We start from the raw sequence: 64,524 nt of genomic DNA on the forward strand, positions 1-64,524 counted from the left end.
TGAAACGGGATGCAGGAAAGGGACAGAGTCCCGTGGGCGGTGTGGCGTTTCTGGAGCAGGTGGGCCACGCCGGGAGGGGCCCCAGGAGGCCAGATGGGACCCGGGCTGGCCTTCTAAGACAGAAAGGGACAAAGGGGGATCAGAAGTGGCTGAGGAAGGGGCGGTGGGCTTGGAGCCACCAGGCCAGAGTCCAGTTTTGGTTCTGCTCCACACCAGGGGTGGGGGGACTCTGTTGAGTTATCTCCCTCTGAGACTCAGTGTCCTCGTCTGTGGCATGAAGGGTTCTGTCAGAGGAGGCATCAAGCTGGCCTCGTGCTTGAGTCTGGACCGTCAGGCCTCAGGCCCCTTCTGACAGCCTGACAGCGAGGGGTTTCCATAACTCAGGACATAATATGCTCTCAGGGGGCTAGGTTCTGGCTGCAAGAGTCGCTAGCTGAGTGCCTTGAGCAAGATGCTCGGTCCGTGCCCCTGTTTCCCTGCTTCTACGAAGAAGACTATGAGAGCACCCATCTTCTGGGGTGCCGGAGGACCCCGAGAGTTCACATACCCACAGGGCAGAACAGTGTCCAGAGAGTCATCCTAAGATGGTTTCTAACTGGCGGTCCCCAGGACAGCTCCGCTTCTGGCCCCTAGGAGCACCCCGGCCCTCAGGACAGAGGTGGGAATGGCCAGAGGAGGAGGGAGAGAAAGTAGGGAACTCACAGCCCTAGAGGCTGGAACCACCTCCCTTGGCTTCTGTCTCCTAGTAGTGATCTTGGTCTTAGGGCTCAGATATTGGGTCCTCCTGTGTTGTCTCCCTCCCTGGACTGGTCAGAGCTCGGCACCCAGCAGGAGCTCTGAGGGGAGCCAAAGTCCCAGGATGGAGGGCATGGCCTGGGTTCTCAGCGAGTCCCCTACCCTCTCCAGACTTCAGTGTGCGCCTCTGCAGAACAAGAGGGGACGCCTGAGGGGACCCAAGGACAGTACACTGTGGAAGTTCCTGGTTTTTCTCTCTCCTGCCTTCTCCTTCCAGAATCATCAGCTGCCCTTCCACCAGTCCCCACCTCTCTGTTGGTTCTCCCCCCGCAGTCCATCCTCAGTGTCTGCCCTAAAACAAACCAACAAGCCCCTTGACCGAGCTCTGCCATCCTTCTCCCCCCCGCTTCTTGTCCATACCGCCTCTCCGTCTGCCCCCTCACCCCCCTGCTGTAGCCAGCACTCTGGAAACGGCCACATCTCCCAAGGGCCTTCAGCGCCGCTTGTATCTCCCTCCTGCTTGGCTCCAAGAGCCTCTCTCTACTGACTTCTCCTCGGTCTGCTTGGCTTCCCCTGCCACCCTGGACCCTCTGGGTCATTCTTAGGGTTTCGGTCCCACCCTCTTCTCCCCTCCCAGCCCGACCATCCATGTCTAATCCCTCCCTAGCAGGGGCTGGCGGGAGGTGGGGGGCAGGACCCACAGCCTAGCTGTGTCACCTTTAGTTAGCTACTTACCTTCTCTGTGCCTCAGTTTCCTCACCTGTAAAATGGGGCTAATGGTGGTTTCTACATCTTAGGGTGGTGGAGGGATTAACTGGGTATTAAGTGTGAAGCGGTCAGAACGTTCCCGTACATGGTGAGACGGAGCCTCTGAGTACCCGCGTCACACAGCCAGTAAGGGGACTGGAGCTCTGGTCTTCTGGACCCAAGTCCCGTTCTCTTCCATTTTCCTTGTGGCACACTCATCACCCCCCATCCTCCCTGAGGGGTTTCGCAGCCAAGAGCAGGCCTCCCATCTCCAGTGGTGGAATCTCTGGGGCAGAAAAGGAAATGGGGTAAGATGCCCTGAGGATCTGAAATGACACCCAAGACCTGCATAGGGGACCCTCTTCCGTTGCTGCTGTGGTCCTGCAGGTTCTGACTCTGCCCTCTTTGGGGTTCCATCCCTTGAGGGAAGATGGGGAGCAAAGCCTGGGTAGCCGGACGCCTGGGAGCCTGGCGCCACCTGGTGGTCACAGTGCATCCTACTGTCCCCCTGAGCTCAGGATGAGAGCTCTGAAAAGGCACCTTGAACATTCTCTAGCCATCTCTCAGCAATCAGCAACCAGAAGCTGGCCCTTTAACAGCCCTCCCAGCCCCTCTTGTGTAACCCCTCATCTTCTGCCCTCTTCCCCATGCATTGCTTAAGCCAGCTTCTCATTGAGCATTCATTCGCTCACTCAACAAACACTAACCCCCTATCTTGTGCCTCGCTCTAGGCAGAGCGGAGGATGGTGAGATGAATCCGATGTGTTCCCTGTCCTGGAGCAGCTTGATGGGGAGACACGCACAGACAAACAGTAGGATCAGGGCTGCGATTGGGGGAACCCCGGGCGTGTTGCTGGGGGTCAGGGAGAAGGGTAGTCTGGGATGGAGGAGGGGATGTTTGAGCTTCATTTTCAAGGATGGACACAACAGCAGCTGGTAGAGGCAGAGGTCCATGGTAATCACAGAGGGGGTGTGGGGAATGCCAAGGAAGGAACCTGCATTGGCAAAGTATGGAGGTCCTGAGCGGAGAGCCATTGAAGCATGGTCCATTGTGTTTCCCAACACCACCAAGCAATTAACTCAATTCTGTTTCTGTCTACCTGAAGATAGTGTTGGATCCCACAGGTTGAGGGTCCGTCAGTCCTACAAGTCTCCCCCACACCATACCCCACTTCAGATGCCAATCACGAGTCTAAGTTTCTCACCTGTGCTTCCGACCAACTGACCTGCTATAAGTGGGAGGTTCTCATGACATCTTCCTTGGGTTCGATTAATTTGCTAGAGCGGCTCTCAGAACTATGGAAAGGAGTTTCCTCACTAGATGCCTGGTTTGTTGTAAAAGGCTACAGCTCAGCAACAGCCATATGGAAGAGATGCATAGAGCAAGGTTTGGAGAAAGGGTGTGGAGTTTTTTAAAGTTTAAAAAAAAATTTTTAAAGATTTTATTTATTTGTTTGACAGAGAGAGACATAGTGAAAGAGGGAACACAAGCAGGGGGAGTGGGAGAGGGAGAAGCAGGCCTTCCACCGAATAGGGAGCCCGATGCAGGACTCCATCCTGGGACCCTTGGACCATGACCTGAGCTAAAGGCAGAGGCTTAAGCCTGGGTGTGGAGATTTTATGCTCTCCAAGCACACCACTCTCCTGAGACCTCCAGGTGTAAACCAATCCGGAAGCTCTTTGAACCCCATCCTTTTGGGGTTTTATGGAGGCTTTGTTACGTACGCACAACTGATTAAGTCACTGGCCATTGGCTACCGATTCAACAATTCAACGTCCAGCCCCACTCCCCCCCCCCCCCCAGAAGTCAAGGGGTTGGGGCTGAAAGCTTGAACCCTGTAACCACCTGGCAAGTTCCTCTGGCAACCAGCCCCCATCCTTAGTTGCTTCCCCAAAGTCACTTCATGAACATAAACTCAGATGCAGTTGAAAGGGGCTCCTTAGAAATATCAAGACAACTTTATTGCTCTAAACCAAGGGTTTTAGAAGTGCTGTGCCAGAGATGGGAAGAAGACCAAATCCATATTGCTTATTTGGAATCACAGTCTCATAAGTGGTTCGTAGGAAATGATGCACCAGCTGTAAGTGCCAGATGGAAGAGGCAGCAGGGACCAAGGTGAGGGGTGCTGGTGGCTTGATCTGGGAAAGAAGGTGGTGGTATGGTAGTGACCATAGCGGTTGGGAGAAGAGGAAGGAATTGAAAGGTGGGTGAGAGCTGAGCCAGACGGAGGGTCTGAGACACTCTTTCGGGGGCTGAGAATCTGCATTTTTATATTTAAAATGCAAACTGTAGACAGTATGTCTAACTTTATTAATGATCTTAAAAATCATATGATAATTCACCATAGTAGTTAACTTGATAAGAAAAGCCATATGATTATCTCAACAGATGCATAAAAGGCAAATGACAAAATTCAACATAGTTATAATGAAAACTCTCAGCAAACTAGGAATAGAAGGAAACTCTCTCGATCTAATAAAGTGTGCCTACCAAAAAAACCCACAAAAACCCCTATAGCAGATATCATTAATACTGGTAAAACTCTGAGTGCTTTCTCCTTAAGATCAGGAAAAAGACAAAGATGTCTGCCCTTCATACCTCCAGTCGACATCACACTAGAGGTCTTAGCCAGTGCAATAAGGGAAGAAAAACAAAGGCATTCAGACTGGAAATGAAGGAAAACTGCCTTTAGTCTCAGACGTGATCATCGATGTAGGAAACTGAGTGAAATTTATAAAAAAGATAATAAAACTAATAAGTGAGTATGGCAATTTTTGTAGGATACAAGGTTAAATTTAGTTCTGTATACTGGTCATGAACAATTGGAAAGTGACATTTAAAAATGCCACATAATGCAGCAAAGAAACACTTAGGGATAACTGACATGATCGTGTAGCAATAATACACCCAGAACTACAGAACATTGCTCAGAATGTCAACATTGTTGAAAGAAATTAAACAAGAACTAAATATTAACTGTTGTTAAACAAAGAGTTATAATATTTTCATGAGCTGGAAAATTCAATATTGTTAAGCTGTCAGTCATTTCAAAATTGAGCTATGGACTCAACATAATCTCAATAAAAATTCAACCAGTCTTTTTTGGGGAGGGGAATTGACAAGTTGGATAACCATATGGAAAAACAAAATGAGCCTGGATCCTCATCTCACATCATATACAAAAATTAACTCATAATGGATCATATACCTAAAAGTAAGAGCTTTCATTCTTGGAAAGACACAGAAATTAAAAGACAAGTCCCAATCTGGGAGAAAATATTTGCAAGACATTTATTTGATAAAGGACTTGAAATGTATAAATAAATGAACAAATTCTTGAAACTCAGAAATAAGACAACCTGCCTTTTTAAATGGGCAAAAGATTTAAAAACACACTTTACCGAAGAGGATATAGAATGACAAATAAAGAAGCAAAAAGATGCCCAATATCATTAGTTGTTAGAGAAAGGCAAGTTTTCTACACTCTATCAGCACAATACAATAAATAGTTAAAATGGAAAAAACTTACCATATCAAGTGTTGGCAAGGGTGTGGAGCAACTGGGAACTCTCCCACAGTGTTAATGGAATATAAAATAGTCCAGCCCGTGTAGAAAACAGTTTGACAGTTTCTCTGAAAGTTGCCATTTACTACCCAGTGATTCCGCTCCAGGCAGATGCCCCAGAGACCTGAAAATTGCTTCCTAGGCATGCCGCCACCGGTACCCTTCCACTGGACTCCTGGATAAATCCCTTTGTTTCTTATTTCCTACACTTCTCTCTGATTTGATTTCGACCTCTTGTACTGACAGGTGCTCACCAAAGTCTATAACCTCCTCTGGTCCCTTGGTGCCATGACAGATGACTCAATCCCTTGCATCCATTCTTTGCACCATGACTAGTTCTTGTCAAAGAAATGTGCCTGGAAGGTGTGTTATTTCCATGGAAGTGACATGCTTTCCCTTTGTGCAACAACTACATGTTCCCATGGAGGACTCTGAGGCTCCAGGGGATGGTGGAACAGCCAGACAGAAGTCTGAGTCCTGAATGACTGTGTGGAACAGCCTCCCCTCCCTCCAACCCCAGCCCCACTAACCTACATTGGATTCTAAGATGGTCAAGAGATGAGAACTCTTCGAGCATTTAACTACTGAGACTGTGTGTGTGTGTGTGTGTGTGTGTGTGTGTGTGTGTGTGTGTATGTATTTGGTCTAAGAGCTAGCATTATTTTTTTTTAAGATTTTATTTGCTTATTTGACAGAGAGAGAGAACAAGCACGGGGGAGGAGGCAGAGGGAGAGGAAGAAGCAGACTCCCCACTGAGCAGGGAGCCCAACAGGGGGCTCAATCCCAGGACCCTGGGATCCTGACCCAAGCCGAAGGCAGATGCTTAACTGACTGAGCCACCCAGGCGCCCCGATAGCTAGCATTATTTATCCTGATCCACTGCCATTCTCCCTGAGGTAGATTCTGAAAGAACTTCCTAATGAGGGATGTTCAGGAGGCAGGTTTTCAGAGCTCTTGCAAGTTGGAAAAATGTCTTTATTGAGCCCTCATAGTTGAGTTTGGCTATTGAGGCTAATCTGCTAGTTGCCTACCTGATATCTATTTCCTGACTTATTTCTTGTTCACAGAACCCCTTTCCCAGTATGGGGCAGCAATGAAATTCTGCTAACTACCCGCTTCCTTGGGCTCTTTGGCAGCCAGGATGAGCTATGCGACACACTTATGGCAACTGAACTATAAGCAGAAGTTTTTTTGGGTTTCCTGGATAAGCTTTGTTTCCCTGATAAAATCAGGGTAAAAGGGACCATAAGCTTGTGGCACCAACCTTTCTCCTCCTTCTTGAGAGGAAGATGTGATGCCCGGAGCTGGAGCGGCTATCTTGTGACCATGTGGCAATAAACACAAGGTAGAGGTCCATGGAATCACAGAGATGCTTGCCCTGATGTCTCTGATCTATGGAATAAGCAGGCACTACTTTCTACATGTATTCTTAGATGAGAAAATGACCTCCTGTTCATTTCAGGTGCGTCAGTCATTTTCTGTTACATAGACCATTTTTAACTGACCCAGAAGGTATATAATTTTTGGTTCAAAGTAATTTTCCCTTAGAATTTGAATTCCTTTCTCTGCTGTCTTCTGGCCTTTGTTGCACGTGATGTCAGACTGATTGATACTCCTTTCTTTGTGATTTTGTTTTATTTTATTTTACTTTTTAGAGAGACAGACAGAGCGGCGGTGGGGGGGAATGGAGTGGGAGAGAATCCCAAATAGGCTCCACACCCGGCTCAGAGCCTGACATGGGGCTCCATCTCACAACCCTGAGACCACGACCTGAGCCGAAATCAAGAGTTGGATGCTCAACCAAGCCACCCAGGCACCCCCATGATTTTGTTTCAAACAAAGTTTTTAATTTTTAAAATCCTAATGTTCAGACATTTCTTAGTGTATATAGGTGCCTTTTAAAAATTGTGGGGGCATCTGCGTGACTCAGTCAATTAAGAGTCTGACTCCTGATCTCAGCTCAGGTCTTGATCTCATCGGGGTCATGAGTTCAAGCCCCACCTTGGGTTCCATGCTGGTCATGAAACCTACTTTAAAAAAAAAAAAAAATCCATCCTTCTCATCCTTCTCATCTGTTGACAAGCTTTTCAATTCGGTGATGCTATCTCTGTTTGGTGCTGGAAAATTCTTTTCTATTTGGCCATTTCCTCCCCGTTAACCTCCTACTTTCTCTTTCTGAAACTCCCGATAGCAGATGTTGGACCTGGATAGACCCTTCATACCTCTTGTTTTTTGTTTTCATGTTTTACATCTTTGTGCTATGTCCTAGGATCCACTAGTTCTTTGTTAGTTTTGAAAATTTCAACAATGTTTTTAAACATCCAAGAATTTGGGGCTCCTGGTGGCTCAGTGGGTTAAAGCCTCTGCCTTTGGCTCAGGTCATGATCCCAGGGTCCTGGGATCGAGCCCCGCATCGGGCTCTCTGCTCGGCGGGGAGCCTGCTTCCCTTCCTCTCTCTCTGCCTGCCTCTCTGCCTACTTGTGACCTCTGTCTGTCAATTAAATAAATAAAATCTAAAATAAAATAAAATAAAATAAACATCCAAGAATTTGTTCTTATATTCTGATGGCTCCTTTCTTAAAGTATTTTTTTTTCTTGTTTTGCTCATGGGGTGTCTCCTAAAATCTCTCTGAGGAGCTTTCAACCCAAACATCCTGGGTTACTCTTATTTTCTTTTGAGTGAGTATTTTATCTTATTTTATTTGAGAGAGAGAGAGAGAGCAAAAGCAGGGGTGAGGGGCAGAGGGAGAAGCAGATTCCCTGCTGAGCAGGGAGCCCCCGTGGGGCCTGGGGAGTCCATCTAAGGACCTGGAGATCATGACCTGAGTCAAAGGCAGATGCTTAACCGACTGAGCCACCCAGGACCTTCTCTATTACTCTTAGTACTTCTCTTTCAGCTATAATTTCCCCTTAAACTATCTAGTACTTTTAGGATAAAGACAAAACTCCTTAACATAGCCTACCATGTCCTGTAGAGCATGGCTCCCTAACTACAGTTCCGGAAACATTTCTTTTTAATTTTAATAGAATTTTTGGATTGTGACACATAATACATGTAAGGGTCTATAAAACATATGGACGTTCAAAGAATAATAATAAAACAGACACCCACATAAACAACTTCCAAATCAAGAAAGGGTCCATCATCAGGACGATGTGTTCCTCTGGGTTCATACTTTCCTGGCTCCCCAAGGGGGAATCATTATTTTGATCTCTGCAATAAGAATCTCCTCATTTCCTGGGCACCTGGGTGGCTCAGTGGGTTAAAGCCTCTGCCTTCGGCTCAGGTCATGATCCCAGGGTTCTGGGATAGAGCCCTGCATCAGGCTCTCTGCTCAGCAGGAAGCCTGCTTCCTCCTCTCTCTCTGCCTGCCTCTCTGCCTACTTGTGACCTCTATCTGTCAAATAAATAAATAAAATCTTTAAAAAAAAAAAAAAGAATTTCCTTGTTTCCCATTGGTTTTACCATCAATGCATGCAGCCCTACACAAAATAGTGTTAGTTTTGCCTGGTTTTGAGCTGTATTATAAATGGTACCATATGGTTTGCGTTCTTATTTCTTCGATTAAACATTATTTTGGAAGACCCATCCAAGCCGATGCATATCGCTGCCTTCCTTCAGCCCCGATGCTGAATAAGAACCCAGCGTGTGAATATTCCAGGCTTCACTGGCTCAGCCTCCCGGATTTGGGGGCGGGCGGGTTCCAGTTTCGGGTTTCCACAAACACCGTTGCTATGAACATCTAAAAACAGATTTTGGGGTGCACGTGTACAGGCATGCCTCTGAGGCGTGTCCCTAGGAGACAAACTGCTTGGCTCACAGACTCTAGGCAGGTTTAAATGTAGCCAGGAGTGCCAACCTGATTTCCACTGTAATTCTCACCAATGGTGTGTGAGCCCACGTGGTTTCTACGCTCCCCTCAGGACTAGTCATTATAGGACTTTTCAATTTCTGCTTACTGGGTGGGGGTGAAGTGGTCCGTCTCACTGGGGGCTTGTGTTTGCACTGCCTATGCCTATGTGTTTGCAATGCCTATGAGGTTGGGCGACTTGTCATGGTATCAGTCATTCGTGGTTCCTCTTGGTGAAGTTAGGGTTCAAGTCTCTTCCCCTCCTTCTCCACTCCCGTATTTCTGTTCCAATTGGTCTATCCTCCTTCTCGATTCATAGGAAGTCCTCACATACTTTCCTTTGTCAATTAATGAGTATTTTAAACACTTTCTTCCTCTTTTAACTGTCTAGATAGTCTTTGGTAGGGTTTATAACATTAACCTGGTCAGAGTATCAGTTGTTTCTGGTGTGACTTGTGTTCTTTGTTTCTCGTGGAAGAAATTATTCCCTACCTCACATGAATAAAGATATTGTAAAATGGGGCACCTGGGTGGCTCAGTGGGTTAAAGCCTCTGCCTTTGGCTCAGGTCATGATCCCGGAGTCCTGGGATCGAGCCCCGCGTCAGGCTCTCTGTTCAGCGGAGAGCCTTCTTCCCCCTCTCTCTCTCTACCTGCCTTTCTGCCTACTTGTGATCTCTGCCAAATAAATAAAATCTTAAAAAAAAAAGATATTGTAAAATGTCATCTCTGAAAGTTTCAGAGTTCTGCTTTTCTCATTAAGCGTGAGAGTCATATAGGATACATTTCTGTGACGTAGAAGACCTAACTGCATTTTTTTCTCATACGAGTAACTAATCATCTCAGCGCCATTTACTGAAAAGCTCATACCCACTGACTAGCCGTCTCAGTCTCTCTCCCTTCTTCCCTCCATATCTATTTGTTGCGTTATGTCTTGCTATCTGCTGGGGACAATTTCTTCTCCTGTCTTCTCCCTTCTCTTCCCTTCTTCTCCTTCAGGGGTACCCCGGCTAGTCTCAGCGCTCTGCACTTCCATATAAATGTTACCTACAGCCTATCCAGTTCCAAGGAATTGGATAACTTTGATTAGGATTACCGTGACTCTATAGATCAATTTAGAGAGAATTGACATGGCTCCATTACTCAGTCTTTAAATCTACGAACATGGCTTAACTCTCCATTTAAAAAAAGTTTTAATTCTAGTGTAGTTAACATACAATGTTAGGTTATTGTTGGGTGTACCTTATGGTGATTCCACAATTCTATACCTTACTTAGTGCTCCTCGTGATAAATGTACTTTTCATCCCCTTCACCTATTTCCCCCGTCCCCCCCTCCACCTCCCCTCAGGTAACCACCCGTTTGTTTGTTTGTTTGTTTGTTAAAGATTTTATAATCTCTACACCTAGCATGGAGCTCAAACTCACAACCCTGAGTTCAAGAGTCCCGTGCTCCACCGACTGAGCCAGCCAGTGGCCCCTACCTGTTTGTTTTCTATGTTAACCTTCCATTTTTATCTAGTCTTTAACGTCTTTCCATATAAAGTTTTATTCCATAAGGACTTTGTGTATTTTCAATCGGTTTATTCCCAGGTACTTAAATATTTTTTAAATGACTTTATTTATTTGAGAGAGAGAGAGTGAGTGGGTGGGAAGAGGAGCAGAGAGAGAGGGAGAGAGAGAATCTTTTTTTTTAAGAAGTTTATTTATTTATATTTAAGATTTTATTTATTTATTTGTCATATTTGTCAGAGAGAGAGAGAGAGAGAGACTGAGCAAGCAGGGGGAAGGACAGGCAGAGGGAGAAGCAGGCTCCCTGCTAAGGGAGGAGCCTGATGTGGGACTCAATCCCAGGACCCAAGGATCATGACCTAGGCCAAAGGCAGATGCTTAACCGACTGAGCCACCCAGGTGTCCCAAGAAAGAGAGTCTCACGCAGACACTGCACTGAGCATGGAACCAGACATGGGGCTCAATCTCACGACCCTTAGATCATGACCTAAGCTGAGATTAAGAGTCGGATGCTTAGCCAACTGAGCCACCCAGGCGCCCCAACATATTTTTATTATGCTATAAAGGGTATCTTACTGTACTTCATCTTTTAAAAAAATATTTTACTTATTTATTTGACACGGATCGATAGAGAGAGCACAGGCAGGTGAAGCAGCAGGCAGAGGGACAGGGAGAAGCAGAGAGCCCGACACGGGGCTCCATCCCAAGATCCTGGGATCATGACCTGAGCTGAAGGCAGACAATCAACTGAGCCACCCAGGCACCCCTATATACTGTTTTTTTTTTTTTTTTAAGATTTTATTTATTTATTTGAGAAAGAGACAATGAGAGAGAGCATGTGCAAGGAGAAGGTCAGAGGGAGAAGCAGACTCCCCATGGAGCTGGGAGCCCGATGCGGGACTCGATCCGGGAACTCCGGGATCATGACCTGAGCCGAAGGCAGTCGTCCAACCAACTGAGCCACCCAGGCATCCCTATACTGTTTTTTTAAATCCAACAATTTTGCTAAATTCTTTTCTTAATTTGAAAAAATAATCTGAAGAATTTCTTTGATTTTCTACAAAGAATCCGAAAATAAGGACAGTTTTGTTTATTTCTAATACTATTACTTTTGTTTTCTTTTTGTTGTCTTGCTGTCTAGGATGGTATTGTCCAGGACAAACCTAATGTGAGTCATATATGCCGGCCACACGCATAATGTGAAATCTTCTAGTAGCCACGTTAAAAAAATCAAAAGAAGTAGGTGAAATTAATTTTTATAATATATTTCATATAAACTTAATGTATAAAATATGTCATCAACATAAAACTATTAATGAAATATTTTATGATGTTAAGGGTTTTTTTGTATTAAGTCTTTATTTTTTTAAACTTATTTTTATTAACATATAATGTATTATTTGCCCCAGGGGTTGTACTAAGTCTTTAAATCTAGTATGTACTGAATTTTGCTCTCACATCTCAATTGCGACTAGTCACATTTCAAGATCTCATTTGTCACAGGTGACTAGTGGCTACTACTTCGGAAAACACAGGTCTAGGATATCTGGTACAGTGTTTAATGGAAATGGGGATTGTGACCATCCTTGCTTTGTTATCAGTTTCAAGGGGAATGCTTTCAATATTTCCCCATTAACTAGGATATTTGCCGTAGTTTTTTTCAGGTACCTTTACCAGGATAAAGACATTCCCTTGTATTCCTAGTTTGTGACACATTTAAAAACAAACAGAACCCTTCCTGCATCTATGGAGATGACCATGTCTTTCTCCTTTGACTTTTAATGTGGTAAATTACATCAACTGATTTTCAAACGTTAAGCCAACCTTGCATTTCTGAACAAGACCCAATTTTCTCACAAGGCAGTATCATTTTGCGATACTGCCAGATTTGGTTTGCCAATGTTTTGTTTAAGATTTTTCCATCTAGGGTGCCTGGGTGGCTCAGTCATTAAGCATCTGCCTTTGGTTCAGGTCATGATCCTGGGGTCCTAAAACTGAGCCCCACATTGGGCTCCCTGCTCAGCCGGGAGCCTGCTTCTCCTTCTCCCGCGCTTCCTGCTTGTGTTCCCTCTTTTGCCATGTCTCTCTCTTTCAAATAAATCTTAAAAAAAAAAAAAGATTTTTGTGTCTATATTCACGAGAGACATTGGTCTATAATTTTTTTGCACTGTACTTGTTACAAAACATTGGGAAGTATTCCCTCTTTTTCTGGTATGCAGAAAAGTTGGGGTGAGACTGGGATTATTTCTTCTTTAAAGAACTCATAGGTGGGGGCGCCTGGGTGGCTCAGTGGGTTAAAGCCTCTGCTTTTGGCTCGGGTCATGGTCTCAGGGTCCTGGGATTGAGCCCCGCATTGGGATCTCTGCTCAGCAGGGAACCTGCTCCCCCGACCCTCTCTGCCTGCCTCTCTGCCTACTTGTGATCTCTGTCTGCAAATAAATAAAATCTTAAAAAAAAAAAAAAAAAAGGAACTCATAGGTGAAATTTTCTTCGTGGGAACATGACTGGTGATTGATTCAATTCTTCTAATGGTTATGGGGAGGTCTGATGCTCAGTTGGCACCACGGGACATCAGGGGGACATCGAGTTGCTAGAATATCAAGATGTTTCATACGAGCTTGTACAAAGCCACCACTCCCAATCCCCCAAGTGGTTGCGTCAGATTTCCCAGACCTTCTGATGACATACAGATTAAAGCATTAATGCCTGACATGGCCAGAGGTCTCTCTGACTCTGCTCAGTGCTAAGGTCGACTCCTGCTATGAATGCTCAGTGTTCTGTTGTTAGATTCATTGCTACTACAACCACCGATGCTCATTCAGGTTTTCTCTCTAGTCAGTTTTGGTAAGTTATGTTTTTTCTAGGAATTTTCCCAGTTCATTAAGATTTTTAAGCTATTGTCATAAAATTACTCATAATTACCTTTTATCTTTTCTTTCTCTCAATATTTGCAGACTCTCCGGCTTTTCGTTCCTGACACTGGTTAATTGTGCCTTCTCTCTTTTTTTCTTGATAAATTTCACCAGAGGTTGTCAATATGATTAGTGTTTTCACAGAAATAATTTTTGGTTTTGCTGATCCTTTTCATTGCCTTCTGCTCTGTCTTTCCCTCTGTCTTTCCTTCTGTTTTCTTTGTTTTACTTTACTCTTCTTTTTCCAGCTTCTTGAGATCAGCACTTACTACTTTCAGCATTTTCGCTTTTTTAATATAAGCATTAAAAGCCATAAATTCCCTTTAAGTCATGCTTTAGCTGTGTCCTGCAATTTAAAAAAAAGATTTTATTTTTTTTAAAAAGATTTTATTTATTTATTTGACACACACACACACACACACACACACAGATCACAAGTAGGCAGAGAGGCAGAGGGTGGGGGAAGCAGTCTCCCTGCTGAGCAGAGAACCCAACGTGGGGCTCGATCCCAGGATCCTGAGATCATGGCTTGAGCCGAAGGCAGAGGCTTTAACCCACTGAGCCACCCAGGCGCCCCAAGATTTTATTTTTAAGTCATCTTCACACCCAGTGTGGGGCTCAAACTCATGACTCCAAGATCAAGAGTGGCAGGCTCTTCCAACCCAGCCAGCTAGACACCCCTGCAGTTTTTAATATGTGATGTTTCCATCCTCATTCAGTTACAATATAAAAGTATTTTATAATTTCCATACGATTTCTTCTTCCACCGGTTATTTAGAAAAAAGTACTTATGAATTTCCAAACACATGAGGCTTTTGAAGTTATCTTTTTGTTATCAGCTTCTGGCTTGTGTTGAGGTCAGAGGATGTACTTTCTGATTTCAAACTTGACAAATTTCTTGAGATTTGCTGTCTTTGTAAATACTCTATATGTAATTCTGGAGTTGTCACTGCCGTGTTCTATGAAAGTCCATTAGTCAAATTTCTTAGACTCTTAGTGAATATATTTCTGTTTCTTCTACCAGTTACAAAGGGGTGTGTTTTTAGGTCTCCCACTAGAATCGTGGATTTGTCTATTTTCTGTGTAGCTCTCTTCATGTTTCCTGTATTTTAAGATTATGGAATTTGCACACAAATTTGAAATGGTTCTATCTTTCTGGTGAATTGGATCCTTTTCATTATGAAGCGACTTCCTTTATCTCTAGCGAGGGTTTTCATAGAAGTAATTTTTCTTTTTTGCTGATCCTTTTCATTGCATTCTGCTCTTATTCCACTCTGAAATAATAATCCCCCCTCGCCCCAGTATTAAAGGAGCTAGAAAAGCCTTCTTTTCGTTAGCCTTGGCATAATGTAGTTTCCTGTGCATTTACTTTCATCCTTTCAGTACCCTTACGTTTTGGGGATGTCTCTTCTAAATTGCATGGAGTTGCATTTTTATCCAGTCTGATAGTCTTTGCATTTTAATTACAACATTTAGCCCACTTGCGTGTATGACTCCCAGCACATTTGAATCTGTATCTGTCATCTCTTTGTCCCACCTGATATTTATTCTTCTCTCTGCTCTTGCTGATTTTAGGATTGATTGGGTGTATCTCCTCATTCTATTTTCCTCCTCTAATAATTCAGATAAATGTTATATGCTGCATTTCCATTCTTTTAGTTTATCCTGGTAACCACAACTTACATTAACTCGGCCAAGTCTAAGTGTATTTGGTATCTCCCCTTGCTTCCTGACAAACATAAGGATCTTAGAATCCTTTAACTCCGCTCATCCAAGTTATATGCTATTGTTCTTGTGCATTTTAATTCTGTTTTTATCCAGGAGACATTGTTATTGTTTTATATCGTCAATGTTCATTGTTCTTTATTCCCTATTGCATCAGACCTCTGTCTGTGATCATCTTCCTCCTGTCTGAAGTTCTTCCGCTGGAATTTCCTTTAGGGAGGGTCTGATAGCGGCAAAGGCTTAGTCTTAGCATTTGTATATGTTATTATTTCTCCCCCTCCTGGACAGATATTTTCACTGGGCACATACTTTTTGAAAGAAATTTGCACTGGGTACGTAATTCTAAGATGATGGTTATTTTCTCCCTAGACATAAATTATTCCAGTGCCTTCTGGCTCGCTTCCGTTGCTTCTGATAAAAAGTGGAGCGTAAATCTATCATTTCTTTTTTCTGTGCGCCAGACAGAGGCGTTTGGACTTTACTCTGAGGGGAATAAGGAGCTACGGGAGGTGTTTAAGCACGAGGGTGACCAAGTCAGATCTGCATTGGAGAAAGCGCTCTCTGGCACCCTGTGGACGCGGCTCCGAGGGGGCGGCAGCTCAGTGAGGAGGTAGTCGCTGCAGTCCCGCGGAAAGGACGAGGGGTGTGCAGGGAAGCAGGGCAGGGAGGCATGGGATCCATGCAGGTAGGCGGTGGGAGCGCGAGGGGCGCGGTGCCGGGCGGGCAGGAATGGTGGCGCCGGAGCGAAAACAGAAGGGGGATGGCCTGGGTGAGGCAGACTCCGTTGGGGACCTCAAGATCCATTCATTCCACAAACAGTAGGATAACTATTATGTGCCAAACGCCAAGTGCGTGGCGGAAAAGCCCGCCCCCGCCACACCTGCCGCGAGTTACTGCCTAGCCGGGGGCCTCCGCACAGCCGCCCACGGACGGACGGACGGACGAACATGCAGGCGCCTGCTCAGGACTGGCCCAACCACGCCGCTCTGGAGCCCGGACCCACAGGCCTCGGTTCGCAGGAGCGAATCTCGGCCGGCCCCGCCCTCCCGCCGCCCGGGGTCCGCGCCCCGGCCCCGCCCACTCCGCTGTGGGAGGGGGGGACACATGGCCTCCGCGCTCGGCCCGTTTCTCATCGGCCGAACCGGGGCGTGTCGTTTCCGGCCTCCCAGAGTCACCGGGAGCGTTTTAAGAAACGCGTCTCGGTCTTGAGATTTCGTTCCGCCCCGACACCAAGCGACGCCCGCGCCAAATAAGTCCCGCGGGCCGGCGCCGCGAGGCAGCAGCACGCGACCCCCGGCGCGGCCGCGGAGCGGGGCGGGGCGGGGCTCCATCGAGGGCGGGGCGGGGCCCTCGGGGAGGGGGAGGCCCAGGAGGGAGGGGCGTGACCTGCCGGGCGCGAGCCGAGCCCCCGCCCCGCCCCCTCCTCGCGCGCTCGCTTGCTCGCTCGCTCGCGCAGAGGAAAACGTTGCGCAGGTTCAAAAATGGAACGTCGGCGGCGTGAGGGAGCGCGAGGGGGTGTGCGCGCGTGCGCGTGCGCGTGCGCGCCCGGGCGAGGGTGACGGGGTCCCCGCCGGCCCGAGCATCGCGCGCCTCAGCCGCGGCACCGCAGCTCCGCCCCCGGCCCGGCCCGGCCCGGCCCCGGGCCCGCTCGCCCGCCGCCCCGCATGGAGCTGTCAGCCATCGGCGAGCAGGTGTTCGCGGTGGAGAGCATCCGGAAGAAGCGCGTGCGGAAGGTGAGGCTGCCTGGGGGCGGCTCCCAGGACCCCTCTGGGGTCCCCTGTTGTCCCCAGCACCGTCCCTTCCACGCTGGCGGCGAGGGGGAAAGTGGGGCGGGGGCCCAGGCGGCTCCGCGCTGCTGGGCTCGTCTCCCCAATCTGTGCCTCAGTTTCCCCTGCCATCTTGTAGGACGAGTAGAATAAAAGTTGTCGCCCCGGCATCCTGGAGGCAGCTGAGCCCGCCAGAGCTGGAGGTTGGGGTCAGACTGTAGGGAGCCTGAACGCCATCCTTCCTCAACCTCTCCTTATTCTAAATAAGGGGAGATGGAGGCCCAAGTTAAGGAAAAGGCTCGCTGGTGTGTTAGCGTCGGAGCTGGGTCTCGAACTCAGGACTCTGGGCTCGGTACCGAGACCTTTGAAGTTGGAGGCGGAGCTTCAGCCTCCTGCCTCTGAGGTCTAACTCTGGACTTCGACCTTTTCGGATCCCTTCTACCCCCACCTCCGGCTTTCTCCCCGTCTTGCAGCGCACACCTCTCTGTCTTCCCCACCCCAACTCTCAGCCCCGCCCGGCCAAGCTCAGTGAGGCCGCCTACAGCGCTGGGGCATCCTCTAAGCTCCTCCCCCTTCCATTCGCCTCCAAAACATGCCCTGCAATTGAAAGAGGCATCTGTTCCATTGGGTTCGGGTACCCGCGCCTCGGGGGTTCATACTTCCTGTGCACCTGTTTGCAGAGTGGTCTCCTCAGACGATAGATGGGGGGATGGAAGCCCTTGGGGAAAGTCCTTCCGGCGCTCAACACCATCCTTTCCCCTTATCTCCCCTCTGCAGCCCCTTGGGAGGCTCCAGTGGCAGGGCTGGGAGGGGTCGTAGAGGTCACCGGCTCCTGTTTGACAGAGGCAGAGACTGAGACCCAGGCAGAGGAAGTGACCTGGTCAAGGTCACACAGCAAGGCAGAGATGGGGGTAAAGCAGGAGCTCAAGTTGGCTAATGGCTGGCTCATCTTTGGAGAGAGAAAACTCAGTCCTGGCATCGAGAGCCAAGGGTGAAGGTCGAGGTGTGCCAGGGGCTTTTCTTCCTTCTGCTCTGATGGGGTTGAACTCTTAGGGCTGCCCCTCCTCCTTCTCCCTTCCTCCAGGATTTCCTCGATTTTAATTTATTCCACAAAGCCCAGTGCTTTCCATGCACAGTAGCCTAAGCAGATACAGTGGTTATCCTCCTTCTTCATGGTAGTGCCAGAAAGTGAAGGACATCATTCCTTCAGCTGTTCCCTCAAAATGTATTTATTGAGGTTCTGTTATGTACCAGGCACCATTCTAAGCCCCAGGGAAGCAGACATCCCTTCCCTCATGGAGCCAGCATTCTGGCAGAAGAGACAAGCAATGAACAAGGAAATAAACACAGATGCCTTCCAGGGGGGCTGTGTGCTATGCAGAAAGAGAACTGGAAGGTGGGAGGGATGGCATTAGAAGGGTTAGTCAGGGCAGACCTCTTTGAGGAGGTGACATATCTTGGTCTTAGAGTTCTGGTGCCCATGGGGTGGGACTGGAAAGCCAGGCCCCTGTCAGTGAGGAAGGGAGGGGTCAGACTCTATTTTCTAACTACTGGAGGGGTGACCATCACTCCTGAAGGTGGAGACTTTGTCAGCCTTTTCTGGGGTCCTGCCAGGGTCTTTTGAGTTAAAAGCCTTTTTTTTTTTTTTTTTTTTAAATTTTATTTATTTATTTGACAGACCACAAGTAGGCAGAGCGGCAGGCAGAGAGAGAGAGAAGGAAGCAGGCTCCCCACTGAGCAGAGAGCCCGATGCGGGGCTCGATCCCAGGACCCTAGGATCATGACCTGAGCCGAAGGCAGAGGCTTTAACCCACTGAACCACCCAGGTGCCCCTTGAGTTAAAAGCCTTAAAGTCATCTGCCTGTCAACCCCTGGGCCAGAGGCAGCCTCTCCCAGGGAAGCGGCTGGTGGGGCTAGAGCCATTGGAAACATGCCAGTGAGGAATTTTCTAGAATTTGGAGAGTCTTCTGTTCGAAAAAGTTAGAGGAGTTACGGTCTTAGCTGTGGGACTCTGGGCACTGGATCTTTGGTGATACGTGCCCCATGTGGCCTTAGTTTCCCCATGTGTGACATGGGCTCTGAGCTGCCACAGAAGCCCCAGAAATGTTTGGGGCCAGATGCCCTTCTGTGCTTTCACAGGAAGGACAGTCTGGGGTAGTCATGCAGCAGCCAAAGTTTGGGTGTCTCTGGGTTGGTGGGGATCTGGTGCAGAGTGAGCGGGGGATGGAGTGTCCCTGGATTGTGTATGTCTTGGGGGAACATCAGTCTGCAGAAAGTATTGGGTCTTACTGTCCTGTGAGTGGTTGTTGGGGCAGCTGTGTATCTCACTGTGTCTGCTTCTCTCTCTTCCCAGGGTAAAGTCGAATATCTGGTGAAGTGGAAAGGATGGCCTCCAAAGTAAGGCTCTTCTGTGTGTCTGTGTCTGCCTAACTGTTCATCCTTCATTCGCCTTTTGCCTCTCTCCCACCTAGCTTTTAGCTCCAGCTGCTTTAGTGGCATTCGAAGCTTGATTAAATCTTCCTCTTCTCTGGGCCCGTTTCCCCTCTGCCAGCTGAGGGGCTAGAGGGACATGAGGGTCAGAGTGGGCCTCACTCTTCTCTCCTGCTGCCCTCTGGGTTGAGCTCCATCTTCTGGCTGGAGCCTCCCCTCCCCTCTTCTGGCTTTTCCTGGCACCTAGGAGGTGAAGGCCCAGTATCTTGGCTTCAGAGATGGCTGCTGGCCAGGCGGAGGTAGAGCAAATACAGTACAGGAGGTACAGCAAATTAGTGCGGTTTGGGGGCCTGGATAAGACACGTCTAGCCGGTGGGGCATGAATCCACAGTACCACAGAGCTAGGGCCAGAGCCTGAGCCCACTTTACCTTTGGACAGCACTCTGCAGTGTACCAAACAGGTTTCCATACAGCCTTGTAAAGTAGGTATGATGGTGATCTCTAAAGATGAGAACACATGCTCAGAGAAGGTAAGCACTTTGCCTTAGGTCACACAGCAAGTGGAGGCAGAGGTGGGACTTGAACTGGGCCTCCCCAGTTTTGGGTATCTCCTCTATGCCTCCTCCATCTCAGAGTTGGGGGGTAGATTGCTGGGTCTAGGACCTCTCCCAGTGGCTCCACCTCTCCTGCTGAGGTCCAATCAGGAACCTTCTTATTAACCAATCACCTCCCAACAAGGGGGTGGCAGTGGGAGGGAATGAACCAGTCGTGGGGCCTCTTCATTGGTTTGTGGGTGCCCTGCCTCCCTGCCCTCGGTGCTAGGGACTGACTCCTGGAAACCCCCGTTGCCCAGAGCGTCTGCTGTGTGTGCCAGGGGCTTTCAGCCCTGCCTGTGTTGAGGTCCTGGGTTCTGGGAGCATCTTGGGGGCCCGGTAGGGAGACACAGCAGAGGGAAATACAGCCTGTGTTCCCTCAGCTTCCCGATCTGCAAAATAGACTCTAGAGGGCGGGCCCAGCTCTCCTCTCTCACGCTCCTTCCCCTTGTGGGGTGCAAGTCCTGGGTGCAGGTGTTCAGGGCGACCTGCAGGCATCCTGAGGTCGGGCTTGGAGACTGGCCAACCTGAGAATGCACTGGTCTACTCCTGCTGCCTCCCCCTGCCAACACCCTGGACCTGGGGGAGGATCCCCTCCTCCTTGGGGCACGTGAGAAGTGGCGTTCTAGGCTGGGTGAAGGAGAAGTAGGAGTTGAGGCAGGGCTAGGAAAGGAAGATGCCTGGGGTGGGCGGCAGGAGCACCGACCCCCTGGGTGTGCTCTCTCCCTTAGCTTCTGCACTGGAAGGCAATACATTGGAGCGTAATGACCAGCCTGTTGGCCTTTCAGGCACTGTTGGTGATTTTTCCTCCTCAAAAGACTCCAGCTTTTAAAAGATTTCCTTCTCTAAACAGAGGTATTATCAAGGAAATTTCCTTCTTCCGCTTTTTCAATCCCACATGGATAGGTCTGCCTATCAGAGCCTTAGCCAGGAGAGAAGGGCCTAGCACTCCGAGAGCACTCCCTCTTGTTTCTGCTGACCTGAGGCCCTGGCCCTGATGCTGCTTGTCTCGTGACATGCTGAGACCACCAGGTGGGCCCTAGTGACAGCCTCTTGTGACTCCCTGGAGGAGTTCTGGGAGCTAGAACCAGATGACCTGGGGTACTGCTGGCTCCCTTGCACTTTGGTCCTGGGTTCCTGGCTGGCTCACAGCTGTCCAGGTCCCCAACATGGTGGGGCCTCTGCTTCCTGATTTACAAGTCGGAATAATGAAGCCTCTATCACGGTGCTGTTGTGAGGACTGGGTGATGGAGATAGGTACCCAGTGCATTGTCAGATGGCCAGGCACTTAGGAAATGTTTGCTGTTAATGCGAAGTTAGACAGCTCAGCCTCTAGGTCTCCCTGCAGCCAGGAAAGGGATCTGGGAGATTCCATTCCTCATAGGAGCTCAGAGGAGGCTTAGAGATGGCTTAGGTCAGTCCCAGATGGGGAAACTGAGGCCCAAAGAGGGGAAACCATGATAAGACTATAACTTCCAACCCCATGCGGTATGGTACCTACTTCTGCCAACCACTGCCTCACCCTACTTCACTGGGGAGGAAAACAGGTTCAGTTAGGGGAAGAAGCAGAAGAACCCCGGGCTCCTTTGTAATCCACTTGGGCTTTAGTCTCCCTCCCTCCCTCAGGGGCCCTTGCTTGGAGAAGAGGCTGCGAAAGAGTGGGGGGAGTGGGTAGTTGGGCAGGCTGTTCCCTGCAGGCCTGGGAGCCTTGGCTAGGGTAGTGCCAGCCTTGGTGGGGAGGAGAGTCAGATTCTCCTGCTGAGCAACACCTTCCTGGCCCTGATCAAGGAGGCTTATATTAATAACAGAAAGCATAATTTAGATATATACTCACTCTGTGCCAGGCCCATGTTAGACCATTACATGCTTTGCCCATTTTCTGTCCCCAGCTGCAGACAAATGACTGCCCTTCCTCCCCAGCAGATGGGGCAGAGGAGCTATCTTGTTTGTTCTGGAAGGTACAGCAAATTGCCCAGGGAGGGGCTGGGGGCACAGGGCAGAGGATGTCAAATCGTTAGTTCCAGGCTCTCTGACCCATCAGACCCTCAGATACCCTGCCTGCCCAGGACTGCTGTTTCCGCTTTGGAAATGCATTCCTTGCTTCTTTCCTCACTTGTGAATACGACCCCATCTTTTAGGGAGGACCGCCTCCGTGGAGATTTGGTAATGATATTGTCAGTGGGCATAGCAGGCTGCTAATCCATAAGCACTTTGTATGAGTCAGGCATTGGCCCGTTTTTAATTGCCTCATGACAACCCATTTTACAGATGGGCACACAGAAATCTCTAGCAGAGGAGTCTTTGCCCAGGGTCAAATACAGCTGGGATGATTTGCACTATGGTTTGCCTGATCCCAGGGCTTGGGGTCTAGAGCCTGTGATACACCATCAGCTCTGCAACTGAGGATCTTTTGCCTGTTCTTCTTGACCATTCAGAAGGAAGTACTTAGGCTTTGGAGCCAGACCAGGCTGCCTTTGAACCCTAGTTCTGTAGCTTTACAAAGCCCTCTACCTCTGCACATCCATTTCTCCACCTGTAAAGTAAGGCCATAGCCTCACAGGACCCTGTGGAAGGCTGCCTGAGACAAAAGTTTCATAACCCAGTGCCAGGGACGGAGGAGGCGCGCCTTCCTCTTCCAACGCTGGGTTTGGGCAGCAGCAGCAGCAGAGTCCAGGGCTCTGGTCTGGCAGGTTTTCGCACTCCATTGTTACTGATTTAATTAACGACTATTTGCTTTTATTATGTTTCACACTGAGCTAAGTGCTTCACGTGGCTGAGCACATCTAATGGTCACTGAAGCCCCCAATACAGGGACCTTTGGTAGTCCCACTTCACGGATGAGTAAACGGACTAACCTGCGCACCGCCGCGCCCCTCAACCTTGGACCTGAGCGCGTCGCGCTGCTTCTCATTTTGGGGAGCTTTAAATCGGCCTGGGGGACTGGGGCGGGCCTGGCTTTGGGGTACCCCGCTCCCTGCACCGCGGGAGCCTGCGCAGCGCGGCTCAGGCGGGGCGGCCCGAGCCTGTTTACCCGGTCTCGGGGGCGGGGCGGTCGGTCACGTGGCCGTGTTTACCTCGGGGCCTGCGCGCTCCGTCCCCGCCCCCGCTCCCCATTGGCCGGCCTGGCAATCCGGGGCGCGCCCTCCTCCGTGCGTGCGCGCGCACGGCGGCTGCCCTGCAGGGGGCGGGGCGGGGCAAAGTAGGGCTCTCCGCCCCCCACGGAGCGCTCGGTTCCCGCCCTGCCCGCGCAGTACCCCAGCTCGCTCCACCCGGCCTGCCGCCGGCACGCTGCGCGCTCTGGTCCTGCCTGCGCCCAAAGCGCGTTTGCGGTGGCTGTGGCCCCTGGCTCCCGGCATCGTGGAGCGGTGTTAATGGCCTCCACGTTAGGGGGCGGAGATGTCCGGAGAATTGAGACCGTAGTGCAGACTTCCAACCATTCCTCTCCCACAGCATGGAGCAGGACCAGGCCTCCTGCTACTTACATAGTCTGAGCCTCTCAACACGCCTCCCAGCCCTGTAACGATTCGCCCTGAATCCGCTGAGCCTTTCTGTGCACCCACTGTGTGCAAGGTCCCAGTCAGACACAGGACGTAGTCAGGCACTCTCCGTCTCCCAAGGACATCACAGACCGGTGGGGAGCCAGATGCAGTGACAAGTGAGAGACCCAAAGGTAGAGAGGGGCCAAGATTCAACAGTTCCAACCACAGACGGGCCACTTACTGTCTCAATGACCTTGGCAAGATGCTTACCTCTGTGCCTGTTTCTTCATCTTTAAATATGGTAACCTATCCTATGGGGGTTTTATGAGGAATAGAGTCCCCGGTAGTGAGTGGTGCTCTTACCATGATGGTGATGGTGGTGATTCTTAAGATGAGGAAATTGAGGTCCAGCGAAGGTTAGGGACTTGCCGGGAACCACACAGCACCCACATCAACAAAAAATGGGCAGGGCAGTGGGGAAGTGGGCAGGACAGAGAAGACTGGAACACTGTAGAGACATCAACAGCTAGAGGAGAGAGGGCAAGGCAGAGGACATAGGAGGAACACAAAATTCTTCCTTCCTTGTAACTAGTTACTGCTGAAGAAATCTAACCTTTGTTTTGCAAGAGGAAGTTCTGGAGTCTCTGCCAGTCTCTGGTTGCTTATACTTTGGGCTTTATGCAAAGTATCAGAAAAACCCCAGTTTCACTCTTAGCCCTTCTTTAGGGTGAACAGAACTCTGCAGTGGCTTCTGTATCATTCCCAGAGCACCCAGGGTGTGAGGCTGGCACCCTGGAGCGGGCTTGCAGTCTGCCCGCCAGGATGCCAGCTGGATTCATCAGAAATTTTGGCAGGTGTCAAGTGCACCAGGCTGTGGAGAGCAGCAGAGGGGAGGGTGAATTCTGCAGGGAGCTTGAGGAGGCTGTCAGAGGAAGCTCTTGAAGGATGAAGAGGAGATCATGGAGGGACTGGCCCTCGGGTGGAGAGCACAGCCTGTACAAGGGAGGCGTGACTGTGCCTGATCAGGCTGGGCGTGGGGCGCTTGGGTAGGGACTGTGAGGTCCTCAGGGCTCAGACCTTTGTTGCTGAGTGCACAGAGAGCCTGACACGGGGCCAACACAAAGTCGGTGTGAGGAAGTGCCGGTGGAAGGAAGGAGGAAAGGATTCTGTCCTCGGGTAGCTTGTTCTTTGAATCCGGATTGGACTACTGGTAGCTGTCAGTTTAAAATGAAGGTTTTAGCTCAGCAGGTTAGGAGACAGCAGGAGCAGAGTTTCTACCCAGCCTCTTCCTGCCTCCTAACACCTCCCTGATACCTGTTCACCTCCCCTGTTGCCCAGCAGAGCTGGGTGCAGCCTGGGCCAGAATCATAGTCCATTGCTTTGGTGTTGTTTGTACATATACATGTATGCACATGAACGTACCCGTGTTTATATGTTTGTACGTATGTTGTATATTCGAATATGTGTATATACAGACACATTCAGGTATGTGTTTTAAAACTTTTCATTTTCTATTTATCAGCATCTGTTTATGGTGAGTGACTCTAGTTTTTCCATTTATGGAAATCATAAGGTTTTTTTTTTTGGTAAGTTTATTTATTTTTTTTTTTAGTAATCTCTACACCCAACATGGGGCTCAAACACACGGCTCAAGACCAAGAGTTACATGCTCCTCTGACTGAGCCAGGCAGGTGCCCCTAAAGTTTGTTTTTATTTTTTTTTTAAAGATTTTATTTATTTATTTGACAGATAGAGATCACAAGTAGACAGAGAGGCAGGCAGAGAGAGGGAGGAGAAAGCAGGCTCCCTGCTGAGCAGAGAGCCCGATGCGGGGCTCCATCCCAGGACCCAGGATCATGACCTGAGCCGAAGGCAGAGGCTTTAACCCACTGAGCCACCCAGGCGCCCCTAAAGTTTGTTTTTAAAATAAAATTATTAAACAAAACAAGTGAGCTGCTTTAGAGGCAGATGTTAAGTAAATAGTGCAGGTGGAAGGAAGATGGCTTGAGCTGTGAAGTGCTGAGCTGTCACTCCCAAGTCTGGCCCAACAGGGGGCGCTCTGTGGCCTGGGGTGGTGGAGGGCCCCCCTTCGAAATACCAAGGGGACCTGCCGTGGGATTGCGGCACCATGCGGTCGCTAGCCATCTACCTGGTTCCTGCTGCATGCCGGGCCTGGCAAGGAAACTTCAGGCCAGGAAACTTCAGGCCGGGCTGGGAAGGTACAGCTGTGAGCCAAGGAGGGAGGGAGCAGGTCAGCCCAGTCAGAGGGGGCTGCACTGGGACCAGGGCTGGAAGGGTGGGCAGGGACAGCATCCGGAAGCACGGAGCACTTCCTGTGCACCAGGCACTGTGCTAGGCAGTTAGATGAACACGTTCAGCAGCACAAGAGTTCTTTACAGATGGGAAAGTGGAGGCACAGGGACGTTGAGTAAATCCTTCAAGAGTTGGGATCTGAAAGAAGGTGGTCTGGTGCCAGTGCCTCTGCCCTTGACCACATGCTCAGGCTTCTCACCAAAAGGGAGCCCCAGGAGCAGTGCCCTGTACTTCGGAGCATGAGGTCTACTTGAGAATTGGACACAGTTCTTTGTAGGGTGGTGTGATTGGTACTCAGAATGAGGGGAGTTCTGGTGTCGTCAGAGCCCCCTGACCTAGCCTGGGCAGCCAGGTACAGGTTCTGGGAGTAGGTGGCAATTATGGGGGCCCAGGCAGGGGGCGAGAGCCTGCAGGGAATGCTGGTGGGGAGCAGGGCAGCTTCTGACCTCCTGCTTCTCTCCCCAGATACAGCACGTGGGAGCCGGAAGAGCACATCCTGGACCCCCGCCTGGTCATGGCCTATGAGGAGAAGTAAGGGGGCCTCAGCCTGCCACTGGGGCTGGGCATGAGACAGGCTTTGAGGTTTCACATGGAGCCTACTGCTGGGTTGGCTCTGAACGAGGGGCACGGGCGTGGGGTGGGGCGGGGGTTTGGCAGGGACAGCTTGGTCTAGTCTGCTGCTGGGAGAAGTGGGGGCGGACATCTTTTAAAAGGTCCCAGAGCAGCTGAGGGCCCTGGCTCCCTTTCCTGTTGCTGAGTGATGTTGGCCACTTCTCTAACCTCCCCACGCCTCACTCTCTGCTGTAAAGTGGGCCATCCCTCATAACACCGGCTCTGATTCCCCGAAGGTAGGACTTTCAATTGCTGTGATGGGTATAAAAATGCTTTACAGAGCTGGCCCTGTGTAAGGGGCAGAAATGTCCTTAATGGGCAGTCATGACCTTGGTGACAGATCCGAGAGAGATTCTCCGTAGAGACTCTCTCACCAAGAGAAGGAAAGTCCAGTGGAAACTTGAGAAAGGGGAGGAACTGTGGCTTTGGAGCAAGGATGTTTAAGTTCTAGTCTGTCCCACTTGGCCATCTCCCAGCTTAGTGGCCCTGGGCAAGGCTTCTCTGGGCCTCAGTGTCCCTTATCTGCTCGTGCTCTGCTCTGATTCCGAAGGTAGGTCAGTGATTGGCGGCTCCACCGAAGGGCAGTGACGATGCATCTCAGGGGGAAGCTTTTGACAAAGTGTTGTTGCTCCTGATTGGGGAGTCTTTTGAGTCTAGCCACCCCCATCTGCTGCAGGAGCCCCAGCCCCAGCACAGCTCAGGGAGTGCCTCATAAGTCCCGGTGGAGGATTTGACCTCCCTGCCAGCGGGCAGCCCAAATCCTTGTGCCTCTTCCCAACTGCCCACCCTTACAGGGCGGGATCTTTGCACAAAATCATTTCCATTTGGCCCTTTACAGGAACCTCCTGAGACGGGGATGAGAGTCTCATCTGACAGATGAGGAAACTGAGGCTCTGGGAGCTAAGGAGCTTGTTGGGGGGCACCTCACAGCTGGGAAGCTGCCTACCCAGGGCTTCACCCGGGCCTCCTGAATCCCAGTCCGGTGCCCTTCCCCTGCCCCTCCTTGCCCCCCTTCCCATTGCTTCTCTGCAGGAAGTGTCTCGCTGCCCATTCCAAGGAAAAGTCACCCCTGTTCTTCACTTTAAAAATCAGGGTGTCCCCGTCCCACAGCTGTTCTCTGGCTCCTGGGTGCTTGGTGGGGCCTTGATCCAAAAGGACTGTGGTGCTTGGGAGAATCCTGTGGAATGTCGTGGACTACCTGGAGGAGAGCGTCAGGCCGGTGTCCAAGTGCTGAATTAGAGTCCTGGCTCTGCCGCTCACCAGCTGTGTGGTGGTGGGCAAGGTCTCCTCCCTCTCGGGGCCTCATCCTCCCGATCTGTGAAGTGGGGACAGTTGTGCTGACCTTGCAGGGCTCTCATGGGGAGCAAGGTGTATGAAAGCACTCTGTAGATCAGTGAGTGTGGGCACAGGTGTGTGAATTATCTCCCTGACGGTAACTAAGGATCATTCTTTGGCTCGTTCAACAAGTCTTTAGTGAGGTTCTGCCGTATGCCAGACACTGTCCCTGGTGTTGGGGACACAGCGAAGGATCAAAACCAACAAACATCCCTATTTTCATGGGGCTCGAATTCCAACACAGAGATACACAATAAAAACAAAACAAAACAAAACAATAAGTGTATACGATATCAGACGGTCATAACTGCTGCAAAGACAGGGTTGGGGGGAGGGGATGGGGGAAGGGTGCAGGGATCAGTGGGATGGTTAGGCGGGGGTGTTTGACCAGAGTCCTGAGGGAATGAGCCCAGCAAGTATTTTAGAGAAGAACATCCTAGGTGAAGAGAACAGTCTGTGCAAAGGCCCTGGGGTGAGAGCCAGTGTTTAGGGAACAGCACAGAGGCAAGTATGGCTCTGAGTGTGGCTGGCTGGAGTGGTGTGAGTTGAGTGAGGTGTGGGAGCTGAGGCAGGAGTAGGGCAGCTGAAGGAAGGGAGAGCATAGCTCAGGGAGTGCCTCATAAGTCCCGGTGGAGGATTTGGATCTTACTTTGAGTGAGTCAAAAAATGTAACAGTTAAGGAACAAAGGAAGAGCTTGGAGACTTACAGACCCACTGTGTGACTTTTGGCTTACTTCTTTCCCAGTCTTGGTGAAGAGGGGTAAGAGAGGGATGACATCCCTTTAACCCCTGCCTTGCAGGGTTTTATTTATTTTATTTTATTTTTTAATTTTTAAATTTTTTTAAAAAGATTTTTGTTTATTTATTTGTCAGCTAGAGAGAGACAGTGAGAGAGGGAACACCAGAAGGGGTAGTGGGAGAGGGAGAAGCAGACACCCCGCTGAGCAGGGAGCCCGATTGTGGGCTTGATCCCAGGACCCTGGGATCATGACCTGAACCGAAGGCAGATGCTTAACCAACTGAACCTCCCAGGCGCCCCAGTCTGCGCCTTGCAGGGTTTTAAAGAGACTCAGAAGGAGTCTGGCCAGGGGCTCCTCTGCGGGGTCCCACCCGCAGGGAAAGGCTGAGAGGGCGCGCCTCACAGGGTGCCACTGCCCTGCAGCCCTGGACATTGACAGGCAGGATCCAAGGCTGACAGAAACCAGGCCCCGGGTGGTGAGTCTGGATAGAACGGACCCCTTCCCCGTCACGCGCGTGCACACGCACTCACGCACGCACGCTGCAGGTTAGAAACCAGGGTCATGCGGCCTGGGCTCCGGGCCTGCCCTGCTGGCCCTGGCTGGACCCTGGGCCTGACCCTCACTAGGCCTGGAGCCTGGAGCTCAGCGGCCGACGCTGTCAGAATTTTGGCATTGGGCAAGTGACTTAACCTCTCTGTGTCTCAGTTTCCCTGACTCTAAGGTGAGGAGAGTAACTGCGGCTCCCTCACAGGGCGGCCATGAGGGGGAGGTAGAGTGATGCCTTGTGCAGAGTGTCCCGTGTGTGTGTGTGTGTGTGTGTGTGTGTGTGTGTGTGTGTGTGTGTGATGATCGTAAACACCACCCGTGGAGAAGTTGTAGACACGCCACCATCACTATTCCTTTCCCCTCCAGCCCTTCCCTCTCCCCCATCTTCCTCCTCTTCCTCTCTTTCTCGTCCCTCTCTCTCCTACCTCACTTTATTATTTCACTTGTCCGCCCCCCATTTTGATAGATCCCAGGGACCTCCCTTGCTTCTCCCGAGAGCCCTGGTGACCAAGGGAGAAGGGACCCTCTTGCTCTGGATGAGGACACTGAGGTCCAGAGGGGAGGTGACTGGCCAAGGTCTCCCATGGGTCAGGGTGCAGCTGGGCCTGGAACCGCCCAGCAGCGGCTTCTCAGAGAAGAGTCTCACCCTCAAAGGCCGGCAGGTCGGTCCTGGCAAGCTGAGTGGCTGGTGTCACAGTGTGATCAGATGGCTGGCTCCTGGGCCCCAAGGCGGGCTGACTCCACGGGGACGGCGGGAGGGCCCAGTGCACAAGGCACAGCTCCGCAGGAGGGAGGAGGGCTGAGGGAGAGGGCGAGGGCGAGGGGTGGAAACAGCTGCCCTGGACGGGCTGGACTCCCCAAGCTCAGATGGAGAGACCGCCTGGGGTCACACAGCCAGGGGGGGAAGTAGGGGTGCACTCCCGGCCTCCACATTCTCTCAGCTGCCCACACGGCCTCTGCAGTGGGGGCCACAGAAAATGGGGTGGAATGAAGTGAAATTGGCAGAATGAAAATGGCTCTGAAGCTTTCACCACCTCCGGCACTGCTGTCGTTGGAGTCTCTGTTGTGTTGTCTCGTGTGTCGTGTGTGGCTTTGTACGCATCCTCGGGTTGTGCCTGTGCGTTTGGGAGGTGAGCAGGGCCCCCGGCAGAGAGCCTGGCATCCACTAGGGGCTCAGTACAGGCGAGTTTCTCTCCTTTTCCTGAGCCAGATGATACAGGCGAGAGCCTGTCCTCTCCACCTGGGTCACGCACATCCCAAAGGGGGAAAGACCTGGGCAGAGCTTCATTACACGAGGACCAGTCCAAGTCCCAGCAGCTCCCCCTGGGATACTGGAGGCAAATTTGATTGACAGGTTTCTGTACCCCTCTCCAGAGAGTGGGAACCGATCTGTGTTGTTTTGGGGGCTGTACCCAGTGGTATGGAGAGCCGAGCTCTGGCGTGACTCTGGAGCCCAGTAAACACCCACGTACTTTCGGAGACGTCACCCAAGTACCCCCTTTGCAATTGGGACCAGTGGCTGTGCCCCCTCCCTTTTGCCAGATGGGGAGACCGAGGCCCTGGGATTTGAACATGGGACCCCACCGTGATGGTGTAAAGAGAGCAGTGGGGAGGAGTGCCTGCCCTAGGATTAGGGAGTGATGTATGGCGGGTCCCCCTTTCCCTGTAGACTGCAGAGCGCGAGGCGGAGTGGACGCTTCACTTTCCCTTAAATGTCACCCGTGTTTGCTTTTCTTCTGCCGTCTGCTTTGCACCCCAGGGAGGAGCGAGACCGAGCGTCGGGGTATAGGAAGAGAGGTCCGAAACCCAAGCGGCTTCTGCTGCAGGTAACCCCGTCAGCCTTGGTGCCCACCCACAGGTCCCCCTGCCCTCCCCCCACCCCCCGCCGGTCTCCCCTGCCCCGCGCACTTGCACCAGCTAGTTGAGCTGGACCACTTGCCCTCCTTGCTCTGCTCAGGGCACTGTGGGGTGGGGGCGCTCAGTGGGTAAGTCTCTGTGGGGGGAGGGAGGGAAGGAAGACAGCCTGGATGGGAGGTGCTGTGGGGTTCGGGGGAGGGTGGATATATGGCTGATGGGAGCCTAAAATTTTGAAAGCTTAGAATCTTGTAAATAAGCCTTTATGAGGCTCAAAATCCCCAAAACACAAAATTGTAATATTTGGGGACTTCAGAAACATAAACTTTAGAATTGAGGAAACGTGGGAGCCTGGGATTTTAGAACCTGAGAAAGGGAGACTCAGAATTCTGGAACTGTTGTCATGGGATGCCCTAGAAATGGGGAATTTTTGAGGAAGGGGAAACCTACAGGGTCCCCTTTTCCAGTCCTCTACCACAGGCGGGCATCTAGACTCCGGGGTACCCCAAGTTACCCAGGTCTTGGGGCCACTTTGCTGACTTCACTGCTTTGCTTGGAAAGGGGATGGAGTTTGAAGTGATGTGATTTGAGGCAAGTCTCTGCCCCTCTCAGCTTGAACTTTCTCATCTGTAGAATTGGGGTGACGAGTGTACCTGCTCTCCCTAGTTGAATGAGGTTCACCCAGGGGTTCGAAGCCAAATGATAAGGCTTCTTGGTCTACACACAGTGTGAGCCGCGGCCAGTCTCCTGCCCACTCTGGAGTGTGGATCACCTGAGGCTTTGGGCAGAAAAGATGGGTTTCCCTTCACGCAGTGGGCATTTTCCGTGGGGTTTGGCGTGAATTGGGTCCCAGGACGGAAGGTAGCATCCCTCCTTCTGGCGTCTTCCCCGAACTTAGCAACTTAGAGCAGTAAACACTCAGCGTGTCACAAAGTGTGGGCGGTCTGGAGTTCAGGAGTCCTGTAGCTGCTGCTTTAGTGATAACAGTTCGGGTTACGGTTGTGATGTCAACCAGCGCTCACCGTCTGGAGGTTTGGCCGGAACGGAGCACTCTGCTACCAAGGCGGCTAGTCCCATGCCCACAAGTCAGCTCTGGTTGACAGGAGGCCTGGTACTTTCCACGTGGACCTCTCCAAGGGCTCCCCGGTGGCCTCCCCGTGTGGCCACTGGCTTCCCCCAGAGCAGACGATCCAAGGGCAAGAGCAAGGGAGAAGCACAGAGTCTTTAATGGGCCAGCCTCTCGAGCCCCACGGCACAGCACCCGGGGCCCGAGGGGACATGGGTGTGACTTCCTTGAGGCGGGCTTTGCTGGGGCCCCGTGGGGGGCTGGCCACTCCAGTTTCTTCATCGTCGCACTGATGCAGAAACTGAGGCTCCGGGGGGCCAGGAGTTTCCCCAGGGTGTCACAGCCTGGTCTGACCCCGGGGGCTCCAGGATGCCTGTTCGGAGCTGCAGTCCTCTCTTGGTGAGGTGGAGAAGGGCAGAGAACACCGTCTTGCAGGGTTGGAGTTTACTGGGCTTGAGATGGCTGCTGAGCCAGGCTGAAGAAGCAGGTTTAGGTAACGCTGCGATGGGACAAGCCCTCCCAGCCTTGCAGCACTGTCCTGACCCCTGCCCTGCAGCCCTCCTCCTGGCCTGTAACACCCCGCACCCGGGCCGATTGCCAGGCCTAAGCGGGCAGGACAGGAGACTGGGGCCTGTGGGTGTGATCTCTGCTCCCAGCTGGGGAGCGTTTGACCTACAGGCCCCATCTCACGGCCTCACTCTCTTCCTGGGGACTCTTGGCCTCTGGTGACGGGTGGCCGCAGAAGGTATTGTCCCGGAGGGACCCGGGCCTTAGCACCAAAGATCTTCCTTGGATTTGTGCACCTCTTGGCCCGAGTCAGCGAGACAAATCCTGGAGTACAGAACTGCAGCCCTCCGGTGGTAGAACACGTGTCCTCCAGCCCCATCTTAACAAGAGTGCGAGGTGGCATCGCCAGAGGGCTGGGCCACAGCTTGGGGCCAAGGAGTAGCCTGTGGGCTGCGGGCAGAGCCCCGTCCCCGTGGCTGCATGACACGGGGCACCCAGTGCCATGTGCCCCCCTTGGGTACTTGCCCAAGAATCTCAGGGCATCCACGTCACACCATCTCCTTGGCAAGCTGGCTGTTTCAGCCCTGGGGGTCCTTTAGTAGGCAAACATACCTTCCCCATGATGAATAACTCCATAGTTTATCTGCTTCATAAATCCAGATTTGCTTTTTCTTGGCCAGTTTAAAATTTGTCCTCTGGGATGCTCTCCTACTGTGCGGCTTCCATCCCTGAGCCCCCTGCTACCCCTCAGGGAGATGTGGTGGCCCCAGGCCAGACCTGAGGCTGGGGCTGGTCAGAGGTGGCTTTCTGGGCCGGGTTGGTGGGGCTGGGGTAATGGCTGTCTCCGGGCCACGGAACACGGGGAAGGGCACTCCAGGCGGGAGGAACAGCATGAGCAAAGGCGCGGCAGCGGCGGGGAGGGCAGGGCTGACCCGCCGTGCCCTGGCTTGCCCCCGCAGCGGCTGTACAGCATGGACCTGCGGAGCTCCCACAAGGCCAAGGGCAAGGAGAAGCTCTGCTTCTCCCTGACGTGCCCACTCGGCAGCGGGAGCCCTGAGGGGGTGGTCAAAGCAGGGGCGCCTGAGCTGGTGGACAAGGGCCCCTTGGTGCCCGCCCTGCCCTTCCCGCTCCGCAAGCCGCGCAAGGCCCACAAGTACCTGCGGCTCTCACGCAAGAAGTTCCCGCCCCGCGGGCCTGACCTGGAGAGTCACAGCCATCCACGGGAGCTCTTCCTGCAGGAGCCAGCAGCCCCGGACGTCCTGCAGGCGGCCAGCGAGTGGGAGCCTGCTGAGCAGCCCCCCGAGGAGGAGGGTAAGGTGGCCCCTCGGCCCCGGCCCGGAGCCCCTGAGAGCTGGGGAGGTCCCTGGAGTCGGCAGGTCCAGCTGCTGCCATGCCCAGAGAGGGCCCAGGGTGCTCCCGAGGCCACTTAGCCCGTGGGGCACTGGCACCGCCCCAGCCCTTCCTGTGACCCTGCTGCGGCAGGGTGGTCCAGGCAGGGAGGACAAATGCAGTGACCTCCTCCTGGGTGTCCAGCCTTGAGCCATGCCCAGAGCTGGGCGGGCAGGGGTCTGCATGCCGCCCCCACTTCCTGCTCTCGCCTTCCCGGTGCTGTGGTCAGGGCCGTCCTCATCTCTCCATCTTTCTCCCGTGCCTGCCGCAGATGGAGACCTGGCCGAGGGCCCCCCTCCTTGGACTCCTGTGCTCCCCCCAAGTGAAGTGACAGTGACCGATATCACCGCCAACTCCGTCACGGTCACCTTCCGCGAGGCCCAGGCGGCTGAGGGTTTCTTCCGGGACCGCGGCGGGAAGTTCTGAGTCCTCATTTTTACTCTTCCTAAACTGTTTGCTTTTGGGCTTGGGGTGGGGACTTCCAGAGATGGGGAGGGGTTGGGGGCAGGGTAATTATTTTATTTAAAAAAATATGGAACAGGAGCAGGGGGCAAGATCCCGACACTTTCCCGCCACTTCCCGCCACCTCGCCCCCTTTCTCTGCGCCTGACATTTACAGAAAGGCTCAGTGGTCTGTTCTGGGGGCTGGCTGAGGCGCCCTGGCATTGCCCTGCCAGTCAGGGGGTCCTCTCCGGGCCAGGCTGGAGACGGGCCACCTGTTCTTGGATGCTTCCCTCACCGTTCTCTAGAGACGCAGCAGCTGGTCCCAGGAACCAAAGGAGAATGGGAGGGCCCAAACCCTCTCCCTTGAGCCCCCCACTCCTGCCTTTCTGGATGGTTTCCCTTTTCCTTTTTGGGGGTGGGGGGAGTCCTTGTTTTTATCTTTCCACTCCAGCTTTGTGGTGGGACATGGAGGCTGGCTTTGACCAACTATGACCCGGTCAAGACGAGGGGCAGGAGGAGGCCTTTGAGGTTGTGGGGTGCACCCCATGCCCTTCCCTGGGGGTGGCTGCCAGCTGGGCCCCTTCTCCCTGGGAGCCCCCCCACATCACCTGGCCTGTGAGAAACACTCATGTGCACACCCAGCCACATGGGCGTGCACACACAGCCCCGGGACGCCGGGACCGCAGGCATTGTGTCTGCAGTCGCGCACAGTGGGTTTTGCAAACCTCCGGTTTGGAAACCCCGACCTGGTGAATTGTGGGGTGACTCCAAGCGCCTCAGAACTTGTCACAGGCAGCCCACACTTACTAGCCTTGCTCAGTACGTCACGGGACAGGGTCTCTCCCGACGCAGTCTGCTCACAGCTGTCCGCACAGGGCCAGGTGGCCTCCGAGGCTCCGGGCATGTGGTGCGGGGCTGGGACTTCCCCCAGCCAGCTGCAGGGGTGCCAAGGGTCAGCACAGGCTCTGAGGCACTTGGGCCCCGTCCTTCCTCCCCTGAGGGGCTCTCGTTTTCTCTGACTCAGGTGACTTTTCAACCCTACCCACTCTTCTCTTTTGCTGTCCTCCCAGAGAGGGAGGGAGCGTCCCACCACCTTCTCAGGGCAGCCTCCAACTCCTGAAACCCTTCCTCCTCCCCTTCCACATCCCCTCCCCATTCAACCTAAATGCCACAGCCTGGAGTGACCTAGTGTTCCGGCAGGGGAGGGGACCTCTGCCACGTCTTCCTGCAGTGGGGCTGCCCTGGATGGTGGGTCAGGCTGTGTATAAGCCCAGCCAGCAAGGGGCTGTGGCTGCTGGAGGAGGGGCTCTCGTCTGCACAGATGTGCCCTGTGGCCGAGTAGTTTCCCAGGTCAGGAGGAGGGGCTATTCCCCTGCCCCTTCTCCAGCCCAGTAAGGGAGAAAAAGCCAGGTGGGGCTGGGCACCAGGGAAGCAAAAGTAGAAGGCCGGCTCCCTCCACTTCCCCTATCCTGAGTTGGGGCACTAGGAGGTGGGGCCTGCCCTCTCCAGGGGCCCTCTCCCTGCTCTGCTTTGTCCTGAGGAAGTCATCAGAATCCTGCTGAGACGAGGATAGGGCGATTCTTACCCCAGACCCCTTCTTCCCAAGTTCCCAAACCAAAGACAGCCTAGACCCCATTTTTGTTTGGGGTGCCCTGCTGGCAAGATTCCTAAATCCCTGAGTCTCTCTATCTCCCCTTCCTCCTTAATCCTTCGTTGTCCAGGGTCAATTCAGTGCTTCCATTGCGGAGTGGTCCCCTCTGGTGGTTCCTCCCAGCCCAGGAAGTTGACTCTAGAGGAGTATATGGGGGCAGGCCAGGGAAGGAGGGGCAGCAGAGTTACCCCTGCCCCTGCCCCGTCCAGCTGTGAGACCCTGGGTCCTGGAAGGGCAACTTGGAGTTGGGGGTCTTCTCCCAGGACATGGGCTCCCAACAGACGTGAGGGTGGTGGAGTGGAGGTGGCCCAGTGGCAGGGGCCGGGGAGGGGGGGGCTCCTCTCTGATGGAATGCTGTTGGCTGTGGCTTTGGGGCTGGGCCGGCAGCATGCAGTAGAAGGCCTACAGCCCATCCCTCAGGGGACGTGGGACCTGGTCCTGCCTCATGGGCTCTTTCAAAGAGCTGTTTGTGCAATTTGGGGAGCGGGGGCTGGGGGCCATTTGTGGAGCGAGACAGCTGACTTTCTGTCTGCTGCCGCAGGACAGATCTTGCCTCTTCCTCAGCCCTTTGTGACGCACAGGGCATCCCGCAGCTCAGAGAGAACAGAACCCTGTGAGCCGGGGCTCCCCACGGCTCCCCAGGACGGAGACCTCTATGAGGGGCTGGATGTGGTCTTGCAGACCTTTGTCCAGCCCTGAGCGTCCCAGCGGGGCCTGGGACACTGAGCTCCCACCCCACCCCACCCCTCCCCAGAAGGCCAGTACTCGCCCGGGTGGGGGCGCTTAGAACGAGTTGGACAGCCTGTCCTTCCCTCCCCAGCCCCCGCGCATTTTGAATGTAGAGAGCATGGGTGGTACTTTCCTCTCGCTGTGGGATGGGGCCAGGAGAGGATTCCCTCACCCCTGGCACGGCCACTTGCCATGCCCAGCCGAGCCCTGTCATCCCTCCAGCGGGATGGTCCCATTGCTGACTCCCCACCCGCAGGGGGAGGCGCTGTGCCCGTGGGGGGTGGCTTAGCTTCTCTTCGGAAGCGCCGGCCCGGCCTCCACGTCTCCGCACAAGAACGCCGCCTTTGCACGGAATGAGCGGCGAGCTTTGTTCAGACAACGTGAATGTATTTGGGAGGGTTGGGGGTGCGGGCTGATTCCAAGCACATGCCTTTTCCGAGTGTGTGTGTGCTGGGAGGGCTAGAGCGGGTGCAGAGCGCGGTTTATTTTTGTACTGATCTTGGTAAGAGACTGTATAGCATCTATTTATTTAGATGATTTATCTGGTAAATGAGGCAAAAAAATTATTAAAGATACATTAAAGATGATTTTGAAAAAAGCTCTTGCATTCGAGCCTTCGCTTTTGGCAGGGTCACAGCTGGGCCTGGGGAGGAACTCCAGCCCCCAGGGTAGCAGCCTGGGACGGAGGTCCCAGGTCCACCAGTTACCGACCATGATCTTAGGCCAGCCCATTTCCAGATCCTCCAGTTGTACAGTGAGATGAATTGGGGCAGGGGGGTGTAGGGAAGTGGAAGCTGGCACGTAGATGGGCGGTGCCCACCGTCGGGGTCCCCGCAGGGTATCATCCGAGGCCCAGTGGTGCTTCTGATGTCTTCACCTTTTCCCTGCTTCCTGCCAAGTATGTTCTCTTCTAGAGCCCAGGGGGTGGTCAGTGTCCCAGTAGCCAAGCTGAGCACAGCTGTTTGAGCCCAGAGGGTGGTGGTAGGGGCCAAAATGAGTGACAGCTGGGAGAGTCCTCTAAGCTTCTCTGCATTTAGGTTCGCCCCGGGCTCAGGGCAGAGGCTGGACGGGCGCACAAGGGTTGGTGACAGCAGGTAAAGAATCAGCTCACGTCCCAGCCCTCCCCACGGCCACCCAGGCAGGGAGTGGTGGTGGCCACAGCCAGGGACATGTCTGTGAAAGAGGGAGAACAGAGAGGCTGGAGGTCAACTTAGGTGGGAGACTTGTCAAGACTTGGGCAGTGGTTTGGTGGGACGGTGAGGGAGGTGTCACGATTATGCCCGGGTTTCCAGTTTGGACCTCTGAGTGGATGGTGGTTCTTCATCTGGACGGAGGCTGAAGGAGAAGCAGGTTTGGAGGTACCTCGGTCACCCCCAGAAGCAGAGCCCAAGACAGGGGTTTTCTCTGGGGAGTGATCCCAGGAGCAGGAGTGAGGGGGTAGCACGGGTTGGGGAAGGAAGAAAAGTCACGGGAAGGTGCATTCCTGAGGTCACCATTGTGGGCAGCTGTGTCATTCCACTTGAGATGACCTGACAAGTACAGCCACGTCTCCCAGAGTTGTCCATTTGGTGGCCCAAAAACCAGAAATATATCTGCTCATGGTTGCAGAGGCAGGAAGTCCGTGGGAGGTGGGGGGAGGCGGGGACACAACAGAACCCATGGCAGATGAATCACCGGGATGGTACAAGGGGAGGAGTGGGGAGTGAGGCTTAAAAGCTACCAGTGGCTAAACAACAAAAAGGGGCTTCAGACCCCTTGTCACAGCGTCTCCATCCCGGAGTGGGCTGTCATCAGGCCCTGGCCTCACAGGGCCGTCGTGGCAGGGTGCCGGGGCCGGTGGCAGGGGTCCTGGTCAGGCGGGTAACCCCCAAGTCGGGGGGCGGTACTCTCCTGGGCCGTTTATCGCCCTACTCAGTCCGCAAGCGCCGAAGCCCCCCCTGCACGTACCCCTCATTCCTGCTCCGGGGTGTCAGCGGCTCGTAGCACTGGGGGCGGGTGAGTGATTTCCTCCTGGGCCGGGGAGGGCTTCCCTGCTTGGTCCATGCTGGGGTCAGGAAAGGAGGTGGAGGTGAATCTTGAGAAGAAAAAGTGTAATCTGGAGAGGCTCCTGCCCTGGGTAAGGCCTTCCCACGGTCACCGGGCAAGAGGCCTGCCTTCCCCAGTCAGGGTGACCGGCTGCCCCTTGCCAGCTCCAGTGGCCAGAAGACTCCTCAAACCCCTCATCCCAAATGTTTTCATCCCAGGGCATAGGCTCCTGTTCCTTTCTTGTCAGAGTCCCCAACTTGGCGTAAGAGGCCCGTCCGGGCAACATGCGGCGTCCTCTGCTCCTCTCATGGCTAAATATTGGGCCCAGTGGTCTGCGAGATGTGCCCCATGTGGAAAAAAAATACGGAAATAATTCTATTTTCCCAAACAAAAAACCTCCGAGAGGCTCTCTGGCGTTCGCAGCAGGGCCTGAATCCATAGCGGCCGAACTGGCTGCGATTTTCTTCCTCCGGGCTTCCCCACTGAGCCCACACCGTCCCCGGGGTTCTGTGGCGTCCCCGCCTCCCCCCTCCTCTCCAGATTCATATACGAGAGCCCTAACCTCTGGTACCTCAGAATATGACTCTATTTGGAGGCAGGTTCTTTACAGAGATAATGAAGTGAGAGCAAGGTCAGAGGATGGGCCCCGATCCCACGTGACTGATGTCCTAATAAAAGGGAAAGTTGGGGCCCAGAGAAGGACATGAGGACATGAGGAGGGGACGACTGTCTCCAAGCCAGCCTGGAACAGGTCCTTCCCTCACAGCCTCAAGGAACCAACCTTGATGGAGGGCTTCCAGCCTCCAGAACCATGAGCAAATGGATTTCTGTTGTTTGGGGCCGTCTAACCTCCCCCTCCTCGTTGTGGCGGCCCCTGTGAGCTGGTACCGCGTCCGGGGGAGTAGAGTCGGAGGCGAGGCTTGGGTGTGGATGCTTTATTTGGGAAGTGGTCCTTCTAGGAAGCAGGAGTGAGGGCTGGGGGCTATTGAGGTCGATGCTGTGGGCAACGGGGGCTTGATTCCACGTGGACTTTCTGAGAAGCATTCAAAAGCCTCCTCCAGAAGGACCAAGGCAGACCTGCTTACCCATGGGCTTCTGTCCCTCAGCGTCCAGGATGCTCGGGGCGTTGAGTCGCTCATACTTCCGAGCTGTGTTTGTGCAGAGGGCGAGAGAGGTCCCACCTGGGTCAGAGGAGCTGGGGCATCGGAGGGGGCGGAAGCTGGACGCTGAGGGACCAGCACTGGAGAGGCTGCGTGGGGAACCAGCTACGGTGGAGAAGTGAGAGGAGGACCATGTGTGCGGACGGTGGGGGAAAGAGAGGGAGGCCGCCCTTGCTGGGACTCCGCTGTCCTGTCTTTTGAAGGTCTCCCAACGGTCCTTGCTAATCTGAGTGCAAAGGAGAAGAGACAGCCGGGTCTCAGGACAGCCCACAGTCCTGCACCTCACAACAGGGCCTTCGGCTGGCTCCCGGTCCCCCCTTCTTAGATGGAATCAGATGCCGTCTGAGCCTGGTGTGATCCTACCGGCCCTGTGCTCTGGTGCTCCTTCCTGGGTTTCATCTCTCCTGCCCTCAGCCAGTGGCTTCCAGTGGTTTCTTCCGCCTCTCTCTGCACTGGGTGCATTCAGGCCTTGGGAGGGCGTGAATGGGATGCGGACCTGGCCCACCCCCATACAGGAAGGCCTCTTGCCGAGGAAGCCATGTGGCCCAGGGAGTCTCGGGGTGGCCAAGAAGGGCAGGCAAAAGTCTGGTTGAACGACTAAGCCAGCGATCAGGCTGACCCTGGAGCCGTCCACCCGCCCGCCCTCAGTTACTAGGGCTGTGCTTTGCCCACGAGAAAGAGTGAGAGTTCTTCATCCACTCGGTTCTTCATGCCCTTTCCCATCTTCTTCCATCTGTCCAGCCGTCCAGCCAACAGCACCCGCGTTTCTGGCTCAAATGGCAAAGCCGAGCCAAGCCTTTACCTCTCCCTCCTCCTAAAATCCCAGTAGGATGACAACCGAGCAACCAATCAACAAAATGAAAACTAAAACAAGAAATTATGGCTAGCAGAACTAGATACCTGGAAAGGCAAGGCCATTCAACACAGGACAAAGGCTGAAGAATTTCCAGAAGGTGTAAAGGTGGCCGAGGGCAGAGTAGCAGAGGGAACATCAGAGCACACCAGCAGAAGGTAAAGGGCACATCCAGAAGGACAGAGAAGGAGGAGGTGGCTGGCTTTCCAGCGACGGAGTCGAGTTTCTCAAATAGACCTCGAGAACATTCCACACTCTGGCTGTTGTGACCTGTTTGTGTAGGGCCTTATGATGCACAAACAGAGAAGTCAACTAGGCCAGGAACTCCCCAAAAATGACTGGCCAGGGGGGCTCCTACGGAGGGAGGCATCCCCAGTGTGCTTCTGATGAGGACATTAGGGTCAGGGAACACAGCAGGGAGGAGGGAAAACAGTGGCTCCAACAGCTGAGAAAACCCCCTTCACCCCGTCTTTGGCTTTGTACCTACTTCTCGTTGAAGGGCCTGGGTGCATGGACTCTCCCGAGTCCTGCCTTCCCCCAGCCAGCGTCTTGGTGCGGCTGACACCGGCACTTACCGTAGTCATGCGCCAGGGCCGCCAGAACGGAGTGCTGGGCTTCAACAACACGTAAATTCTCTCCCAGTCCTGGAGGCTAGAAGACCGAGATCAAGGGGTTGTTTCTTCTGGGCCCTCGCTCCTGGGGTTGCGGATGGCCACTCTCCTTGTATCCTCACCTGGTCTTCCTTCCATGTGTGTCTGTGTCCTAATCTCCTCTTCTTCTTCTTCTTTTTCTTTTCTTTTTTTTTTCCTCAAGATTTTATTTATTTGAGAGAGAAAGCAAAAGAGAGAGCACAAGCAGGCAGAGGGTGAGGGAGAAGCAGGCTCCCCACTGAGCAGGGAGCCTAACGCAGGGCTTGATCCCAGGACCCAGGGATCATGACCGGAGCCGAAGGCAGACGCTTAACCCACTGAGCCATCCTGGTGCCCTGGTAATCTCCTCTTCTTATAAGGACACAGATCCTATTGGATTAGGGTTCACCCCTCTGACACCATTAACTTCAACCCCTCTTTAAAGGCTCTGTCTCCAAATGCAGTCACATTCTGAGGTCCTGGCAATTGGGACTTTAGTATAGGAACTTTTCAAGGCCTGGCTCGCTCAGTGGATAGAGCCTGTGGCTCTTGAACTTGTTCTCAGGGTCGTGAGTTCCAGCCCCACATTGGGCGTGGACCCTACCCCCTCCCCCCCCCAAAAAAAAGGAAAAAAAGGAATTTTTCAGGGGACACGGTTGAGCCATAACACTTAACCACCAATGCCCAACTCGCCTTCCTGAGTACAGAACTCTTCATTTATTTGGGAGGAGAGGAAGCAACAACTGACCCAGCGAAATGCCGCTCCCCACCGCTAGGGGTGCTATAGGACCAATGATAGGCGAGGGAGCAATTTGGAGCCCGCCCCTGAATGGGGGCTCATCCAATGTTTCCTCTCGGTGAGATTCAGGTCATGCATCTTCAGCGGGGACATCACCAAGGTGATGCTGTGTTCTCACGGCACCTCGGGACATAGCACACGTTGCCTGTTTGCCCCATTGTTCATCATGTCGTCTGGATCGTATGATTAATGGGGTGTCCACTAGTTACTCCTTTTCCTGTTGAAATGAGGAACTATTTTCCGAAGATCTTTTGAAACTATGTAACTATCCCATTCTTCACATTTTCAATGTAATTATGTATATATATTAGTACGGATTCATGGTCTTCTATTTCATTCAATGGGCTATCTTTCATTATATTATTACTTACTTGAATGCTCAGAATTTCTCAGATTTGGCTAGCGGGAGGCCCTGTAAGCTAATTTAACTCTTATAGCTTTAGGGTATGTTTAATAGTCAATATCCGTAAAGTTTTAAAATACTTCATAGGGCAAACCCTCTTCCCTCCCAACATTGTTACTCTTTTTCGGAATTCTCTTGGCTGTTCTTACAGATTTTCTCTTTTCATTGAGACTAAAACTGACAGGCCAAATTACGGAAACAGATTCAAAGGAAATTTTGGTTAGGATTGCTGTGAATTTATAGAAGAAAAAGAAAAAAGGATACTTTCCGTAAGGATATTAAATTTTTCCTCGCTTCATGTAGCTTCGATTTTTATGTCCTTTATTCACATTTTAAAATTATGTTCATAGGGGCGCCTGGGTAGCTCAGTGGGTTAAGTGTCTGCCTTCGTCTCAGGTCATGATCCCAGGGTCCTGGGATGGAGCTTCGCATTGGGCTCCTTGCTCCGCGGGAAACTGCTACTTCCCTCTCCCACTCCCCCTGCTTGTGTTCCCTCACTCGCTGTGTATCTCTCTGTCAAATAAATAAAATCTTAAAAAAAATAAAATTATATTCATAAAGTGTACATCTTTCTCCTTAGGGCTTTTCCTAAGCATTTCATAATTTTCATGACTGTCAAGCATAGCATCACTTCACTAACCCCACATAAATACTCGTAAATTGGGGATCATTAGTTCACAAGAACACTATTTCTTTTTTTTTTCTAAGATTTTATTTATTTATTTGACAGAGATCACAAGTAGGCAGATAGGCAGGCAGAGAGAGAGAGAGAGAGAGGAAGGGAAGCAGGCTCCCCGCTGAGCAGAGAGCCCAACGCGGGGCTCGATCCCAGGACCCTGGGATCATGACCTGAGCCGAAGGCAGAGGCCTTAACCCACTGAGCCACCCAGGCGCCCCAAGAACTCTATTTCTATATACACTGTATTCATTTCCAGGGCGCCATGACCAAGTACGAAGCAGCAAAAATGTATTCTCTGGTTCTGGAGGCTAGCAGTCTGATATCACGGTGTCCGCCGGCCATGCTTTCCCTGAAGGTTCTAGGGAGGATCTTTCTTGCGTCTTCTACAGGTGGTGCCTTTCCCCTTCTGGTGTTGCTGGCAATTCTTGGCGTTCCCTGGCTCGTGGATCCAAACTCTCCTTCGGTCTTCACAGGCCCTTCTCCCTGCAAGCCTGTGTCTGGGTCTCCCCTCCTCTCGTAAGGACACGGGTTGTATTCAATTAAAAGCCCACCCTACTTCAGTGTGACCTCATCTTAAATAATTACATCTGCAATGGCCTTAGTTCCAAATAAGGTCACATTCTGAGGTTCTGGAAAAGGACACGCATTTCGGAGGGGATGCGATCCCGCTCAGCACACACACCTTTCACATTTATTTTTAGATACTTTCTCACTTATGTGACAGAGACTAATTGTCCCACTCTATTCTCTTTTTTGTCAGTATAAAACCCTTGACTTTCCCCAAGTTATATGACCATCCCCAAGAAAGGCTACATTTCCCAGATCCCTTTGCTGCGAGATGGGGCCGAATGACTAAGTCTTAGACAATGAGATGTGACAATGAAGGCCAAATGACAGCTTCTGGGACCCTTCCGAGGAGACAGCCAGCTGGGTCCTTTGCCCCTTTCTTCTCCACTTCCCCATCCAAGATGGCAGAACACAGATGTTATGACTGCACTACATTTGGGGGACACGAGGACAAAGACCGCACACATCCGGAGAACGAGAATGGAAAGCTGGAAGCAGCCTGGGCCATCCTCATTCAGCAGCTCATATCTGGGCTTTTTCTGTTTGGGATAAACGTCCCTCTGGGGCTTCCGCATTGCACAGACCCAGGGGGCACCTTCCCACTGCAGAGGACGTAAACAGAGACCTAGGAGCTTGGTGGTGAACAGACCAAGCTCAGAGGCCCCTGTTCCTAGCTAGTTTCAGCCTCTGGTTTGGGGGCTTCCTGTTACTTTCAGGGAGTCTCAATTTAACTAATACAGTTTTGATAGTTCTTTAATATCCAGGTTTCTGTGCCTGGAGGGCAGAATTTTACTGAATTTTTTACAGAATTTTATTGCTACTAAGTATCAATTTTACTGGTACTTAGTAGCATTGAACAATTTATGAAAGCAATAGAACTCTGGAAATCAATTTCCTTGAACATTTAAACATTATTATTAATGTGATTAGTTACAGTTCCTCAAAACCTAGATGGCAATTACAAGCCTAGTGTGACTGATTTTTTGACCCCTCCAGACATCTTAAATAACAGGCCAAACAGACACAGAAAATTTCAGCCCCATCGAGAGAGCAGGTTCTGAGTCATCTAGACTGATTTCCTTACTGAGAGGCACACTTGAAGATTTAAACTGAAACCTTCCATCATGAGGCTCGGTCTCTTTCTGATTTTGTTTTTGTTTTGCAATATTTACTTGTGGCACTGGGGACTGTTAAGTTTTCCTTTGTCACACAGATTTTTAATTTTGGAAACTTGACGTCTTTCTCCAAACTTCTGCATTTTCTAAGTTTGCACGGCAGTTGGGGGTCTCTTAATATTTCACAGGAATTTTAGGATGATTTTTCCTATTTCTGCAAAAAATGCTATTGAGATTTTGATGGGGATTGCCCTGAATTTGTAGATCACCTTGGGTACTGTGGACATTTTAACAATGTTAAGTTTTCCAAGCCATGAACATGAGACATCTTTCCTGGTATTCGTGTCCTTGATTTCGTCCAGTAATGTTTTGTAATTGGCCATTTACAGGCCTGTGCCTGCTTGGTTAAGCTTAGTCCTAAGTATTTTCTTCTTTTTGATTAAATGAGATTGTTTCTTATTTAGTTATTTATTTATTCGAGGGGGAGAATGGAGCAGAGGCAGAGGGAGAATCTGAAGTAGACTCCTTGCTGAACGTGGAGCCTGACACAGGTCTAAGTCTCATGACCCTGAAATCATGACCTGAGCCGAAATCAAGAGTTGGATGCTTCACTGACTGTGCCACCCACGTGCCCCAAAAGGGACTGCTTTCTTAATTTCCTTCTCAGACTGTTCATTATTAGTGCATAGTAGTACAACTGACTTTTGTATGAACTGGAGTTAATACTTTTTTTTAAAAGATTTTATTTATTTATTTGACAGAGAGAAATCACAAGTAGGCAGAGAGGCAGGCAGAGAGAGAGGGGGAAGCAGGCTCCCCGCTGAGCAGAGAGCCCGATGCAGGGCCCGATCCCAGGACCCCGAGATCAAGACTTGAGCTGAAGGCAGAGGCTTAACCCACTGAGACACCCAGGTGCCCCTTCTTTTAAGATTTTATTTATTTATTTGACAGAGAGAGTGATCACAAGTAGGCAGAGAGGCAGGCAGAGAGAGGAGGGGAAGCAGGCTCCCTGCTGAGCAGAGAGCTCAATTTGGGACTCAGTCCCAGGACGTTAAATCATGACCTGAGCCGAAGGCAGCCACTTAACCCACTGAGCCACCCAGGCGCCCCCTTTTTTCTTGTTTTAATCAGCCGGTGTTGGGGCTTTATTGCTTCAATGAAGAACACCAAATAACACTGTTCCAACTGGTTTTATTCAGTTCAGTGAGCAACTGCATGGCCTCAACAGTTTCATCTTATTTATTTAGACACACAGTAGATACTGAGAAGGAACAGAGAATACTGGGATGACAACATGACCCAACTATTCTAGACTCCAGAGGGAATTCTCAAACACATTTTTTTTCTTGGTGTAGTAGGATAAAAAGGCCTTTGTATTCATTTTTTTATGGGGACAAGTCCTGATTTCCCTTTTAGAAAGGAACCCAACTTTATGGACTTAAAAATTATGTTTATTTTTTCAGTTATAAAAATACATATTAAAAAAAAAAAAAAGAAAGAAAGAAAGAAACAAACAGAAGAACCGAAGGAGGAAAGGAAGGTTTTCCGGACTCAGGGGAGGCTCAGGTGTGCCCGTGGAACTCACAAGTTGCTGCTAAAATCAGCAGTTTGTGAAGCACTGAGTTGCTCCAGGAATGTGGTAGGGGATTGATGGTTCTCAAATGTGCAAATTTCTGAAGTTATTCTCTAAATTATTCTGGGGGTGCTAAGAGAGAAAGAAAACAGAAATGTCATTGGCAGGTAGTGGTGTGGGGAGCAAGCCAAGGCGAGGGGACAAGGACGTCAAAGAGGGACAGGGAGGCCTCGAGGGAACCAGAGAATGGACAAGATCTTAAGAAAATGGAGACAAAGAAGGAACTGGGAGCCGCTGTTGGGGCGAGGGGAAGGGTGTTGGGAGAAGAGAAAGCTGTAGGGGGACAGTGGGGACAGAGAGCAAGGAGAGGAGGGACAGAGACAAGGGGGCGTTAAAGTTGGGAAGAGGGGTGGCGGCGGGGGGCAGGTTGCCTGCAGCGGGGACAGCTTCTCACCTCAAGGATCCTCTGAAGCCGACGAGTAATGCTTTCACTGTACTGTTCCAGCTTGTTCCAGGGCTGGAAAGGCTCGCCCTGGTTGTCCACAAAATTCCTCCAACAGTCCTCAAACTCTAAGATGAAGAAGGAAGGCAGTTAGGCCTCAGGGGCAGGGGAGCATGCACCCTGCAATTCCAGGGACCCCTTGTTCCTTTGCCCTTCCTGATGGTGTCAGAGCTTGGGCCTCTGCTGGGCCACCCTTCAGGCCAGCCACACACTGCCCCACCCCCCACCCCACCCCCCAATGACTTTTCCCTCTTGGAGCTGCAAACCCTTCCATCCCCTGACACCTCAGCCCTTTCCCTACCCTGGAGTCTCATGACGGCCACTGGGATCCTGGGTTTATGCAGAAGCCTCAGCCCCTCCTGATACTTCCAGCGCCAGTGGAAATACAGGCGGGAGGCAAAGAGCCGCAGGCTGATGTGGGGATGGTCTTGGACAAACATAGCCAGTTCCTTCGCGCAGGTGGGGCAGGGGCTCCACGTCAGGTAGCAGGTGATTTCAAATCTCTGGGACTGGTCCAGCTGCAGTGCCCTGATACTGTCAATAAAGCGGATTTCTGCATGGCGCTTTTTCTAGAAAGGGTCCCAGACAGAGAGAAGAGAGGTTTGGTTACAACGCAGAGGCCAGAGGTCACGTAGTGAGGGCACCACTGGGGATAAGGGGCTCTGCCCTGTGAACTTGTCTAGGACAGGGAAAGAACCTTCCTACCTTCCTTCTCCCACTCCTCCATTAATTCGGTAACCCCCCCCCAAAGCATCCGCAGCTTGATCTGAATCAGACCCAACCCCCCACCCCGGGAGGAGATGGGTTGGCAGAAAGACACCCCACGGCACAATTCCCAAATGCTCAGCAGACCCTGCCTTTTGGACATCAGGGGATGTTGGAACATGGTTCCCAAGGAGCAGGTCAGAATGGGAGGGAGGCGGGACGGGGCAGGTGGGAAGGTGAGCGCAAAAGCAAAGGGCAGGTTTGTACGAGGGAGTTCTTGGACGTGGGGTCTGTCCATGGAAGACCGCTTGGCTTCTCAGAAGCAGCAGCTGAACTGACATCCAGAGGACAAGAAAAGACTGTATTCTCCATGAGGGCAGGAAGCGCGTTCTGCTGGAGAGAACAGCTTCTGCGGAGGCCCGGGGATGGGAAAACCATGGAGAGTTCCCAGGAAGCAGGCAGAGACCTGGGTAAGCCTCAGTATTCACCCCTAAGATCCCCTAAATGCCCACCCCTGTCCAGACAGCCCCTCCCCCACCCCGCACCTTGTTTTGAAGGCAGACTTGGGCCTTTATGGGGCCCTCATGTGGCTTCAGCTGGTAGCACAGGTAGGTCTTCCTCCGGTGGTAGGGCTTCGGGGCCCGGGGCTGGTTGCCGAACTGATGGTAGAATATTTCTCGTCGTAGTGGATTCATTGTGCTTCTGTGAGAGAGGAAGAAAACCAAAGATGCTCAGAGTGTCTTCGGGTGTCAGCCCAGGCTCTGTCACTTCCTGAGCCCAACTCCGTGGGTGCTCTGAGGGCCCCTGGGGTGGGGAGGGAGGAGGAAGAGGGTGAGCTCTCCCAGCCATACCCGGATCCACCTCCTGGGTGCCCCATAGGGCCTGCCATGCCCATGCTGGAGGCCACTGCAGCCACATGCCTCTGGCTGGCTGGCCACCCCTCACCCCCACCAAGAACTTGACATCATAGGTCCTTCTGTGGTTCACCCATCTTTGTCCTGTGCCCCAGACCTCCCTGTTCAGGTCCCACGGACATCTCAACCCCGATGTCCAATGCCACAGCCCTCTCTTTGGGGAGGGAGGGGCTGGCTGCCCTGGTACTTCTTCTAACTGTGCTCTTTGCTTAGGTGTGGGTGTCCCAATCTTGACTATCTGTACAAAGCACAGAAAGGTGGTGGACAGGAAACACTGTTGTCACCAAGGGAGTGTTGTGACGGTGACTTTGGCTGAAGGACTCACAGAGCTTGTCTTACCCCCAGTTGTGATTATACTCTAGAGAACATTCCAGTTTGTTTATCAGTGGCACAGTGGCCTGGCTTACGCGGGCATGTGTGCACAGGATTCTTTTCCATAAATGCTCTCAATGCAGCAAAGATACGAACAGGTGGACTGAACTACAGCCTTCCTGCCCGCCGCGGGGAGGTGCATGAGAGCTCCGACCGTCCTGCATGTGGAGGTTACCGACCAAACAGATGCCGAACAGTCCGAAGGAGCGAGGGAAGCTTTACGGGGCCCCAGCCCACTCACCCGCGGGACCCTCCACTCCAAGCTAATGTGAACTGGCCGACCGCGGAGTCTGGCTCAGGTGACCACAGATGCTTGGAACCGGACTCAGGAATCAAGCCAAGGGTGCCATGCCTCGGGGCACAGACTACGGGATACCCTGCTCCTGCAAAGCCAGAAATGCCTCCCCTATACCTCCAGCCAACTTGCTGAAACATCATGGATTCTACCAACAAAAGACCATTTCTGGGTGCTCCTGGGTGGCTCAGTGGGTTAAGCCTCTGCCTTCGACTTGGGTCGTGATCTCAGGGTCCTGGGATCGAGTCCCGCATTGGGCTCTCTGCTCAGCAGGGAGCCTGCGTCCCCCCCCACCCCGCTTGCCTCTCTGCCTACTTGTGATTTCTCTCTCTGTGTGTCAAATAAATAAATAAAATCTTAAAAAAAAGACCATTTCTGCCATCTGTTATGCTAATTAATAAAGCCACTAATGTCATCAATGGAAACCCATCTCTGCTCCCCCTTACGCTCATCAGTAAAGCTTCAGGTGCATCTTGGTGACTGTCATTGAAAAAGCCATCTCTGGATTGTGGCCTTGGGACCTTGTCACCTGCCAGTGACCTCCCCCAAAACCGGTACTCTCTGGGCACCTGGCTGCCCTCAGCATGAAGGTTAGAACGGAAACCTCCACTCATAGCGCACTTAGGACAACCAACTGCTCCCTGGCTTCCCGGTTTTGACAATGAATTTCCCATGCCCCAGGAAGCTCCCCAGCCCCTGGCAAACCAGACACTCAAGGCTGACATATTTCCAAGTTTAGACAAGTGCCTTGTCTTAATAGCACAAATGTCGAAGCTTGACCTTGAACAGCTAAAATAGAGGGATGATAGAAACAACTCGTAAGAAGCATTTGAAGACTAATTTAATTTTTTCACACTTGGTACCATCTTCATGGGAAACAATTTATCTTCTTATCTTGGAGATGATTTTTCCCTCCACAGAGCAGAAATGAAACCAGCCACAGAATTAAGTCTGCAGAAAGGCGTGTCGCCCTGCCGTTAAAGATTGCTGGGGAAAACACCCAAGGCAACTTAGAGGATGCTTTGCTTAAGATGATGAATATTCCCCAGCGGACATGGTCTACAGTGGTCATCCTAGCTACCAGGTGCTTGGTTTCTGCTTCTGCTAACAAAGCCAGCATCACTGATACGAACTGCTGAGCTGATCTTCAGACCTGGATAGTGGAAAGAGTAGGACCGCTGACCACAGTCTGGGTGAAACCACACCGTTGGTACCAGAAAGACAAGTTCATCAACCTTGAAGTTTATCTCATCCCTGATCAATCAGAAGAACTCATGAGCCGGGACCCCTAACTCTGAATTTTTGCCCTTCAATGCCTTTACCTGCAAACCATTGGGGAGTTCAGGACCTCCCAGCATGAGCTCCTTGCTCTCCTGGGTGGCCCCACACCAGCAACTAGCCTGTCTCTTCAGCACTGAAACCCCATGGCATTTCTTTCTTGGCTCCCTGAACATCAGGCAGATGAACTCTTGTTCCCGTCAGTTACAGAAATTAGAGCGTTCTTTGCAAAACTGTGCAAGTCTTTAAAATAGAATGTATAAATACGCTTTGATAGTTCACTCCAGCGATTGTCTCAATCACCCTTGAATCTGAAGTCTGTCACTAAGCTTAAATGAAGTGTTTTAGGAAGACCCAGGGGTCACACCTAGGGGAGAGGGCCCCACCCCCACCCCAGGCAGACAGGATGCTGGAGGCAGTGGGATCTGGGTGGAGGTGGGGGGCTGGGCACCTGCCCAGGTCGTACCCGTACCCGCAGGCCAGAGGCAGGGAACAGACCCGCATACTGGGACAGATAGAATGAAGGACTAGGTGTCAGCGAGGGATCGAAGTCGGGCTGGGAGCAGAAGGAGGCAGAGAGCCTAGGAGCAGGTCCCTATTGGTCCCTGCGGCCCTGCCCCAGGCTTCTTGGCAGGCTGGCTTCATTCTGGCCCAGGCCCTGCGCTCTCCAGCTCCATTTCCCTCTCACAAGGCTGCTCTTGGCCTTGGGAAAGCCCCTTCTCTGAGAGTGTCCTCCCACAACAGTCTGAGTGGTAGACCCACCCCTTTCCTGCCAGGCAGAAGCTGGGGTGGGAGGTCCTGGCTTGACTGTCTCTTTGGGCTCCCACCCACCTTCTTTCCTCCGGACTTACCTGACCTTGGGGTTCCTCTGCCGCTGCCTCTCCCGAGGGGGCTTGTCCCAGCCCTGCCCTTTGTCTGGGGCACTAGGGCTCCATTCTTCTTACCGGCCTTGTTTTAGGAAAGCCCCCATCTGGAGTGACCTTCCCGGCTGGCTGGCTGGCTGCCCGGCAGCCTCCCCTCTCCCCTGGGGCCCCACCTCCTTCCTGCTTTTGCTTTCAGGGGTGGGAGGGCCCTCGGGTGGCTGCACTTCCTTGGGCTCTGACCCAGCTTCTCTCCTTCTCTGAGACAGAGCTGTCCTCCGGGGGAGACAGGCCCCACTGTGCAACAGGACCCGGGTTATGGCAAAGAGAAAGAGAAAGTAGGATGCCAGAGGGGGTTGGGATAGCCTGGCTGGGGAAGTCAGGAAGGAGGCTGGCTCCTGCGGCGGGGGCAGGCTCTCTGAGGAGTGGGGTGAGCCCTTTCCTCATGACCCCTGCGTTGCCGTTAGAAGTCATTCAGTATCTTGTCAGGACTCTGGGCATCTGGAAAGTGAGGTCTATGGGTCAGATCTTCATCTCCAACCCTGGAGAAGGCAGGTGTGTTGAGCAGATCCTCTACCGTAGTCCCCAGAAGCTTTGGGAGAGGCCTATCATTACCCCGACATCTTCAACGAGGTTCCAGTATAGAGAGGCTAAGCTACTCTCTGGAACCACACAGCAAACAAACCGCAGAGCTAGACGCCTTCCGGGGGTACTGGCCTGGCTCCTCCCACTTCCTCGATGTTCCAGGAGTGGGAGTTGGAGGCTGGGGCACAAGAGGAGGGATCTTACTGTCCCCACAAGGCCTCCTAGGTCAGGGATCAGGGACCTGGACTTGAAGTGTGCATCCTACAAGCTATCCACTTGCCTTTCACATGTCCACCAAGACCCCCGGATGGAAAAACAAAGAGCAACTGGGATAAGTTGAATACTAGAGAGGTCCTAGAACCGCCACCTGTCACCCACAGTCCAGACCACAGACACATAGGGTCCCTAGAGAACTTCTCCCACCTGGCGGCCCCCACCACACACACCTGGTTTTGCCCTACAGGCTTTGGGACTGCCCTGAGGGGGTAATAAGACCACAGGCAAGAGATGGAGGGTCTGAGGGAATGGCATTCGCTCTATTCCGATCTGTTCTCATGTCTCCCGCTTCCAACTTCTGGAAGAAGCTTCCAGAATGAGCTGGGTCCGGGACTTTCCAAGAGAGTGATCGGATCTGTGTATTCAGGTGTTGGTCAAAATGACAGCTAAGATGCCTCTGGCCCAGGAAGCAGGAAGCATGGGGGGAAGGCTGAATGCTCGCTGGCCATCGGAGCTGGGCAGAGAACAGGGTGAGCCAGAGCAGGATGGTGGCAATTTCGGAGGGAATGTCCTGAAAGCCCCCACAGATCTCTAACAGTGGCCTTCTGCTTGGTTCTTTTCTCCAGAAGGAGGGGATATTCTGAGCTAGATATTTTGGCCTGTTTTGACGTCATAGGCAGTCAAGAGGGTTGTCTCCCCACGTGCCTCCTGCATGGGGAGCAGGACAGACTGCGGGGGACAGCCCGAGCTCTTCTGTGTTGTGCCCTCGGCCCCCAGGCAGCAGGACAGACAGGGTGCCTCGGGGAGGGACAGGGGTCTGTGGCCACCAACAACTCACAGCTAGCCAGCCAAGATCAGAGAGAGAAACAGCTGGTCTGAATGGGACCCGAGACGTTCTGCACATTGATTTTAGGATGTCTTCCAAACGGAACACCTGCCCTCTTGCTTTTCCTGCCTCCGCGTGCCTGGAATCCCACCATCTCAGGTTGATCTCTCGGTCCTTTTCACCGTGCCCTTGTCCAGGTCAATCTGTGGGGCCCTACCACCGACTCCTCCCTGCTCGTCCCTGCCAGTGTGTTCATGGGGTCTTCGGCTCTGTGGGCAAAGAACCAGATGGTCCCTGTTTCACCTCTACTGCTCGTGTTTCCCTGTCTCCCAGACTTGATTCTCGGCCACCTGTCACTTTTGATTCTGCTTTTTTGGAAAAGTTCTGATGACCTCAGTCCTCCTATACCCCATCCTACATTAAAAAAAAGTTATTTAAATGTAAGCTGAGTAATTAATTTCTTGCTCACTTTCCATGGATGTCTCCAGGCTGCAACCTGCTTGAAGCTTCCCCTCTGGCAGCAATGTGGGAAGGGGACAAGAGACATGGGAGTGAGGGCAGGTGCAGTGCTGACCTGGAGAGAGGTGGTGGCGCTGGGGAGGAGGGGTCCAGGGAAGTGAGGGCTGCAAGGGAGGCAGGGGAGGCAGGGGCAGCTCGGGCATAACCCAGGAGACAGATACGCAGAATAAGGATCCTGCTTTTGCCGCACACCTTCAGCTCAAAAAGGCGCTGGGTCATTGTCTGGGCGGACTGTGTGCCCCCCAAATCCATCAGCTAAAGTCTCAACCCTAGTGCCTCAGAACACGACGACCTTTGAGATACAGATTTTTAAAAGATGGTTGTTAAAACGAGGCCTGTTAGGATGGGCCCGAATCCAATCTGCCTGATATTGTTAGGAGAAGGAGAGACAGGGACAGGCTGAGGAACAGCAGGGGCTCCCCTGCGGTGAGCACAGAGGACAGACTGCAGATGCCCTCACCCAGCAGATCACTGTCAGCAAGGACCCTGGTTCTCTGAGAAGTCACATCCTCAGGAAGGATGCTTCTCACAGCTTCTGAGTTTCACACTTAGACGTAGTACTCATGCCCATTTACTTTCAGTTTATTAACGATTTGGTTAATGCGGTGAGATGGGAGGAATCAGGTTGGGGGACCCTCACGGGACTGAAGAAAGTCTTGAGGGAAGAGGGAGGATGTGCTGGAGGGAAGCAGGGAGTCTGAGGAACTGGGGAGGAAGGTGAAGGTGGCTGGAGCCCAGGAGAAGGAGCGGCAGCTGCAGGGAGAGAACCAGGAGGCTGAGGACACCCTCACCTAAGAATATTCTCGAGCTCTGCAGCCAGCAAATCATTATCTCTTAATAGATCCCAACTCTGGAAGCGCATCCCCTTGTGGTCCACAAAGGTTTCCCAACAGTATTCATAATCTGAGGTAAAGAGGGAAGAGGGGTGTCAGGTGGGATCTGGGGGGTCTTCTTCTCATGACCCTCCCGTGACCTCCCTCCGGGCACCATCAGTCCTGCCTCAGTTTCCCAGACTCTCCTCCCACGCACTCTCCCTAGGGACATTCTAGGTCCTCCAGCACCCACTGCCCGAGTCCTACCCCCACCCACAGTCCTGTCTCCCCAGCTCCTTCTGCTCTCACCTTCAAAGGACATGATGTCCAGATGGACCCCTGCACACCACAGCTTGTGGAGTCCATCCTGGAAATCTGGGTCCCAGAAGTAGTAGAGGCGGGCGGTATAGATGCTCAGCGTGACGTTCCTGTATTCCTCCAGGAACTCAACCACATCCTCTGCACAGGAGGGGCAGGGGCTCCAGGATAAGAACCAGGTGACATGGTAATGCTCTTCAGGGGGCAGATTCTGGTCACGGAACCAAGAGAGGAAGCAGGCTTCTGCGTGGCAGGGAGCCTGGGGATAGACCTGGGAGAGGCGGAGAAGAGAAGGGGATCCTCTTGGCTGGCAAAGCAGGCTGTAGGGTCGGGCTGGTTGCCATGGGAGGAAGGGTGAGAGGGCAGGAGTCCCAGGGGCACGATGTTCATTGATTTATCCCTCCTTTCTATCTCTCCCTGCACTGTCATTTTTGACTGGGCCATTCCTTCCTCATCAACCATCAATTCCAACATCCACTCTTCATCCATCCATCCATCCACCCCTCCATCCAACCACCCATCCATCCATCCATCCATCCACCCATCCATCCATCCACCCATCCATCCATCCATCCATCCATCCATCCCTCCATCATCCACTCATCCATCCATCCATCCATCCATCCATCCATCCCTCCATGATCCACTCATCCATCCATCCATCCATCCACCCATCCATCCACCCATCAATCCATCCATCCATCCACCCACCCATCCATCCATCCATCCACCCCTTCATCCACCCCTCCATCCATCCATCCATCCATCCATCCAACCACCCATCCATCCTACAGGCATTCTACTGGCCCCAGGCCAGGCCCACTGGGGTTCAGGCTGGTTCCATGGGTGCTGTTTGCTGGGGAGGACCACACAGCCATGCTGCCCTGCAGGGGAGCCTTTAGCCCCCTGTGTCTCCAGAACACTTGACACGTGGCTTGTCTGAATTGACATGTGGGGCAAGTGTAAATACCCATCTCGTTCCAATGACAGTAAAAATGATGAATGTAAAGGACCTCGTGAAGAATTTTTGTATTAATTATAATCTGAAATAATCTCTTAGATCTATTTGCCAATACATTACCAATACTAAGCTTATCAATTTCTCTTAAGTCTTTGAACACTGGTACTAGTAGACTTCAAATGACATATGTGACCCTGATGTTTCTACGGGTTAGTACTGGGGTACCCCTGACCCAGCCCACAAAGGCTCTCTCCTGCAAAGAGGCTTTGAAAAGCCTGCAGTGTCAGGAGAGAGGAGAGGGCAGGGGTGTGGTGTGGTGGCAGGTCTCTCGGGAGTGACAAGTGGTTAGGGGGCAGGGCAGGGGGTGGGGGTGGCCTGGCTCCAGCACCTGCTGAAGCTGGTCATGGGTGCAGTGGCAGCCTTCCAGGGAGCAGGTCTGGGAGCAGACCTGGGGCAGGCAGACAGACAAGGGGTGTGGGCACTCCCCTGAGGGACCAGAGGTCCAGACGGCCCCAGATGGGTCCAGACGGGTGGGTGGTGCGGCGGGGGAGGGCCCGACCGGCAGAACCATTACTAGGGCAGAAAAGGCTCTGGTGTCCAATGGCCCTGACTTTCTAAAGATGCTCTTTCGTCCAAGATTGCTAGAGGCCGAGCTCCATGAGAAGACTTGGAGACGGATGCCGGTGGACACTCTGAACTAAGCTCATGGGCTAAGTCAAACCTATCCTGTCCCCAGTTCCAGGAGGGTCAAGCAAGGAGCTCGTAGGCCAAAATCTTAGGAAGATGTTGGAGGAAGGAGGAAGGAGCATGCCCCACGGAGAGCCCCCGTGTGACATCTCATTCCATTCTTTTCCACCTTCCCAGCTGACTCAGCTCCTGCTTGTCAAGGGCCTTACCTTGTTTTGAAAGACCCCCAAGTCATACCAGGAGTCCTCCTCCCCCTCTCCTTCCACTTGGAAACAGAGGTAGCAGAGTTTCCGCCCTGAAGCATAGCACAGGCTTGGGAAGTGGAAGAAGAAGGTTCCAGGACTTATCTTCTCCAGGGGGTCTCTGGGGGCAAAAGAAAACAGAAAATGCAGAGAGCGCTCCCTGGAGTTATCCCAGGGGTGAGGTGGGTGGGGCTTCCGGCCCAGCTCCCCACTCTGGGGTCCTGAGCATTGCCTTCTGCTTTTCCAGGCTGGATGGGGCAAGGGGGTGGGGAGGGGGCTACTGCCAGGGACAGCAGGGACGGGGACCTCTCCTGTAGGGGCCCGTGCGGTCTTGCTCCTTCCAACCACACTGATTTTCCTGCTCATGCATTCCCCAACCCTTTAGAAAAATTGCAAAGAGAAATAGGAACCCCCACATCCCCAGAGAACAGCTTTTCTAATTCTGCAATGCACTTCCTTCCTGATTTTTTAACCAATGCATTTTTTTTTTTAAAGGTTATCAGGTTAATGGATACCTTCAGACGTCCAGGTTACTATTCTAAGTGCTTTAAATGTCTGGACTCACAGAGTCCTCCACAGATCTCGAGGGAGTCACCCCAACTGTAGAGGGAAGGAGGAAGGGGCAGGAGGTGGAGTAGCCTGGCCCCGCCCAGGGCTAGTGAGTGATGGGGCTGTGGTGGGTCCCCAGGCAGGCTCTTTCCAGCAAGGACCTCCCACGACTGCCCTGGCAGCAGGATGCTGTCCTAGATGTGCCTTTTCCTCCACTTCACTTTAAATATGCGCGTTTCTCCTGACTTGGCATCTTCCCCCCAGCTGCCTGAAGTGAAGCTGGGCTGCGGGTAAGGGTGAGAACTGGCTGCATTTACGTGTCTGCCCGTGATTGGGAGAGCCCTGCACCAGGTGACGTCTCCTCTTGCCTCCAAGAGCTAGGCTCCCATCGTGTTTATAACGGTGTACGTATTCTGGAAAAATCGATCAAAGTGCTTCAAACTAAATCCACCCACTGCTCCGCCCACTCTTTAGTTAAATTCTGAGTGTCAGCAGAGCACAGAAACTTCCAGAAGAAAGCCTGCACAGGCCGGGAGGGGCAGTCCCGACAGACTTTCAGACCCTGAGGCTGGTCTCGGGGACCAAGCGGCTGGGTAGAGGTGCAGGAGGGGCATGTTCAGAAGCAGTAGTGGGAGCATCCCCCAGAAAAGGGTGAGGACCCGGCACGAGAGGGTCCTGCAGAGAAGAAGCTCAGAGAGGGAGAGCAGGGAAGTGGGACTGCGGGGAGGAGGAGGAGGAGGAGGCCAGGGACAGAGGCAGACATGGGCAGGGCTACCAGGAAGGGGGTGCTGCTGGGGAAGGGGGTGGGAGGGCCGCAGACAGGGAGACTGGTGGCCGGTACCTTGGGTCATGGTGCCAGGGATCCATTCCTCTCACCAGCCTTGCTTTAGGAAAGCTCCCAGATCTGATACCTCCCAGGCCACTGCGGGGATGCCCCACCTCCTTCCTGCTTTGGCCTGGGGGTGGGGTTGGGGGGGAGGGCCCTCGGGTGGCTGCACTTCCTTGGGCTCAGACCCAGCATCTCTCCTTCTCTGAGACAGAGCTGCCCCTGGGTGGAGCCCCACCATGCAACAGGACCCGGGTTCTTGCAAAGAGAAAGAGAAAGAGAAAGTAGGATGCCAGAGGGGGTTGGGACAGCCTGGCTGGGGAAGGCAGGAAGGAGGCCTGCAGGCCAGCTCCCAGAGAGGCAGGCTCTCTGGGGAGTGGAGTGAGCCCTCGCCTCATCACCCCTGTGCCCCCAAGTCTGGGCCCAGGTGTTGCTCTCCACGTGTCTGCTGAATGCATGGAAGAGAAAACGAGTGTGGATCTGGCCTTAGGACTCTGGCGTTTTCTCCTGACTCCCCAGCAGGGAGGGCTCAGGTGTGCTTTGAGATCCTAATTCTCCAGTGGGTCCTCAGCCTAAGGTCCCTCAGCCTTCATCTGACAGAGAGGGAGGGATGGAGAGGGAAGCAGAAGGAGAAGAAGGGACAGCTTTAGCTTCTCTGCCTCTTCTTAGGACACTAATCCCCTCATGGGGTCCCACCCTCATGATATGGTCTAAACCTCATCACCCCAAAGACACCCCTGCTCCAAATACCACCACACTGCAGTTTAGGGCTTCAACATAGGAATTTAGGGGACACACACATTCAGCCCATAACAGTTGTGACTGATGGGATTCCTTTCATTGGCTCAGGGACAGGATGGCTGACCTTGTCACACTGCCCCATGAGGGGTGAGTGTTGGCTTATACGGGGAGCTGAATCTCCAGGCTGTGTGGCTGCGTTTCTGGAGATCGGAGGTCATGTTCCCTGCTAGGTCACGGGAGGCCCAGAATGTTCCTGATGGTAGCTGGGCCAGTGCTGCCCCTAGGGGGATGGGGATTTCCTGGTGGGAACAAAAGAAGCAAAGCCCTGTTGGCTGGGAAGTAGATGCATAGCGGGTGCAAATTAGAGGAGCTGTCCCTGGAGCTGGTATCTCAGGTGGAGACTGTGGGCAGTCCTCACCCTCTGGCCTGCGGGTAATCCTGACAGAGGAGTGATAGGCACTGGGTCCCTCCTGCTGCCTCCCCAGCCTGGGATCTTTGGCTGTGCAGGTTCCCTTGGCTGTTACTTTACCCTTTATTATAAGGCCCAGCCTTGACAGGGGGCATTTCCATGCTGTCATGGAGGTACTTCCCCTTGGGTACCGTCCCACATCTGCTAGAGAGAGAGAGAGCAAAAGAGGGAGAGAAATTTTGGGAAGCATAGACATCTTTGTGGCACTGAGGTCCTATCCATTAACATGGTATATACCTCAATTGATATAGGTCTTCTTTTTACGTTTTCAGTGATTCTTGCACTTTTTCATAAAGGTGTCACACATTTTGTTAGGTTCACTTCTAGGAAACCTTTTGGGAGCTATTGTAACCTTCATCTACCTTCATACTTTTTATTTTTGTTGTTGCTAGTATCTGGGAACACTATTCATTTTCCTATATTGAAGTTGGATTTACCCACCTCACTGAGAACTTGCTTACTATTTCTAGTAGTTTCTGTTCTTTTGCAATCCCGAGAGCCCTTGTGCTTTATTGTGGCTCCTGGGACATTGACTTGGACAACAGCACAGTGTTGAACAGTGGCAGTCGTAAGGGGGACTCTTCTATTCTTCCATTTAATTCTTCTAAGAGGGAAATAGAAAATTTTAAGTCCCAGGGCACCTGAGTGGCTCAGTCAGTTAAGTGTCTGCCTTCAGCTCAGGTCACGATCCCTGGGTCCTCTGACTGAGTTCTGCATCAGGCTCTAGGGAGTCTTCCTCTCTCTCTGTCCCTCCCCCCACTCATTCTCTCTCTCTCTCTCTCTCTCTCTCAAATAAAAATAAATAAAATCATCAAAAAGAAAAGAAAATGGTAACCCCCATGTTCTTTATCTTTTTTTTAATAATTTTTTTTAGTATAGTTGAAGTCCTATAGTCTTTAAATCTTTCTTGGTTTGAGTATTTGTTTGCTAACAGTTTAATTATGATTTTTGCATCTATGTTTATAAATAAATATGGCTATTATTTAAATTTATATATACTATACGTAATATACATATAAAATGACAAGCACAGTACGAAGGTGCGTACGCGAGTTGTCTTTCCACGATGCCAGCTTTATTCAGTCATAAAGCAAGGTTAACTTAATTATAAAGCAAGTTCAGGATTCAAAACTCAATGGCATTTCATATGCATTTAACTTGACTTCATACATGTCACAGCAAGCAAAGCACAAGACAAGGTTACGCAACACACAAGATACAGGGGTTAAGAATTTAATGAACCATACTCGAAGCCGGTCCGTGGGAACACAGTTTAGATGAGGTCTCCATGCAGTCCAGGTCAGCTCTTGGCACTTGCTGCTTACTATGGTCAAGCAGTGGAGGATCTGTATTATGTTCAGAGATCGACTGGGCGGAGCCTTTGGCCACAATTGCCTTTTGGATGCAGCCAGATGTAGAAGGATCCACATCTAGAGAGACGGGCAGTTCACGACAGTTCGTTTTAACACTCCTTTGGAGTTTAATCAGCCTTTGCCCTTTGGTCTGTTGGTTATCGGTGCTGGGTGCTGTCAACCTGTGCTGGTTTCGGGGATATTTGTTCTTATCTGCAGTGCCTTTGGCTGCCTACATCACTGCTTGACATGAGTCACAGCTTGACCCAAGTGACTTTATCTTGCTCTCTACAGAGCTATCTTGCTCTATATTCCCAGAGGTGGGATTGCTAGATCATATGGAACGTACAAGGACTTCTTACGGGACTCTGACTTTATGCCATTGTAGGGGCAGGTTAGGCAGTGTCGGTAAGGTGTTCTCTTCACGTCTGGTGTGTAGCAGACATGAAGCCCATGGGACAAGCACTTTGTGATGGGACGGTGGATGTAGAGCGTGAGAGAGCCAAGACAAACTAGAACCTAAAGGATGAGCTGTAGAGCTCGAGAGGATGGGCAGAAACTCATGTCCTTGCTCTTGGCCCTGACTTTAGTGGTCTAGGTGTCCTGTGGGGTCCTGTTAAAAACAAACCTCAACTGAGTAAATTTGAAGATCTAATTGGCTTCATTAAATGCTTCATCCCACCTAGCAAGTAGAGATGCTCTGAGGCATTGTACCACTGAAGGTTTTCACGGGTAGAGCACGGAACAAGGAAGTTGGTAGCAAAACAAAGAAAGGGTTGTTTCAGGCTGGGACATCTTCTTTTTGTGGGGAAGGGCTTTTATCAAGCGGATGACTTCACTAGTGTTGATTACAAAATTTCAGATTGACTGTTAAAAGGTCACATTTTTAGGATGGATTGAGCCTGCGATGGAATCGGGGCTTGTTGTTATGGGGAGCAACCGACTCCATTTTGTGCTTGTTTTTTCTTTCTTAACACTTCCTTTGCCATAGAACTAGCAAACACGCCTCGCTCCAGGGTGGGAGAAGCCCAAGAAGGATGCGGGGAAGTTTCTTACAGCTGTGGTTTCACACTAAAGAGGTGAGTCAATGCAGCACCTCAACACAGGAGCCTGTTAGAAAAGACTGCTTCTTCACAGCGTCCCACTCAATTGGCCAGACTAACCTCTCTCGTGGCCCACCCTTATCTGACACTACTGTAAGGAGAATTAGGGTAAATGTAGTTCAGCCTGGCCAAGTCCATGCATCAGAGCTGCCTCAGGGAGGGGCAGAACCCTGAGAATGCATTTGGGATTACATGGAACCTACAGAATTGACACTTCAACAATATAGAGCCTTCTGAGCCATGAATATGGTATAGCTCTCCTTTATTTTATTTTATTTTTTTTTTAAACATCTTCTTTGCTTTTTCTTAGTAATGTTTTGTAGTTTTCAGTGTATGGATCTAAGACACTTTTGCAAGATGATGTTTAGTGTTGTTTTCAGAGACAGATTTCTAGTAGTAATAGCAAACCCTCCTATCATGTTTATTATAGGTCAGACACTCTTCATAATATATGTAGATATAAAGAAATTCATTTAAGCCTCACAAACACCTAGGTGAAAGTTCTATTATTATTCCAATTTATATGCCTATAATTTGGCTAAGGACTTGCCAGATGTCATAATCCAGTAAGTGGTAGGGGCAGGATTGGAACTCAGGCAGCTGGCTTCCAGAATCTCTCCTCCTGCCACTACTCTATACTGCTGGGTAACAGCTGCTGGTGTTCACACAATAGCACAGAGAATCAAGACTGATGCTCTGTGAATGTAAGACTTCAATCTTCAGATTTGTTGAACTAGTTTTATGCGTTAATTTTATAACACAGCAAGATCTCTCTCCCTCGATCGCTGTGGTGGCAGGGAGGGACATCTTCATCTCTATCTTACATTATTCTGTATTTACGAAGATCTGCAGATTTTTTTTCAAATGAGGCTGTGGAACATTATTAGTGAGCAGGGAAGCCACGAGAAGGCTGGTAGAGCCAAATATTAGAAAAATAAAGGGAAGGAAAAAGGTGGATAGGATTTCCCTTGAAAAGAATCTAAAGCAAAGACCTCACATTTAACTCCTCCCTGGTAGTCAGGGAGTACACACGAGGACCAACACCAGAGCCCATATCTGACTGGAAAACATCGAAGAGACTAACTGAATGAGTCAATGAGGGGTATTCTGGGGAAGGAGCATAGCTCTGGTGAAGCTCAGCTTGGATGGCCTCAGTTCCTCTTACACCCCTTACCTTATGGCCTCCTGAGCTCTGTCACAGTCTCCTGCCTGTAGCCAGGGCCCATGACAACAGAGCTGATAAAGGAAGTGTCTTGTGCTGATTGAATGGAATATTCTGCAGCTGGGAGAACTGATGATCTACAACCACGAGAAACAGGTCGCCCCTAAAGGGTTGGGCGGGATGGGCAGGAGGCATGGAAGAAGAGAATTTCTTCTTACTCAACTCATTACAAGATGCTTGGGTGTTTTACTAGATGCCAACCCTATTAAATTTTTTTTCAAAATATAGACAAGGGTGGGTTCCTAATAAGTTTTGTTGTGGTGGTAAGTAATACACCCCATGACTATTTTAAGGAGTCCTCTTTTTATGGTCCCCAACTGAAAGGCAACCAGAGTTGCTGAGCCGAGGACAGAATGTGCAGTGGGATGGCACAGAGCCTCCATCCATGGTGTCCATAGGTGCATGCTGTTTCCCAAGATGGACTGAGCTGGGCATCTGAGGGCAAGTGGGCTGTGGGTGTCACTCCAGTAGCAGCTGGACATCAATGTGAGGGAGCAAAGGATGCTGTTTCCTCCTCTAAAAGAGCAAGGATGCAAAGACAGACTCCAAATTCTACTGAGGAGCCCAGAAAGACACCCGGACAAAGGGACACAGTGGGGCATCATCTGTCTGTGGTGAGCCAGGGATGTAGCTCAGGGTCCAAGGTGGCATCTCAAAGAAGGGCTTTTTCAGGCCACGGTCATGCAAGGTGACTCATGCCAGGACATCTTGGAGAGGAAAGTCCCAGACGGTCGAAGGAAAAACTAAAGGCCTTAATTCATGCTGGATCTAAGAGAGACAAAGAAAAGTCATGTCTGATAGTCAGAGGTGAGGCTTCAAGGGAAGGAGAGAGGCAACCATGACGAGCAAGAGGAGAAACTGGAGTGGGAGCAGAGAGCAAGATAAAACACTCCGGGCAAATGGAGAGAAGCAAAGGATCCATGAGAAAAAAGATGGAAGGAGGCAAGGAGAGAGGGAGGGAGACACAGAAGAAGGAAGGGAGGGACACAGGAACAAGTGACTGACCGGGGACAGCAGAGCTCAGCTGAAGTGAGCACAGGGACTAGAAATAGGCAGCGGGAGCCTGGGGGAGAAGGAAAACCTACAGAAAGGAGCATCTCCCCCAAAGGGAGGAAGGGCCACTGAGGGGACAAATGGGAAGGGAGCGGGGGGATGGGCCAGGGCGTCCCACCCCTGGACCCTTCCTGCACCTGGGGGCAGGCCAGGCCAGGGCTCGCGGGTCTCCCTAGGGTCCCTGAGGCCTCCCGGCATCCTGTGAGCTCTGTGGTGGGAGAGGAGACAAGTACCTTCCCTGCAGGGAGCAGAAGCCGCCCTGCCACACAAACCCCCTGTCTGCCTCCTCGCCCCCACAGGGACTCTGTAATTCTCTCCAGTGTCACCTACCCCAGGACCCTGCCTCCACACTCAGCACAGGCCAGAATCCTCCCCCTGGGGGCTGGCTGGGCACTTCCCAGCACCCCCGCCAGGCCGCTGACCCCCGAAAGCCCCACCTCACTGCGCCACTCCCCTCGCTGGGTCCCAGCCCCTGTCCATCTGTGGGAATGACCTGTGGTGGGGTCCGGGCTGCAAAGTCCTCAGGCAGGGGTGTCTGTGCTCAGGTTAGGGACGTAGGCCTTCAGGGCCCATTCGGAACCAGGACTCCAGGAAATGGCCCATGGGACCCGGCCTCCCTGAGTGCTCCCAGCTACACCAGAATGTTCTCCACGCATGTGTGCCCCATTTCCACATGGCGAGATTCCCGCCCACAGGGAAGGCAAGTCTGGGTCAGTCCTTCCCTGTGTCCCCCAGCCACTGAACAGCACCCAGGAGTCCCGCCACATGAACCCACCCCTGTGGGAACCAGGGATGCAAGGCCGGGCCAGGCAGCGT

General features: G+C 52.1%; 2 protein-coding genes across 3 annotated transcripts; one reads left to right on the forward strand and one right to left on the reverse strand.

Annotated features, from left to right (window-relative positions):
* The first annotated feature begins 16,513 nt into the window (after nt 1-16,513).
* LOC111157496 (chromobox 7) lies at nt 16,514-37,112 on the forward strand. 2 transcript variants are annotated; one of them, XM_022518939.1, is made up of 6 exons: nt 16,514-16,777; nt 19,164-19,207; nt 26,091-26,156; nt 30,618-30,684; nt 33,245-33,596; nt 33,946-37,112. In XM_022518939.1, the coding sequence occupies exons 1-6, from the start codon at nt 16,709-16,711 to the stop codon at nt 34,098-34,100; spliced, it is 753 nt and encodes a 250-aa protein (XP_022374647.1). In that variant the 5' UTR covers nt 16,514-16,708; the 3' UTR covers nt 34,101-37,112. The 2 variants fall into 2 exon arrangements, with proteins under 2 accessions (XP_022374647.1, XP_022374648.1); XM_022518940.1 differs by having other exon boundaries at nt 33,524-33,596.
* A 9,107-nt stretch (nt 37,113-46,219) lies between these two features.
* Nucleotides 46,220-57,879, reverse strand: LOC111157577 (DNA dC->dU-editing enzyme APOBEC-3B-like). Its single transcript, XM_022519110.1, has 8 exons — nt 57,784-57,879; nt 56,361-56,514; nt 54,495-54,774; nt 54,165-54,276; nt 48,054-48,210; nt 47,105-47,372; nt 46,756-46,871; nt 46,220-46,433 (listed from the first exon to the last, which is right to left on the reverse strand). Exons 1-8 carry the CDS (start codon nt 57,807-57,809, stop codon nt 46,386-46,388), a joined length of 1,161 nt encoding a protein of 386 aa, XP_022374818.1. The 5' UTR covers nt 57,810-57,879; the 3' UTR covers nt 46,220-46,385.
* Nucleotides 57,880-64,524: the final 6,645 nt, after the last annotated feature.

This window comes from Enhydra lutris, unplaced genomic scaffold, assembly GCF_002288905.1.
Source record: "Enhydra lutris kenyoni isolate GAN:26980312 unplaced genomic scaffold, ASM228890v2 scaffoldscaffold55, whole genome shotgun sequence".
NCBI classification, from domain to species: domain Eukaryota; kingdom Metazoa; phylum Chordata; class Mammalia; order Carnivora; family Mustelidae; genus Enhydra; species Enhydra lutris.

Bases quoted from the DNA above. Each gene is read 5' to 3' on its own strand.
- LOC111157496 (XM_022518939.1), top strand. From the start codon at position 16,709: ATGGAGCTGTCAGCCATCGGCGAGCAGGTGTTCGCGGTGGAGAGCATC. The intron at 30,685-33,244 runs GTAACCCCGTCA...TTGCCCCCGCAG, and splicing joins CCAAGCGGCTTCTGCTGCAG to CGGCTGTACAGCATGGACCT. The intron at 33,597-33,945 runs GTAAGGTGGCCC...TGCCTGCCGCAG, and splicing joins GCAGCCCCCCGAGGAGGAGG to ATGGAGACCTGGCCGAGGGC.
- LOC111157577 (XM_022519110.1), bottom strand. From the start codon at position 57,809: ATGGATCCCTGGCACCATGACCCAAG. The intron at 47,373-48,053 runs GTGCGGGGTGGG...GACCCTTTCTAG, and splicing joins AAGTCTGCCTTCAAAACAAG to AAAAAGCGCCATGCAGAAAT. The intron at 46,872-47,104 runs GTAGGGAAAGGG...TCTTCATCTTAG, and splicing joins GGCCGTCATGAGACTCCAGG to AGTTTGAGGACTGTTGGAGG.